The sequence below is a fragment of the Chiloscyllium plagiosum genome, unplaced genomic scaffold (genome assembly GCF_037043375.1).
Source record: "Chiloscyllium plagiosum isolate Xiang-an unplaced genomic scaffold, Cpla_swu_hap1 HiC_scaffold_8, whole genome shotgun sequence".
In the NCBI taxonomy this organism is placed as follows: Eukaryota; Metazoa; Chordata; class Chondrichthyes; order Orectolobiformes; family Hemiscylliidae; genus Chiloscyllium; species Chiloscyllium plagiosum.
In genome coordinates this window covers 3709877-3781965 of record NW_028270146.1, presented here as the reverse complement: position 1 = coordinate 3781965, position 72089 = coordinate 3709877, and positions in this window count along the sequence as shown.

Below are 72089 nucleotides of genomic sequence, written 5' to 3'. Positions count from 1 at the left end.
CCCCTCCCCCTCCCTCCCCCCCCTTTCCCCCCTCCCCCTCCCTCCCCCCCCCCTTTCCCCCCTCCCCCTCCCCCCCTTTCCCCCCTCCCCCTCCCCCCCTTTCCCCCCTCCCCCTCCCCCCCTTTCCCCCCTCCCCCTCCCCCCCTTTCCCCCCTCCCCCTCCCCCCCTTTCCCCCCTCCCCCTCCCCCCCTTTCCCCCCTCCCCCCCCTCCCTCCCCCTCCCTTTCCCCCCTCCCCCTCCCCCTCCCTCCCCCTCCCCCTCCCTATCCCCCTCCCCCTCCCTATCCCCCTCCCCCTCCCCCCCTCCCTATCCCCCTCCCCCTCCCTATCCCCCTCCCCCTCCCCCCCTCCCTATCCCCCTCCCTGTCCCCCTCCCCCTCCCTATCCCCCTCCCCCTCCCTATCCCCCTCCCCCTCCCCCCCTCCCTATCCCCCTCCCCCTCCCCCCCTCCCTATCCCCCTCCCTGTCCCCCTCCCCCCCTCCCTTTCCCCCCTCCCCCCCCTCCCCCTCCCCCTCCCTGTCCCCCTCCCCCCCTCCCTTTCCCCCCTCCCCTTCCCCCCCTCCCCTTCCCCCTCCCCCTCCCTGTCCCCCCTCCCCTTCCCCCTCCCCCTCCCCTTCCCCCTCCCCCTCCCTGTCCCCCTCCCCCCCTCCCCCTCCCCTTCCCCCTCCCCCTCCCTGTCCCCCTCCCCCCCTCCCTTTCCCCCCTCCCCCCCTCCCTTTCCCCCCTCCCCCTCCCCTTCCCCCTCCCTTTCCCCCTCCCCCCCTCCCTTTCCCCCCTCCCCCTCCCCTTCCCCCTCCCCCTCCCCCTCCCCTTCCCCCCTCCCCCTCCCCCTCCCCCTCCCCTTCCCCCTCCCCCTCCCCTTCCCCCTCCCCCTCCCTTTCCCCCCTCCCCCCTCCCCCTCCCTTTCCCCCCTCCCCCTCCCTTTCCCCCTCCCCCTCCCTTTCCCCCTCCCCCTCCCTTTCCCCCTCCCCCCTCCCCCTCCCTTTCCCCCTCCCCCTCCCTTTCCCCCCCTCCCCCTCCCTTTCCCCCTCCCCCTCCCTTTCCCCCTCCCCCTCCCTTTCCCCCTCCCCCTCCCCCACCCTTTCCCCCTCCCCCTCCCCCACCCTTTCCCCCTCCCCCCTCCCCCCTCCCCTCCCTATCCCCCTCCCCCCTCCCCTCCCTATCCCCCTCCCCCCCCTCCCTTTCCCCCTCCCCCTCCCCCCTCCCCCTCCCTTTCCCCCTCCCCCTCCCCCCTCCCCCTCCCTTTCCCCCCTCCCCCTCGCTTTCCCCCTCCCTTTCCCCCCTCCCCCTCCCCTTCCCCCTCCCCCTCCCCCTCCCTTTCCCCCCTCCCCCTCCCCCCCTCCCCCTCCCCCTCCCTTTCCCCCCTCCCCCTCCCCCCCTCCCCCTCCCCTTCCCCCCTCCCCCTCCCCCTCCCTTTCCCCCTCCCCCTCCCTTTCCCCCCTCCCCCTCCCCTTCCCCCCTCCCCCTCCCCTTCCCCCCTCCCCCTCCCCCACCCTTTCCCCCTCCCCCTCCCTTTCCCCCTCCCTTTCCCCCTCCCCCTCCCTTTCCCCCTCCCCCTCCCTTTCCCCCTCCCTTTCCCCCTCCCTTTCCCCCCCTCCCCCTCCCTATCCTCCCCCTCCCCCTCCTCCCCCTCCCCACCCCCCTCCCTTTCCCCCCCCTTCCCCTCCCTATCCTCCCCCTCCCCCTCCTCCCCCTCCCCACCCCCCTCCCTTTCCCCCCCCTTCCCCTCCCTATCCTCCCCCTCCCCCCCCTCCCCCTCCCTATCCTCCCCCTCCCCCTCCTTCCCCTCCCCCTCCCTTTCCCCCTCCCCCTCCCCCTCCCTTTCCCCCCCCCTCCCCCTCCCTATCCTCCCCCTCCCCCTCCTTCCCCTCCCCCTCCCTTTCCCCCTCCCCCTCCCCCTCCCCCTCCCCCTCCCTTTCCCCCCCCCCCTCCCCCTCCTTCCCCTCCCCCTCCCTTTCCCCCTCCCCCTCCCTTTCCCCCTCCCTTTCCCCCCCCTCCCTATCCTCCCCCTCCCCCTCCCCCCCCTCCCCCTCCCCCTCCCTTTACCCCCCCCTTTCCCCCCCCTCCCCCTCCCTTTCCCCCTCCCTTTCCCCCCCCTCCCCCTCCCTATCCTCCCCCTCCCCCTCCCCCTCCCTTTCCCCCTCCCTTTCCCCCCCCTCCCCCTCCCTATCCTCCCCCTCCCCCTCCTCCCCCTCCCCACCCCCCCCTTTCCCCCCCCTCCCCCTCCCCCTCCCCCTCCCTTTCCCCCTCCCTTTCCCCCCCCTCCCCCTCCCTATCCTCCCCCTCCCCCTCCTCCCCCTCCCCACCCCCCTCCCTTTCCCCCCCCCTTTCCCCCCCCTCCCCCTCCCCCTCCCTTTCCCCCTCCCCCTCCCCCTCCCCCTCCCCCTCCCTTTCCCCCTCCCTTTCCCCCCCCTATCCTCCCCCTCCCCCTCCTCCCCCTCCCCACCCCCCTCCCTTTCCCCCCCCCTCCCTTTCCCCCCCCTCCCTTTCCCCCTCCCTTTCCCCCCCCTATCCTCCCCCTCCCCACCCCCCTCCCTTCCCCCCCCCCTTTCCCCCCCCTCCCCCTCCCCCTCCCCCTCCCTTTCCCCCTCCCTTTCCCCCCCTATCCTCCCCCTCCCCCTCCCCACCCCCCTCCCTTCCCCCCCCTCCCCCTCCCTATCCTCCCCCTCCTCCCCCTCCCCACCCCCCTCCCTTTCCCCCCCTCCCCCTCCCTATTCTCCCCCTCCCCACCCCCCTCCCTTTCCCCCCCCCTTTCCCCCCCTCCCCCTCCCTATCCTCCCCCCCCCTTCCCCCCCCCTTTCCCCCCCTCCCCCTCCCTATCCTCCCCCTCCCCACCCCCCCCTTTCCCCCCCCCTCCCCCTCCCTATCCTCCCCCTCCCCCTCCTCCCCCCCCCCCTTTCCCCCCCTCCCCTATCCTCCCCCTCCCCACCCCCCCCTTTCCCCCCCCCTCCCCCTCCCTATCCTCCCCCTCCCCCTCCTCCCCCTCCCCCTCCTCCCCCCCCCCTTTCCCCCCCTCCCCCTCCCTATCCCCCCCCCTCCCCCTCCCCCTCCCTTTCCCCCTCCCCCTCCCCCTGATGTTATGATGATATTTTGTTGTTTATTTTCACCTTTCTCGTCGGCTGTAGTCGCAGTCGATGAACGTCATTTCGCCCCGCTCCCCGCGCAGTTCCGCCCCCCTGACGTCATCACTACCGGACGGTCGCAGAGAAGGTTCTGGATCAGTGACGCAGCCGTTTACACGGACCCCCGTCACAGAGAAGCCCCGCCCTTCTCCGGGTCACCTGACCCTGGCCCGGCTGGTCACGTGGCCCCGGGAGGAGGACCAAACTGGAGGGGCCGAGTGGCCAGCAGCTGCCCCTCCCCCATTACAGCTGTGGGCCCCTGTCCCAGAGACAGGGACACTCCCCAAACACAGGGCCATTCTGGCTGTGGACAGTGAGGAGAAGGGGAAGGGTGTGTGAAGTGTGACAGGGGACACTGAGGAAACGTTCTGGTGTCTGGCATGTGGGCCTTGTACAGGGAGCTGTGCTGCAGCCCCAGCCCCCCCCCCCCCACCCCAGCCCCAGCCCCAGCCCCGGGCCCTGGCCCCAGGCCCCAGGCCCCAGTCCCAGCCCCAGCCCCAGCCCCCCCCCGGCCCCAGGCCCCAGGCCCCAGGCCCCAGCCCCAGGCCCCAGTCCCAGCCCCAGCCCCCCCCCCGGCCCCAGGCCCCAGGCCCAGGCCCCAGCCCCAGGCCCCAGCCCCCCCCCCCTCCCCCAGCCCCAGCCCCCGGCCCCCAGGCCCCAGGCCCTGGCCCCGTGCCCCAGCCCCCTCCCCAGCCCCCCCCCCCCTCCCCCCAGCCCCGGGCCCCAGCCCCCTCCCCAGTCGCCCCCCCCCAGCCCCCCCTCTCCCAGCCCCCCCCCTCCCCCCAGCCCCAGCCCTGCGGGAATGGTGCACCGCACTGTCGTGATGTTAGACACTGAAGATGGGATTAACGAACAGAGCATTTCTAACCCAGTCACAGGACAGACATCACTGGCATTTTCACAGATCCATGGCTAAATCAACAACTTACATTTATTTGCCACCATTAGCACAATAGGAAGAGCACCTCCACTCTGCTGCACCATTCAATAAGGTCATCGCTGAGCTGTGGCCTAACTCCATGTACCTGACTTTGGTCCATATTCCCTTAAATTTTTTGCCTAATAAAACACTATCTACCTCAGATATAAAATGTACAATGGATCCAGCATCCGCTGCTGTTTGTGGAAGAGAGTTCCAGACATCTACAACCCTTTTTATATAAAGCTGCTTCCTAACATCTCTCCTGAATGGTCCGGCCCTATCTCTCACACTATGTTGTCTTGTTCTCGGATCTCCCAGCATGGAAATAGATTATCTACCCGTCTTTTTCTGAAGTCACAGGACACCAGGTTATAGTTCAACAGGTTTATTTGTAATCACAGGTTTTCAAAGCACTGCCCCTTCCTCAGGTGAAGTGAAGGAGCAGCGCTCCGAAAGCTTGTGATTTCAGATAAATCTGTTGGACAACAACCTGGTGTCATGTGATTTCTGTCTTTGTCTACCCCAGTTTAACACCAACACTCCACATCCTGTCAGAATCTTGAAGACTTTGTTCAGATCACCTCTTTACCTTCTAAACTCTAGAAAAAACAGGTCTCATGTGTGTAATCTCTCCTCATAACGTAACCCCTCAGCTCCAGGTACCATTCCTGTAACCCTCCCTCTCAGCCCAATCTCTCCTTTCTAAGGTGTGGGACCCAGAGCTGCTCACAGTGCTCCGACTGGGGTCTAACCTGGGTTTTGTGTAACTGCAGGAAATGTGTTGCTGGAAAAGCGCAGCAGGTCAGGCAGCATCCAGGGAACAGGAGAATCGACGTTTCGGGCATAAGCCCTTCTCCAGCCCTCCTTTGTGTAACTGCAGCATAACGTCTGCATCCCTGTACTCCAGTCCTTTAATCTGAAGGCTATCATTACATTAACCTTCTTGATGATTTATACCAACTGCTTGTGACATTTTAAACATCTACGCACCTGGACTCCAAGTCTCTTCAGGCATCCACTGTATTTAACTTCATACCATCTAGAAAGTTCTCAGTCTAAAATGGATAACCTCACACCTGCTGAAATTGAACGCCATTCCCCAGAGTTTTCAGCATTCACTGAGTCCATCATTATCCCTTTGTAACTATATGCTATCTTCTGCACTGTCCACAACACCACCTCACTTTGTGTTACATGCCTCTCTGCCATTATCCAAGTTGTTAATAAGGTGGCGAATTGAGGGTCTAACACAGATCCTTATGGCAGGGTGTGGCCAGGGGTGGCCCATTTGTGTTCAGCGTGGTACCACACAGCAGATTCATCGGAGAAGTCAAAGCAGAATTCAAACTTGTCTCAGAGACGGGAGATGGGGGTAACTGTTGATGGGCGTTAGTGTGATGGAGAGGGCTGTGTCTAATGGGGGGTTCTCAGTGCTCAGAACTGGCTCCTTTGCGGTTTGTGGTAACTACCGATGATTCAGATTTAAATATGTGAATCCCAGCGTATGGAGCAGGATGGGTTTGGTACATTGAGCTCGATGATCAGTCCTGATCATGTTGAGTGGGGGAGCAGATTGGAGGGGCTGAATGGCCTACTCCTGTAAGATTCTGCTGCCTCCCCTACCCCCCATCCCCTTGTTGTGGAGAAGTCCCCTCCCCGCTTCACCTCCCCACCGCAGTGTTTCTCCAGCTAGGCATGATTAAGAAGTTTGAAGATAATTAAGAAAGAGTGGGGGAGTGTCGAGGAACAAAGAGAGCTCAGAGAGCATGGTCCCAGATTCCTGAATGGGTAAATCAGGTGGTTAAGGAGTTCTACAAAATCTACGCCTCCATTAGTGAAGGTACAGGAACCAAGAGCAAAGGGGGCTGTGTAACGTTGCTCAGAGGCCAGCAGCAACACTGCGTACAGCTGTACTCACAACATTCCAGGAAGGAGTGAGTGTGAGCGGAGAGCCACAGCATAGTGAGCAATGATTGGATAGGGCTGGGAGTGTTTTCTTTGGAAACAAGGAGCCTGAGGGGGGGAATTGAATAACGAGAGCTGGAATAGAGAGAGAGCAGGGAGGGGGAGCTGTCCCCTGTTGACACAGGAGTGAGCAGTTGGCCCAATTACAGGGTGTTGGGAGAATGATGAGGGGACAGTTGGTGAATGATGGTTACTCCCCAAAGGTTTGGGGGCTCTGGTATCTAAAGCCCAAAGGGCAGTGGAGGTAGGGACCCACCGGGGTCACCTTTTGAAGGATCTGCAGCAACAGGGCGACAGCAATAAGAAGCTGGTGTTAGGCTGGGTGCTAGCTGGAGGAACACAATGGGCTGAATGGCCATGGAATCCTATGACAGAGGGAACTATTCCACTGCGGTGGGGAGGTGAAGCGGGGAGGGGAGTTCTCCAGAACAAGGGGATGGGGGGTAGGGGAGGCAGCAGAATCTTACAGGAGTAGGCCATTCAGCCCCTCCAATCTGCTCCCCCACTCAACATGATCAGGACTGATCATCGAGCTCAATGTACCAAACCCATCCTGCTCCATACGCTGGGATCCCTTTGGCCACTAACGCTCTCTCTCCCTCTTGCTGAGCATCGATAGCTGTGGGGCAGGTTATACTGGACTGGAGTGTTCGTTGTATATTCTGGAGTCTATGTTCCTGCCCCAGCTCTTGATTCCCCTCTCCCCTCCCCAGGGTTTCCTCAGTGCAGTTCTAACCAGGGCTTGGGCAAGAAGCTCGGTTTAATTTCCAAAGTTGTTATTTTTATTCACATTGTTTGCAGAGCTGTCAGGGTGCGGCCTGTAGAGCTGTCAGGGTGCGGCCTGTAGAGCTGTCAGGGTGCGGCCTGTAGAGCTGTCAGGGTGCGGCCTGTAGATCCGTCAGGGTGCGGCCTGTAGATCCGTCAGGGTGCGGCCTGTAGATCCGTCAGGGTGCGGCCTGTAGATCCGTCAGGGTGCGGCCTGTAGAGCTGTCAGGGTGCGGCCTGCAGAGCTGTCAGGGTGCGGCCTGCAGAGCTGTCAGGGTGCGGCCTGTAGAGCTGTCAGGGTGCGGCCTGCAGAGCTGTCAGGGTGCGGCCTGTAGAGCTGTCAGGGTGCGGCCTGTAGAGCTGTCAGGGTGCGGCCTGCAGAGCTGTCAGGGTGCGGCCTGCAGAAGGCTGGTTAAACTCCCTGCCTCCTGGAGCTTTGATCTGACCTGACCACGTCACCTTTTGGACCAGGCTGGGTGGGAGGTTGGTGCTGAATTTTCCACAGTAACCGTGTCCCATAGCAAACACAGACTCCAGAGTCAATGACAATGACAACTTCCTTTTCATCTTGGACCGTCAATAAGAAAAAGGGAGGAATTTAATCTCATCCATCTCTTTCAAAAAGAGCTGCAAATTTCTTGATATCCCCAGGGATGGTGTAGGTCCCTTGTCTCTGGCACTGGCTTATCTCACCCTTTCATATTTACAAGCGTGCTCCTGCTCTGATCAGAACTCTGCCCTGGTCCCAGTCCCCTAGAGGATGCCAGGTCCCAGGGCCGCATTGTTGTAGAAAAGGGAGGAAGCTAAGGCACAGGATGAATAACGAGGCATGAGAAAGAGAGAAACCTCATTGCTTCATTAGCAAAAGCTGTTCCGAGCTGAACCCACTGGGAGCACGCCTTTCAAAGATGTAATTAACAATTTGGTACCTGACTCCCTCAGGAAATCTTGTTCCAATTTACAAGTGGGAAACTTTCTATTCCTCCAAACTTAATATTCTTTCCTGATATTTTGTTTTATTTTCTGAGCGCACTTTTTTGTGGAGATAAGTACTTTATAATTTTGAATTTGTTGGCGCTCTCTCTGCAAACAGCTAATTCAAAGATTAATGTCGATATTTTATAAGCGCAGGTCGTGTGGTGATGTGCTGGTTGGGGGGGGGGGGGGGGAGGTTGAAGTGATGCTGCTTCTGCAGAAGGTTTCTCTTTTGGGTAACTGCTCCCTGACTCTGTGCGGACTCTCGAACCCTCAAACATTGTCTAGCAATCTCCACAAATGATATAGCAATCTGCTGGAAACATCAGAGCTGAAAAACCGTAGGGTGACAAGAAAATGTTTTATTCTCTGTCACAACTTTGTTTAAAATCCCAGAATAATGGAGAAGGAAATGAGGCAACTCAGCCCATCATTACATCTGCAAGCTCTTTGGAATTTCCAAAACGCTTCCATTGCCCAGCGTTCCCTTACCATTCTCAAATGTCCTTCACTGTTTCGCTGTCTTGCTAAGTGAGCATCACGGGAAAGGCAAGGAATTGTTGTCCATCCCTAATTGCCCCATTAAGACACCCACTCGGGGGCAGTTAACAGTCACCCACGTTGCTGTGAGTCTGGAGTCACGTGTAGGTCAGACTGGGCAAGGACCAGAGAGTTCCCTCCCATTTACAACAGTCGGTGACAGTTTCATGGCCACGATCACTAACACTCGGACGTTTTAATGATTGTAGATGTATTAATTGAATTGGAGCTGTCTTAAATGTTAGATACCTACTTTACTGAGCAATGTGACCGAGTAAGGACTGGGTGTCCCGGGGGAAAATCTCAGTCTCACGGTGCCGGAACCTGTCCTGGGAAAGGGGATAGGGGCTGGTACGCAGACTAGAAAGGTATACCTGTGGGTGACTCAATAGCTTCAGGGATAGACAGACGAGTATGAGATTGTGAGTCCTGTATCATCTCCTGACCCCTGGGTGCAAATGCTCAGGGCATAACAGAATAACTGGATAAACATCCGGAAACAGGGAGTGGATCATGTGGGAACGTGGAGGGATAGGGAGGGAGTGGATCATGTGGGAACGTGGAGGGATAGGGAGGGAGTGGATCATGTGGGAACGTGGAGGGATAGGGAGGGAGTGGATCATGTGGGAACATGGAGGGATAGGGAGGGAGTGGATTATGTGGGAACATGGAGGGATAGGGAGGGAGTGGATCATGTGGGAACATGTGGGAACATAGGGTTGGAACATTCATGTTGCTTGTCGTCTGCGTGTGTGGCTACTAGGGATAGCTGGTCATGTCGTTTCGTGGCTAGTTGGTGTTCATGTATGCGGATCGTTAGCTGTCTTCCTGTTTGTCCTATGTAGTGTTTTGTGCAGTCCTTGCATGGGATTTTGTACACTACATTGTACACCAGCTATCCTTAGTAGCCACACACGCAGACGACAAGCAACATGAATTCGACTGGGACAACACTACGATTATAGGACAAGCCAAACAGAGAACAGCCAGGGAATTCCTAGAGGCATGGCACTCATCCACAGATTCAATCAATAAGCACATCGACCTGGACACAATATACCGACCACTGCAGCAGACAGCTGGAACTGACAACCGGAAGCAGCAGGGACAAGCCACTATAAACACCGGAGGGAACACCACAGAAGAGCTTCACAGGAGGCTCCCAATCCCTGAGGATGTCACCGAGACAGGGGACGGAACATCTGCAACACAAATACCCAGCTCGGCGAACAGAACCAATCGAAGGTTTCAAAAGACAGCTGGATATACATTTGAAAGTGATGAATTTTGAAGAATACAGATGTAGGGTGGGAGAATGGGACAGCTGGGTAGCTCTTTCAGGAGCCAGGATAGACATGATGGGCCAAATGGCCACCACGGTTACTGAACCATTTTACAAAGTAAATATGACCAATTGTTGTGTTGGGATGTGAACCCATCTCCCCAGAGCGAGGGTCTGGGCCTCTAGAATATGGGCCTTTCTCTCTGCTCCGACAGTCCCTCAGGGGAGGGGATGGCTTGCTGTCCCTCTGGAAGGGGGGTGGGCCCTGCAAGTGCACAAAGACTGCCACTTTGGTGGGGGGGGTGTATTTCAGGAGGTGGAGGGTGTAGCAGGGGGTATTTGAGGGGGGCAGGTGGTATTTGAGGTGTGGGGTGGGGCAGGTGTTATTTGGGGAGGTGGGGCATGGGGTATTTGAGGAGGGGGTGGGTGCAGGTGGTATTTCAGGAGGTGGTGGGGCAGGTAGTATTTGAGGAGGTGAGGCTTGGGGACTGGTGGTATTTGAGATGGGGTGGGGCAGGTGGTATTTGGAGGGGTGGGGCATGGGGTATTTGAGGAGGGGGTGGGGGAAGGTGGTATTTCAGGAGGTGGTGGGGCAGGTAGTATTTGAGGAGATGAGGGGTGGGGGCAGGTAGTATTTGAGGAGGTGAGGGGTGGGGGCAGGTGGTATTTGAGGAGATGGGGTGGGGCAGGTGGTATCTGGAGGGGTGGGGCATGGGGTATTTGAGGAGGGGTGGGGGAAGGTGGTGCATGATAAGGTGCGGCGTGGGGCAGGTGATATTTGAGGAAGTGGGGGTGGGGCAGGGGGTATTTGAGGTGGGGGTGGGGCAGGTGGTATTTGAGGTGGTGGGGGTGGTGCTGGTCGTATTTGGGGGGGTGGGTCAGGGGGTATTTGAGGGTGGTGGGGGAGGGTTATTTGAGGAGGTGGGGGTGAGGCTGGTGGTATTTGAGAAGGTTGGGGTAGGGCAGGGGGTATTTGAGGTGGTGAGGGGTGGGGCAGGGGGTATTTGAGGAGGTGGGGGTGGGGCAGGTGGTATTTGAGGAGGTGGGGGTGGGGCAGGTGGTATTTGAGGTGCAGGGTGGGGCAGGTGTTATTTGAGAAGGTGGGGGTGGGGCAGGTGGTATTTGAGGAGGTGGGGTTGGGGCAGGGGGTATTTGAGAAGGTGGGGAGATGGGGAAGGTGGTTTTTGCAGAGGTGGGGCAGGGGGTATTTGAGGAGGTGGGTGTGGGGTTTATGGTATTTGAGGAGGGGGTGGGCAAGGGGGTATTTGAGGAGGTAGGGTTGGGGTAGGGGATATTTGAGGAGGGGTTGGTGCAGGTCGTATTTGAGGAGAGTGGGGCTGGTGGTATTTGAGGAGGGGGATGGTGCAAGTGGTGTTTGAGGAGGTGGGGGTGGGGCAGGTGGTATTTGAGGAGGTGGGGGTGAGGCTGGTGGTATTTGAGAAGGTTGGGGTAGGGCAGGTGGTATTTGAGGAGCTGGGGGTGGGGCAGGTGGTTTTTGAGGGGGATGGTGCAAGGGGTATTTGAGGAGGTGGGGGTGGGGCAGGTGGTATTTGAGGGGGGGTGGGGCAGGGGGTATTTGAGGAGGTGGGGGTGGGGCAGGTGGTATTTGAGGGGGGTGGGGCAGGGGGTATTTGAGGGGGGTGGGGCAGGGGGTATTTGAGGAGGTGGGGGTGGGGCAGGTGGTATTTGAGGTGGGGCTGGTGGTATTTGAGGAGGTGGGGGTGGGGCAGGTGGTATTTGAGGAGGTGGGGGTGGCGCTGGTCGTATTTGAGGGGGGTGTGGCAGGGGGTATTTGAGGAGGTGGGGGTGAGGCTGGTGGTATTTGAGAAGGTTGGGGTAGGGCAGGGGGTTTTTGAGGAGGTGGGGGTTGTGGGGCAGGTGGTATTTGAGGAGATTAGATTAGATTAGATTACATTACAGTGTGGAAACAGGCCCTTCGGCCCAACAAGTCCACACCGACCCTCCGAAGCGAAACCCACCCATACCCCTACATTTACCCCTTACCTAACACTACGGACAATTTAGCACGGCCAATTCACCTGACCTGCACATCTTTGGACTGTGGGAGGAAACCGGAGCACCCAGAGGAAACCCACACAGACACGGGGAGAATGTGCAAACTCCACACAGTCAGTCGCCTGAGGCGGGAATTGAACCCGGGTCTCTGGCGCTGTGAGGCAGCAGTGCTAACCACTGGGCCACCGTGCCACCCATTAATGGGGGTGGGGCAAGGGCTATTTGAGGAGGGGGTGGGGCAGGTGTTATTTGAGGAGAGGGGTGGGGCAGAGGGTATTTGAGGAGGTGGGGTGTGGGGCAGAGGGTATTTGAGGGGGTAGGGTGTGGGGCAGGAGGTATTTGAGGGGGTAGGGTGTGGGGCAGGAGGTATTTGAAGAGAGGGATGGGGCGGGGGTATTTGAGGAGCTGGGGGCGGGGTCTGTGGTATTTGAGCAGGTGTGGGGGTGGGGAAGGTGGTATTTGAGGAGGTGGGGGTGGGGCTGGTGGTATTTGAGGAGGTGGGGGTGGGGCTGGTGGTATTTGAGGAGGTGGGGGTGGGGCAGGGGGTATTTGAGGTGGGGGTGGGGCTGGTGGTATTTGAGGAGGTGGGGGTGGGGCTGGTGGTATTTGAGGTGGGGGTGGGGCAGGGGGTATTTGAGGGGGTGGGGCAGGGGGTATTTGAGGCGAGGAGTGGGGCAGGGGGTATTTGAGGAGGGGGGCAGGTGGTATTTGAGGAGGTGGGGGTGGGGCAGGTGGTATTTGAGGAGGTGAGTGGGGCAGGGAGTATTTGAGGAGGTGGTGTGGGGCTGGTGGTATTTGAGGAGGTGGGGTGGGGCAGGGGGTATTTGAGGAGGTGGGGGTGGGGCTGGTGGTATTTGAGGAGGTGGGGGTTGGGCAGGGGGTATTTGAGGAGGTGGGGGTGGGGCAGGGGGTATTTGAGGAGGTGGGGGTTGGGCAGGGGGTATTTGTGGAGGTGGGGGTGGGGCAGGGGGTTTTTGAGGCGGTGGGGGTGGGGCAGGGGATATTTGAGGAGGTGGGGGTGGGGCAGGGGGTATTTGAGGAGGTGGGGTGGGGCAGGGGGTATTTGAGGAGGTGGGGTGGGGCAGGGGGTATTTGAGGAGGTGGGGTGGGGCAGGGGGTATTTGAGGAGGTGGTGTGGGGCAGGGGGTATTTGAGGTGAGGAGTGGGGCAGGGGGTATTTGAGGAGGGTGGCAGGTGGTATTTGATGAGGTGAGGAGTGGGGCAGGGGGTATTTGAGGAGGTGGGGGTGGGACAGGGGGTATTTGAGGATGTCGGGGTGGGGCTGGTGGTAATTGAGGAGGTGGGGGTGGGGCAGGGGGTATTTGAGGAGGTGGGGGTTGTGCAGGGGGTATTTGAGGAGGTGGGGGTGGGGCAGGGGGTATTTGAGGTGGGGGGGAAACAGGGGGTATTTGAGGAGGTGGGGGTGGGGCAGGAGGGTATTTGAGGAGGTGGGGGTGGGGCAGGGGGTATTTGAGGTGGGGGGGTGCAGGGGGTATTTGAGGAGGTGGGGGTGGGGCAGGGGGTATTTGAGGAGGTGGGGGTGGGGCAGGGGGTATTTGAGGAGGTGGGGGTGGGGCAGGGGGTATTTGAGGTGGGGGTGGTGCAGGGGGTATTTGAGGAGGTGGGGGTGGGGCAGGGGGTATTTGAGGAGGTGGGGGTGGGGCAGGGGGTATTTGAGGTGGGGGTGGTGCAGGGGGTATTTGAGGAGGTGGGGGTGGGGCAGGGGGTATTTGAGGAGGTGGGGGTGGGGCAGGGGGTATTTGAGGTGGGGGTGGGGCAGGGGGTAATTGAGGAGGTGGGGGTGGGGCAGGGGGTATTTGAGGAGGTGGGGGTGGGGCAGGGGGTATTTGAGGAGGTGGGGGTGGGGCAGGGGGTATTTGAGGTGGGGGTGATGCAGGGGGTATTTGAGGAGGTGGGGGTGGGGCAGGGGGGTATTTGAGGAGGTGGGGGTGGGGCAGGGGGTATTTGAGGTGGGGGTGGTGCAGGGGGTATTTGAGGAGGTGGGGGTGGGGCAGGGGGGTATTTGAGGAGGTGGGGTGGGGCAGGGGTTATTTGAGGAGGTGGGGGTGGGGCAGGGGGTATTTGAGGTGGGGGTGGGGCAGGGGGTATTTGAGGTGGGGGTGGGGCAGGGGGTATTTGAGGAGGTGGGGGTGGGGCAGGGGGTATTTGAGGTGGGGGTGGGGCAGGGGGTATTTGAGGTGGGGGTGGTGCAGGGGGTATTTGAGGAGGTGGGGGTGGCGCAGGGGGTATTTGAGGAGGTGGGGGTGGCGCAGGGGGTATTTGAGGAGGTGGGGGTGGGGCAGGGGGTATTTGAGGAGGTGGGGGTGGGGCAGGGGGTAATTGAGGAGGTGGGGGTGGGGCAGGGGGTAATTGAGGAGGTGGGGGTGGGGCAGGGGGTATTTGAGGTGGGGGTGGTGCAGGGGGTATTTGAGGAGGTGGGGGTGGTGCAGGGGGTATTTGAGGTGGGGGTGGTGCAGGGGGTATTTGAGGAGGTGGGGGTGGGGCAGGGGGTATTTGAGGAGGTGGGGGTGGGGCAGGGGGTATTTGAGGAGGTGGGGGTGGGGCAGGGGGTATTTGAGGAGGTGGGGGTGGGGCAGGGGGTATTTGAGGAGGTGGGGGTGGGGCAGGGGGTATTTGAGGAGGTGGGGGTGGGGCGGGGGTATTTGAGGAGGTGGGGGTGGGGCAGGGGGTATTTGAGGAGGTGGGGGTGGGGCAGGGGGTATTTGAGGAGGTGGGGGTGGGGCAGGGGGTATTTGAGGAGGTGGGGGTGGGGCAGGGGGTATTTGAGGAGGTGGGGGTGGGGCAGGGGGTATTTGAGGAGGTGGGGGTGGGGCAGGGGGTATTTGAGGAGGTGGGGGTGGGGCAGGGGGTATTTGAGGAGGTGGGGGTGGGGCGGGGGTATTTGAGGAGGTGGGGGTGGGGCAGGGGGTATTTGAGGAGGTGGGGGTGGGGCAGGGGGTATTTGAGGAGGTGGGGGTGGGGCAGGGGGTATTTGAGGAGGTGGGGGTGGGGCAGGGGGTATTTGAGGAGATGGGGGTGGGGCAGGGGGTATTTGAGGAGGTGTGGGGCAGGGGGTATTTGAGGAGGTGGGGGTGGGGCAGGGGGTATTTGAGGAGATGGGGTGGGGCAGGGGGTATTTGAGGAGGTGGTGTGGGGCAGGGGGTATTTGAGGCGGTGGGGGTGGGGCAGGGGGTATTTGAGGCGGTGGGGGTGGGGCAGGGGGTATTTGAGGAGGTGGGGGTGGGTGGGTCTCTGTGGAATATTTGGCTCTTTCTGCTGCTTGTGTCTAACTACCACACGCTTCACTCGATGATGTTCAAAGTGGTTGCATCTTCATGGATGGGTCTTCTCCACTTTGAGTAGTTCTCGGGATAACAATTAGCATGTGTCTGTGAGGGGGCTGCATTGTTTCGGGAGGCGTTCCTCGGCCCTCTGTGATTGCCTCCCATTGTGGAGCTCGGAGCTGACCACTGTCTAGGCAGTCTTGTGTCAGGCAGACAGACAATGTGGTGTGCCTGTTACAGCTGGTCACACAAGGACAATGTCTGAACTGAGGATATTGCCCGACTGCAACATATATCCCCAACCCATGGCAGATGGACATGTGTGACCAATACCGTGGTACTGAGGAGAATACAACATTGAACGTCAAACGTTACAGCGCAGTACAGGCCCTTTGGCCCTCGATGTTGTGCCGACCTGTGAAACCAATCTGAAGCCCATCTAACCTACACTATTCCATTCTCCTCCATATGCCTATCCAGTGACCATTTAAATGCCCTGAAAGTTGGTGAGTCTACTACAGTTACAGGCTGGGTGTTCCACGCCCTTACTACTCTCTGAGTAAAGAAACTACCTCTGACATCTGTCCTGTATCTATCACCCCTCAATTTGAAGCTATGTCCCCTCGTGCTCGCCATCACCATCTGAGGAAAAAGGCTCTCACTGTACACCCTATCTAACCCTCTGATTATCTTGTATGTCTCTATTAAGTCACCTCTCAACCTCCTTCTCTCTAATGAAAACTGCCTCAAGTCCCTCAGCCTTTCCTCGTAAGACCTTCCTTCCATACCAGGCAACATCCTCGTAAATCTCCTCTGCACCCTTTCCAAAGCTTCCACATCCTTCTTATAATGCGGTGACCAGAACTGTACACAATCCTCCAAGTGTGGCCGTGCCAGAGTTTTGTACAGCTGCAGCATAACCTCACAGTTCTGAAACTCAATCCCTCTACCAATAAAAGCTAACACACTGTATGCCTTCTTAACAACCCTATCAACCTGGGTGGCAACTTTCAGGGATCTGTGTACCTGGACACCGAGATCTCTCTGCTCATCTACACTACCAAGAATCTTACCGTTAGCCCAGTACTCTGCATTCCTGTTACTCCTTCCAAAGTGTATCACCTCACACCTTTCCACATTACACTCCATTTGCCACCTCTCAGCCCAGCTCTGCAGCTTATCGATGTCTCTCTGTAATGGCCTGGGATAGGGCACTCATGTTGGTGCACCTATTGTGCCAGGGGTTTGCAGGACTGCACTGATGAGAACGCTCCAGGGTCTCAATGTGTCTGCTGTATATGGTCCATATTTCTGATGGATACAGGAGGGTGAGGAGTACAGCTACTCTGTAGGCCATGAGGATTTGGTGCTGGGTTTGAGCTCTCGGACATGGAAAGTGTCTGAGCAGCAGATTGGAGTCAGTGTTGGGTTTCACTGACAGACTCCCAAGGTGTGGGAAATGATCCAGGCTGTCCAGGGGCTTGCTGTGGGTTTGATGATTGTGTTGGGAAGAGGGCAGTGTTGTGAGGAGGCAGCTGGACGAGAGACTTTGTTTTGGGGATGTTTTAGACTGAGGCCCATACTCCTACACCTCAGTGAATGTACCGATGGTTTGTAGATGGGTCTCTGAGCATGCTTACTCATGGTCATCCCCTGCATGCGGCAGCTGTCTGACTGACAGAACCTGCGGAGGTCTTGGTTCTGACCTGGAGGTGTCAAAGGTCAAACAGTTTCCCACTTGTCCTATGGGTTTGCTCCATTCTGGCAGGAACCATCATAGAGAGGGCGTGGGGGATAGAGAAGAACGTGGGGGATAGAGAAGAACGTGGGGGATAGAGAAGAACGTGGGGGATAGAGAAGAATGGGGGATAGAGAAGAACGTGGAGGATAGAGAAGAACGTGGGGGATAGAGAAGAACGTGGGGGATAGAGAAGAACGTGGGGGATAGAGAAGAACGTGGGGGATAGAGAAGAACGTGGGGGATAGAGAAGAACGTGGAGGATAGAGAAGAACGTGGGGGATAGAGAAGAACGTGGGGGATAGAGAAGAACGTGGGGGATAGAGAAGAACGTGGGGGATAGAGAAGAACGTGGGGGATAGAGAAGAACGTGGGGGATAGAGAAGAACGTGGGGGATAGAGAAGAACGTGGGGGATAGAGAAGAACGTGGGGGATAGAGAAGAACGTGGGGGATAGAGAAGAACGTGGGGGATAGAGAAGAACGTGGGGAATATAGATGAACGTGGGGGATAGAGATGAACGTGGGGGATAGAGAAGAACGTGGGGGATAGAGATGAACGTGGGGAATATAGATGAACGTGGGGGATAGAGATGAACGTGGGGGCGATGATACGAACCTGTTAACTCCAGTTTGCTTTGGATGGAATCTGGGGTGGATCTCTTGGGGAAGATGATGGTTTGGACGTCATGGTGACACAGGCAGAAGATGGTGACAAGTTTCTGCAGACAGCTGAGTTTGAGGAGGATAGTCCACAATCTGTCACAGTTGACAGAGGAGAGCTCTTTATGGGATTGAAGGAGGTTGTGTATACAGGGTGGTGATGGTGCCCTGGCAATCCTGGCCATTGTGCTTGTTCCCCAAATTCACCCAGCTCCCATTTGAGGGTTAGGTGGGGTGCGTCTGGAGCCATGGAAAAGCTCCACAATGACCCACATTATTCCTGAATGTCCCGGGACCCTGTGACACTCAGAGTTCCAACAGGAATGACAGGGTTCAACAGAATCCAAACTGCCCGAGACATGCTCACCATGATGAGCAAGCAACTGTTGGACAGGGCGATGGGTCTGAAGGGTTAATGTTCATGTGATTTCAGCTCCACCCATTCTGCTGATGTGACACACAGTAGGGGGTGGAGACTTTCGGAGGGAGCTGATGGATCTGCAGCATCTCATGAAGCTCATTCTTCCTGATCAAAGGTAATACACCTTGCTGTTACCAAGAACAGTGCCAGTCTGTCAATACTCTCCTGTTGTCTATTATTCCCCTTTTTCAGCAAATAGCCTAACTCAAAGAAAAAACACAGCAGGATCCACCCCATTGCCTCACACTGATGGGGAGGGGAGGGGGGGTAAATAACACAAGATAGCAGGCTCACTGTGAGGACAAGAAATCCAGAAATTCCAGCATTAAAGAGAAAGTTTCAAGCAAGTGAGGTGTACCACTTTAAGAGCATTGCCACTTTAAGATGAGACGGATAGCCATCGAATGACAGTGACAGGATTATGGAGAGAGACTGCAGCATTCAGAGAATCAGCAAACAGGTAAACTCAGCACGCTGGAGGCAGAACTTCATTTGGAAGATGGTAATAAGCACTGGGGCAGGAGAGAAGGTGAGTGAAGGAGAGAAGAGAAATCTAGTCCATGGGCAGAGAATTGAGAAGGCTTCAGATTTTCTTTAAACTGAAACCTAGTCCATTTTAAGAAATCCAACCAAAGAGTCAAGCAGGAGAAAAATCAGGAAACTTCATGATCAAAAAAAGGTCCTACTCAGCAATTAATCCATATTTCCAACAGCACGATTTATAAAGGTCACAGCTTTTATTTGAATGTACATGCGGAAAATATTTGTGTTTTAGATGGCGGAAGACGGGAAGAGTTGGGAAAACTCTATCTTGGCTACAGGAAGTGGGAAAACCCAGACAAAACGGGCAGCCACCACTCGGATTGTTTTCAAACTGAAGTGGGGAGACTCTGAAAAAGATGAGAGACCCCAGTGAGCAGTACGGAGATACAGTACAGAGGGGAGAAAGTGAGGACTGCAGATGCTGGAGATCAGAGCCGAGAGGGTGGTGCTGGAAAAGCATCCAAGGAGCAGGAGATTCCTAATGAAGGGTTTATGCCCGAAACATCGATTCTCCTGCTTCTTGGATGTTGCCTGACCTGCTGTGCTTTTCCAGCATCACCCTCTCAGCAGAGATCAAGTATTATCAAGAAACACATTTAGAGTCATAGAGATGTACAGCACGGAAACAGACCCTTCGGTCCAACCCGTCCATGCCGACCAGATATCCCAACCCAATCTAGGCCCACCTGCCAGCACCCGGCCCATATCTCTCCAAACCCTTCCTATTCATATACCCATCCAAATGCCTCTTAAATGTTGTAATTGTACCAGCCTCCACCACAACCTCTGGCAGCTCATTCCATACACGTACTACCCTCTGCGTGAAAAAGTTGCCCCTTAGGTCTCTTTTATATCTTTCCCCTCTCACCCTAAAACTATGCCCTCTAGTTCTGGACTCCCCCACCCCAGAATTGCACACAATATTCCAACAGTGGCCTAACCAATGTCTTGTACAGCCACAACATGACCTCCCAACCCCTGTACTCACACTCCTACTTCCTTTATGCTGTTCTAAAGATTCACTCGATCAATCCAGTCTATACCTGACATACGCTTCCTTCTTTTTCTTAACCAAACCCTCAATTTCTTTAGTCATCCAGAATTCCCTGTACCTACCAGCCTTCCCTTTCAGCCTGATAGGAATATACTTTCTCTGGATTCTTGTTGTCTCATTTCTGAAGGCTTCCCATTTTCCAGCCGTCCCTTTACCTGCGAACATCTGACCCCAATCAGCTTTCGAAAGTTCTTGCCTAATACCGTCAAATTTGGCCTTTCTCCATTTTAGAACTTCAACTTTTAGATCTGGTTTATCCTTTTCCATCATTATTATAAATCCAATAGAATTATGGTTGCGCGCCCCAAAGTCCTCCCCCACTGACACCTCAGTCACGTGCCCTGCCTTATTTCCCAAGAGTAGGTCAAGTTTTGCACCTTCTCTAGTAGGTACATCCACATACTGAATCAGAAAATTGTCTTGTACACACCAAAAGAGATTCCAATGATCCAAAAATGTGCATCCTTCTCCCATACACCAGCTCCTCAGCCATGCATTCATCTGCTCTATCCCCCTATTCCTGCCCTCACTAGCTCGTAGCCCTGGGAGTAATCCAGATATTACTACCCTTGAGGACCTCCTTTTTAAAATCCTGCCTAACTCTCTATATTCTCCCTTCAGAATTTTAAAAAACTTAAAAGCAGTAAATCAGTTCAGAACAGCCAGTAATACAATCTACAGATATATTGAAGAACTTGGAAAATCTGACAGCCATGCAGATTTGTAAACACGACCTGAAAAAGAGAATATTATCCAGAGTCTGGGGCAGATACAGTCAGCTGCTTTTGCCCGGTAACAATTCTGTGATTCTGAATCCAGCAAACTACAGTCATTCAATTTAATACAACATTTGTGAATCACACAAGCCACAATACTGATTTAACACAGCTCGACAGTAATAGGATTAATCAGCACATTGAGAAGGTATGGAAACAGATTTCAGACATCGTGGCAGACTCTGGGTCAGAGGGAGACTACATCAAACACAAGATTGGACTTCATGGAGATAACAGGATTGTCCGAAAATCAAACTCCAAGTGCAGAAGTAGCACACAGTTAGAGAATGGAAGAAAAGACCTTGGTATGACACAGCAATCCCTTTAGTAAAAATATAAAATTGGAAATTGGTGATCCTGATGATCTGCAGGTCACAGAGTTTGTAAATGTCACTGGAACTCTTATTCCCTCGATTCCAGCGTTACATAGAACATAGGAGACAGTGATGACTGCAGATGCTGGAGATCAGAGTCGAGAGCGTGGTGCTGGAAAAGCGCAGCAGGTCAGGCAGCATCCGAGGAGCAGGAGAATCAACGTTTCGGGCATAAGTCCTTCATCAGGAACGTTTGAACACAGAATATAGAACTGTTCAGCACAACAACAGGCCCTTCAGCCCACAATGCCATAGCGAAAGTGACACCAAATTAAACTCATTCCTTTTGCCTGCCCTTGCATATCCATGAGCTTAGCTAAAACTCTCTTAAATGCCCCTACGATATCTTCCACTGCCACCACCCCTCGCAGTGCGTTCCAGACTCCTAACACTCTCTGGGTAAAAACCATGTCCCTCACACCTCCTTTGAACTTTTCCCCTCTCACCCCAAATGCATGGCATCTAGTTTGAGACATTTCAACTCTGGGAAAAGGACTCCAACTCTCAACACTATCTGTGCATAATTTGATAAACATTTATCAAGTCTCCCCTCAGCCTCCACTGCTCTGGAGAAAACAACCCGAGTTTTTCCAGCGTCTCCTTACACTTCACACCCTCTAATCCAGGCAGCTTCCTGGGAAACCCCTTCTGCGCCCTCTCCGAAGCCTCCCCATCCTTCCTGTAATGTGGTGACCAGAATTGAACACAATATTCTCAGTGTGGTCTAACCAAAGTCTTATAAAGCTGCAGCATGACATCCTGATGCTTGTACTCAATTCCCCGAACAATAAAGACAAGTGTGTCATACACCTGCTGGAGGTCATGGTGCTACCAGCCCAGTGAGCATGGCCAAGGAACAGAACCGAGATCGAGCTGAGGATGGGTGCTGTGGATGGACTGACTGGCCGTGAAGGACACCGATACACTGCAGGTTACTGCACAACGAGGAGCAGAAAGACAACAGTGTGGAAGAGATTAACAGGGGATTTGGTTGTAACGTATCAGAAGCTGAGTGGTCTGACTGGTGGGTGTGGGAAGGATGTTTCCCCTTGTGGGAGAATCGAGGCCTAAGGAATCACTGAGTAATAATGGGGTTAAAACAGAGATGAGGTGAACTCCTTTTTTCACAAAGGGTTGTGAGACTTTAGACCACAAGGAATGGGAACGGGAGCAGGAGAGACTGGCTGATCTGACATTCCTCACATCTCCTTCCCAGTGTTTTCCAATAACCCTCTTTTCCCTTCTTAGTGAACAATCCTTTGACCTTTGGATCTTTCTCCCTGGGAAGACGGCAAAAGCTGAGTACTTCAATATTTTTTAAGGCAGAGGTGATAAATCCTTGATTCCCAAGAGGGTAAAAGTTGATTGGGAATTGTTGAAATGTGGGTTTGAGTTTCCAATCGGACGTGGTTATTGAATGACCGAGGAGTCCTGAGGGGCAGAATGGCCTGTTTGTGGCAGTAAGCTGTCTGCTTTTTGAATCACTCCAATCCATGTGCTCGATGGAGGGAATTCCAGGATTCGGACCCAGTGACACTGAAGGAATGGCAATGTATTTCCAAGTCAGGATAGGGAGGGGCTTGGAGGGGAACTTGCACAAGGTGGTATTCTAATGTACCTGCTGCCCCTGTCCTTCTGGATAGAAGTGACTGTGGGTTTGGAAGGTGCTGTCTGAGGGTCTTTGATGAATTTCTACAGTGCATCTTGTGGATAGTACACCCTGCTGCTACTGAGCGTCGGTGGGGGAGGGGGTGAAGCAGACCTCCACCCTGACCCAACCAATCAGAACAAACCGACTCCAGCCCCAGGACAGCTCCTGGCTACACAGCTCAGGCAGGATGGAGTTACTGACAAAGGTCTCACTACTCCACACCAATTACAGTCTAACAATCAGAAAGTGAAATAACCTCAAAGACAACATTGACATTAACCGAACAATGAGACACCAGGGTTTGGAGATAATGGAGCCCGTGGTAGGTGTAACGGTTAGCCCCAATCTCACATGAGCAACTTCTGAACCAAGACTCAAGACAACCCCCAAATCAGGAGGGAGAAAGGAGGTCCGAGACGGGGGAAGCCAAACAAGAGATTCACCACAGAGCAGGCAGAGCGAGCGGCTGGAGAAGCACCTTCGAAACTCGGGCCTTCCTCAAACTGAGAACACCGGCCTCAAAAACCGGCCTCAAAAACCGGCCTCAAAAACCGGCCTCAAAAACCGGCCTCAAAAACCGGCCTCAAAATCCGACCAGGACTGTCTGAACCACCGATGGACAACTGGAAACAGTAAGACACTTGGACCGATACCACAAAAACCGGCTGAGGTGGGAACTGCCAAACTGGCAGAAAGTAGGTACCAGATCGACCCCGTACACACACCGTACCCGAGGGACCCCGTACACACACCGTACCCGAGGGACCCCGTACACACACCGTACCCGATCGCCCCCGTACACACACCGTACCCGAGGGACCCCGTACACACACCGTACCCGAGGGACCCCGTACACACACCGTACCAGATCGACCCCGTACACACACCGTACCCGATCGCCCCCGTACGCACACCGTACCCGATCGACCCCGTACGCACACCGTACCCGATCGCCCCCGTACGCACACCGTACCCGATCGACCCCGTACGCACACCGTACCCGATCGACCCCGTACACACACCGTACCCGATCGCCCCCGTACACACACCGTACCCGATCGCCCCCGTACGCACACCGTACCCGATCGACCCCGTACGCACACCGTACCCGATCGCCCCCGTACGCACACCGTACCCGAGGGACCCCGTACACACACCGTACCCGAGGGACCCCGTACACACACCGTACCCGATCGCCCCCGTACACACACCGTACCCGATCGACCCCGTACACACACCGTACCAGATCGACCCCGTACACACACCGTACCCGATCGCCCCCGTACACACACCGTACCCGAGGGACCCCGTACACACACCGTACCCGAGGGACCCCGTACACACACCGTACCCGAGGGACCCCGTACACACACCGTACCCGATCGCCCCCGTACACACACCGTACCCGATCGACCCCGTACACACACCGTACCCGATCGACCCCGTACGCACACCGTACCCGATCGACCCCGTACACACACCGTACCCGAGGGACCCCGTACACACACCGTACCCGAGGGACCCCGTACACACACCGTACCCGATCGCCCCCGTACACACACCGTACCCGATCGACCCCGTACACACACCGTACCCGATCGACCCCGTACACACACCGTACCCGATCGACCCCGTACACACACCGTACCCGATCGACCCCGTACACACACCGTACCCGAGGGACCCCGTACGCACACCGTACCCGATCGACCCCGTACGCACACCGTACCCGATGGACCCCGTACACACACCGTACCCGATCGACCCCGTACGCACACCGTACCCGATGGACCCCGTACGCACACCGCACCCGATGGACCCCGTACACACACCGTACCCGATCGACCCCGTACGCACACCGTACCCGATCGACCCCGTACACACACCGTACCCGATCGACCCTGTACACACACCGTACCCGATCGACCCTGTACGCACACCGTACCCGATCGACCCCGTATGCACACCGTACCCGATCGACCCCGTACGCACACCGTACCCGATCGACCCCGTACACACACCGTACCCGATCGACCCCGTACACACACCGTACCCGATCGACCCCGTACACACACCGTACCCGATCGACCCCGTACACACACCGTACCCGATCGACCCCGTACGCACACCGTACCCGATCGACCCCGTACACACACCTTACCCGATCGACCCCGTACGCACACCGTACCAGATCGACCCCGTACGCACACCGTACCCGATCGACCCCGTACACACACCGTACCCGATCGACCCCGTACACACACCGTACCCGAGGGACCCCGTACACACACCGTACCCGAGGGACCCCGTACACACACCGTACCCGATCGCCCCCGTACACACACCGTACCCGAGGGACCCGTACACACACCGTACCCGATCGACCCCGTACACACACCGTACCCGATCGACCCCGTACGCACACCGTACCCGATCGACCCCGTACACACACCGTACCCGATCGACCCCGTACACACACCGTACCCGATCGACCCCGTACACACACCGTACCAGATCGACCCCGTACACACACCGTACCCGATCGACCCCGTACACACACCGTACCCGATCGACCCCGTACACACACCGTACCCGAGGGACCCCGTACACACACCGTACCCGAGGGACCCCGTACACACACCGTACCCGAGGGACCCCGTACACACACCGTACCCGATCGCCCCCGTACACACACCGTACCCGATCGACCCCGTACACACACCGTACCCGATCGACCCCGTACACACACCGTACCCGATCGACCCCGTACGCACACCGTACCCGATCGACCCCGTACGCACACCGTACCCGATCGACCCCGTACACACACCGTACCCGATCGCCCCCGTACACACACCGTACCCGATCGACCCCGTACACACACCGTACCCGATCGACCCCGTACACACACCGTACCCGATCGACCCCGTACACACACCGTACCCGATCGACCCCGTACGCACACCGTACCCGATCGACCCCGTACGCACACCGTACCCGATCGACCCCGTACACACACCGTACCCAATCGACCCCGTACACACACCGTACCCGAGGGACCCCGTACACACACCGTACCCGATCGACCCCGTACACACACCGTACCCGATCGACCCCGTACACACACCGTACCCGATCGACCCCGTACACACACCGTACCCGATCGACCCCGTACGCACACCGTACCCGATCGACCCCGTACGCACACCGTACCCGATCGACCCCGTACACACACCGTACCCAATCGACCCCGTACACACACCGTACCCGAGGGACCCCGTACACACACCGTACCCGATGGACCCCGTACGCACACCGTACCCGATCGCCCCCGTACGCACACCGTACCCGAGGGACCCCGTACACACACCGTACCCGATGGACCCCGTACGCACACCGTACCCGATCGCCCCCGTACGCACACCGTACCCGATCGACCCCGTACACACACCGTACCCGATCGACCCCGTACACACACCGTACCCGAGGGACCCCGTACAGACACCGTACCCGATCGACCCGTACACACACCGTACCCGAGGGACCCCGTACACACACCGTACCCGATCGACCCGTACACACACCGTACCCGATCGACCCCGTACACACACCGTACCCGATCGACCCGTACACACACCGTACCCGAGGGACCCCGTACACACACCGTACCCGATCGACCCCGTACACACACCGTACCCGATCGACCCGTACACACACCGTACCCGATCGACCCCGTACACACACCGTACCCGAGGGACCCCGTACAGACACCGTACCCGATCGACCCGTACACACACCGTACCCGAGGGACCCCGTACACACACCGTACCCGATCGACCCGTACACACACCGTACCCGAGGGACCCCGTACAGACACCGTACCCGATCGACACGTACACACACCGTACCCGAGGGACCCCGTACACACACCGTACCCGATCGACCCGTACACACACCGTACCCGATCGACCCCGTACACACACCGTACCCGATCGACCCCGTACACACACCGTACCCGAGGGACCCCGTACGCACACCGTACCCGAGGGACCCCGTACGCACACCGTACCCGATCGACCCGTACACACACCGTACCCGAGGGACCCCGTACACACACCGTACCCGAGGGACCCCGTACAGACACCGTACCCGATCGACCCGTACACACACCGTACCCGAGGGACCCCGTACACACACCGTACCCGATCGACCCGTACACACACCGTACCCGATCGACCCCGTACACACACCGTACCCGAGGGACCCCGTACGCACACCGTACCCGATCGACCCGTACACACACCGTACCCGAGGGACCCCGTACACACACCGTACCCGATCGACCCCGTACACACACCGTACCCGATCGACCCCGTACACACACCGTACCCGATCGACCCCGTACACACACCGTACCCGATCGACCCCGTACGCACACCGTACCCGATCGACCCCGTACGCACACCGTACCCGATCGACCCCGTACACACACCGTACCCGAGGGACCCCGTACGCACACCGTACCCGATCGACCCGTACGCACACCGTACCCGAGGGACCCCGTACACACACCGTACCCGAGGGACCCCGTACAGACACCGTACCCGATCGACCCGTACACACACCGTACCCGATCGACCCCGTACACACACCGTACACGATCGACCCCGTACGCACACCGTACCCGATGGACCCCGTACGCACACCGTACCCGATCGACCCGTACACACACCGTACCCGATCGACCCCGTACACACACCGTACCCGATCGACCCCGTACACACACCGTACCCGATGGACCCCGTACACACACCGTACCCGATGGACCCCGTACACACACCGTACCCGATCGACCCCGTACACACACCGTACCCGATCGACCCCGTACACACACCGTACCCGATGGACCCCGTACGCACACCGTACCCGATGGACCCCGTACGCACACCGTACCCGATCGACCCCGTATGCACACCGTACCCGATCGACCCCGTACGCACACCGTACCCGATCGACCCCGTACGCAAACCGTACCCGAGGGACCCCGTACACACACCGTACCCGAGGGACCCCGTACAGACACCGTACCCGATCGACCCCGTATGCACACCGTACCCGAGGGACCCCGTACACACACCGTACCCGATGGACCCCGTACGCACACCGTACCCGATCGACCCCGTATGCACACCGTACCCGATCGACCCCGTACGCACACCGTACCCGATCGACCCCGTACACACACCGTACCCGAGGGACCCCGTACAGACACCGTACCCGATCGACCCGTACACACACCGTACCCGAGGGACCCCGTACACACACCGTACCCGATCGACCCCGTACACACACCGTACCCGATCGACCCCGTACACACACCGTACCCGATCGACCCCGTACACACACCGTACCCGAGGGACCCCGTACGCACACCGTACCCGATCGACCCGTACACACACCGTACCCGATCGACCCCGTACACACACCGTACCCGATCGACCCCGTACACACACCGTACCCGAGGGACCCCGTACGCACACCGTACCCGATCGACCCGTACACACACCGTACCCGAGGGACCCCGTACACACACCGTACCCGAGGGACCCCGTACAGACACCGTACCCGATCGACCCGTACACACACCGTACCCGATCGACCCCGTACACACACCGTACCCGATCGACCCCGTACGCACACCGTACCCGAGGGACCCCGTACGCACACCGTACCCGATAGACCCGTACACACACCGTACCCGAGGGACCCCGTACACACACCGTACCCGAGGGACCCCGTACACACACCGTACCCGATCGACCCCGTACGCACACCGTACCCGATCGACCCCGTACACACACCGTACCCGATCGACCCCGTACACACACCGTACCCGATCGACCCCGTACACACACCGTACCCGATCGACCCCGTACGCACACCGTACCCGAGGGACCCCGTACGCACACCGTACCCGATAGACCCGTACACACACCGTACCCGAGGGACCCCGTACACACACCGTACCCGAGGGACCCCGTACAGACACCGTACCCGATCGACCCGTACACACACCGTACCCGAGGGACCCCGTACACACACCGTACCCGATCGACCCGTACACACACCGTACCCGATCGACCCCGTACGCACACCGTACCCGATGGACCCCGTACGCACACCGTACCCGATGGACCCCGTACGCACACCGTACCCGATCGACCCCGTACACACACCGTACCCGATCGACCCCGTACACACACCGTACCCGATCGACCCCGTACACACACCGTACCCGATCGACCCCGTACGCACACCGTACCCGATCGACCCCGTACGCACACCGTACCCGATCGACCCCGTACGCACACCGTACCCGATCGACCCCGTACACACACCGTACCCGAGGGACCCCGTACAGACACCGTACCCGATCGACCCGTACACACACCGTACCCGATCGACCCCGTACACACACCGTACCCGATCGACCCCGTACACACACCGTACCCGATGGACCCCGTACGCACACCGTACCCGATGGACCCCGTACGCACACCGTACCCGATGGACCCCGTACGCACACCGTACCCGATCGACCCCGTACGCACACCGTACCCGATCGACCCCGTACGCACACCGTACCCGATCGACCCCGTACGCAAACCGTACCCGAGGGACCCCGTACGCACACCGTACCCGAGGGACCCCGTACGCACACCGTACCCGAGGGACCCCGTACGCACACCGTACCCGATCGACCCCGTACGCACACCGTACCCGATCGACCCCGTACGCACACCGTACCCGATCGGTCCCGTACGCACACCGTACCCGAGGGACCCCGTACACACACCGTACCCGATCGACCCCGTACACACACCGTATCCGAGGGACCCCGTACACACACCGTACCCGAGGGACCCCGTACGCACACCGTACCCGATCGATCCCGTACACACACCGTACCCGATCGACCCCGTACACACACCGTACCCGATCGACCCCGTACGCACACCGTACCCGATCGGTCCCGTACGCACACCGTACCCGAGGGACCCCGTACACACACCGTACCCGATCGACCCCGTACACACACCGTATCCGAGGGACCCCGTACACACACCGTACCCGATCGACCCCGTACGCACACCGTACCCGAGGAACCCCGTACGCACACCGTACCCGTGGGACCCCGTACGCACACCGTACCCGAGGGACCCCGTACGCACACCGTACCCGATCGACCCCGTACGCACATCGTACCCGAGGGACCCCGTACACACACCGTACCCGATCGCCCCCGTACACACACCGTACCCGATGGACCCCGTACGCACACCGTACCCGAGGGACCCCGTACGCACACCGTACCCGATCGACCCCGTACGCACACCGTACCCGATGGACCCCGTACGCACACCGTACCCGATGGACCCCGTACGCACACCGTACCCGATGGACCCCGTACGCACACCGTACCCGATGGACCCCGTACGCACACCGTACCCGATGGACCCCGTACGCACACCGTACCCGATCGACCCCGTACGCACACCGTACCCGATCGACCCCGTACGCACACCGTACCCGAGGGACCCCGTACACACACCGTACCCGAGGGACCCCGTACGCACACCGTACCCGAGGGACCCCGTACGCACACCGTACCCGAGGGACCTCGTACGCACACCGTACCCGAGGGACCCCGTACACACAGCGTACCCGAGGGACCCCGTACACACACCGTACCCGATCGACCCCGTACACACACCGTACCCGATCGACCCCGTACACACACCGTACCCGATCGCCCCCGTACACACACCGTACCCGAGGGACCCCGTACACACACCGTACCCGATCGACCCCGTACACACACCGTACCCGAGGGACCCCGTACACACACCGTACCCGATCGCCCCCGTACACACACCGTACCCGATCGACCCCGGACACACACCGTACCCGATCGACCCCGGACACACACCGTACCCGATCGACCCCGGACACACACCGTACCCGATCGACCCCGGACACACACCGTACCCGATCGACCCCGGACACACACCGTACCCGATCGACCCCGGACACACACCGTACCCGATCGACCCCGGACACACACCGTACCCGATCGATCCCGTACACACACCGTACCCGATCGACCCTGTACACACACCGTACCCGATGGACCCCGTACACACACCGTACCCGAGGGACCCCGTACACACACCGTACCCGATCGACCCTGTACACACACCGTACCCGATCGACCCCGTACACACACCGTACCCGATGGACCCCGTACACACACCGTACCCGATGGACCCCGTACACACACCGTACCCGATGGACCCCGTACACACACCGTACCCGATCGACCCCGTACACACACCGTACCCGATCGTCCCCGTACACACACCGTACCCGAGGGACCCCGTACACACACCGTACCCGAGGGACCCGTACACACACCGTACCCGATCGACCCCGTACACACACCGTACCCGATCGACCCCGTACACACACCGTACCCGATCGACCCCGTACACACACCGTACCCGATCGACCCCGTACACACACCGTACCCGATCGTCCCCGTACACACACCGTACCCGATCGATCCCGTACACACACCGTACCCGATCGACCCCGTACACACACCGTACCCGAGGGACCCCGTACACACACCGTACCCGATCGACACCGTACACACACCGTACCCGATCGACCCCGTACACACACCGTACCCGATGGACCCCGTACACACACCGTACCCGATGGACCCCGTACACACACCGTACCCGATCGACCCCGTACACACACCGTACCCGAGGGACCCGTACACACACCGTACCCGATCGCCCCCGTACGCACACCGTACCCGATCGTCCCCGTACACACACCGTACCCGAGGGACCCCGTACACACACCGTACCCGAGGGACCCCGTACGCACACCGTACCCGAGGGACCCGTACACACACCGTACCCGATGGACCCCGTACGCACACCGTACCCGATCGACCCCGTACACACACCGTACCCGATCGACCCCGTACACACACCGTACCCGATCGACCCCGTACACACACCGTACCCGAGGGACCCGTACACACACCGTACCCGATGGACCCCGTACCCGATGGACCCCGTACGCACACCGTACCCGAGGGACCCTGTACACACACCGTACCCGAGGGACCCTGTACACACACCGTACCCGATCGCCCCCGTACACACACCGTACCCGATGGACCCCGTACGCACACCGTACCCGATCGACCCCGTACGCACACCGTACCCGATGGACCCCGTACACACACCGTACCCGAGGGACCCCGTACACACACCGTACCCGATGGACCCCGTACACACACCGTACCCGATCGACCCCGTACACACACCGTACCCGATGGACCCCGTACGCACACCGTACCCGATGGACCCCGTACACACACCGTACCCGATCGACCCCGTACACACACCGTACCCGATCGCCCCCGTACACACACCGTACCCGAGGGACCCCGTACACACACCGTACCCGATCGACCCCGTACACACACCGTACCCGATCGACCCCGTACACACACCGTACCCGAGGGACCCCGTACACACACCGTACCCGATGGACCCCGTACACACACCGTACCCGAGGGACCCCGTACACACACCGTACCCGATCGACCCCGTACACACACCGTACCCGATCGACCCCGTACGCACACCGTACCCGATCGCCCCCGTACGCACACCGTACCCGATCGACCCCGTACACACACCGTACCCGATCGACCCCGTACGCACACCGTACCCGATCGACCCCGTACGCACACCGTACCCGATCGCCCCCGTACACACACCGTACCCGATCGACCCCGTACGCACACCGTACCCGAGGGACCCCGTACACACACCGTACCCGATCGACCCCGTACGCACACCGTACCCGATCGACCCCGTACCCACACCGTACCCGATCGACCCCGTACGCACACCGTACCCGATCGACCCCGTACGCACACCGTACCCGATCGACCCCGTACACACACCGTACCCGATCGACCCCGTACGCACACCGTACCCGATCGACCCCGTACGCACACCGTACCCGATGGACCCCGTACGCACACCGTACCCGATCGACCCCGTACACACACCGTACCCGAGGGACCCTGTACACACACCGTACCCGATCGCCCCCGTACACACACCGTACCCGATGGACCCCGTACGCACACCGTACCCGATCGACCCCGTACGCACACCGTACCCGATGGACCCCGTACACACACCGTACCCGAGGGACCCCGTACACACACCGTACCCGAGGGACCCCGTACACACACCGTACCCGATGGACCCCGTACACACACCGTACCCGATCGACCCCGTACACACACCGTACCCGATGGACCCCGTACACACACCGTACCCGATCGACCCCGTACACACACCGTACCCGATGGACCCCGTACGCACACCGTACCCGATGGACCCCGTACGCACACCGTACCCGATCGACCCCGTACGCACACCGTACCCGAGGGACCCCGTACACACACCGTACCCGAGGGACCCCGTACACACACCGTACCCGATGGACCCTGTACACACACCGTACCCGAGGGACCCCGTACACACACCGTACCCGATCGACCCCGTACGCACACCGTACCAGATCGACCCCGTACGCACACCGTACCCGATCGACCCCGTACGCACACCGTACCCGATCGACCCCGTACGCACACCGTACCCGATCGACCCCGTACGCACACCGTACCCGATCGACCCCGTACACACACCGTACCCGATCGACCCCGTACGCACACCGTACCCGATCGACCCCGTACGCACACCGTACCCGATCGACCCCGTACGCACACCGTACCCGATCGACCCCGTACACACACCGTACCCGATCGACCCCGTACGCACACCGTACCCGATCGACCCCGTACACACACCGTACCCGATCGACCCCGTACGCACACCGTACCCGATCGACCCCGTACGCACACCGTACCCGATCGACCCCGTACGCACACCGTACCCGATCGACCCCGTACGCACACCGTACCCGATCGACCCCGTACGCACACCGTACCCGATCGACCCCGTACGCACACCGTACCCGATCGACCCCGTACGCACACCGTACCCGATCGACCCCGTACGCACACCGTACCCGATCGACCCCGTACGCACACCGTACCCGATCGACCCCGTACGCACACCGTACCCGATCGACCCCGTACACACACCGTACCCGATCGACCCCGTACACACACCGTACCCGATCGACCCCGTACACACACCGTACCCGATCGACCCCGTACACACACCGTACCCGATCGACCCCGTACACACACCGTACCCGAGGGACCCCGTACACACACCGTACCCGAGGGACCCCGTACACACACCGTACCCGATCGACCCCGTACACACACCGTACCCGAGGGACCCCGTACACACACCGTACCCGATCGACCCCGTACACACACCGTACCCGAGGGACCCCGTACACACACCGTACCCGATCGACCCCGTACGCACACCGTACCCGATCGACCCCGTACACACACCGTACCCGATCGACCCCGTACACACACCGTACCCGAGGGACCCCGTACACACACCGTACCCGATGGACCCTGTACACACACCGTACCCGAGGGACCCCGTACACACACCGTACCCGAGGGACCCCGTACACACACCGTACCCGATCGACCCCGTACACACACCGTACCCGAGGGACCCCGTACACACACCGTACCCGATCGACCCCGTACACACACCGTACCCGATCGACCCCGTACACACACCGTATCCGATCGACCCTGTACACACACCGTACCCGAGGGACCCCGTATGCACACCGTACCCGATCGACCCCGTACACACACCGTACCCGATCGACCCCGTACACACACCGTACCCGATCGACCCCGTACACACACCGTACCCGAGGGACCCCGTACACACACCGTACCCGAGGGACCCCGTACACACACCGTACCCGAGGGACCCCGTACACACACCGTACCCGATCGACCCCGTACACACACCGTACCCGAGGGACCCCGTACACACACCGTACCCGATCGACCCCGTACACACACCGTACCCGATCGACCCCGTACACACACCGTACCCGATCGACCCCGTACGCACACCGTACCCGATCGATCCCGTACGCACACCGTACCCGATCGACCCCGTACGCACACCGTACCCGATCGACCCCGTACGCACACCGTACCCGATCGACCCCGTACGCACACCGTACCCGATCGACCCCGTACACACACCGTACCCGATCGACCCCGTACACACACCGTACCCGATCGACCCCGTACACACCCCGTACCCGATCGACCCCGTACACACACCGTACCCGATCGACCCCGTACACACACCGTACCCGATCGACCCCGTACACACACCGTACCCGATCGACCCCGTACACACACCGTACCCGATCGACCCCGTACACACACCGTACCCGATCGACCCCGTACACACACCGTACCCGATCGACCCCGTACACACACCGTACCCGATCGACCCCGTACACACACCGTACCCGATCGACCCCGTACGCACACCGTACCCGAGGGACCCCGTACACACACCGTACCCGAGGGACCCCGTACGCACACCGTACCCGATCGACCCCGTACGCACACCGTTCCCGATCGACCCCGTACACACACCGTACCCGATCGACCCCGTACACACACCGTACCCGATCGACCCCGTACACACACCGTACCCGATCGACCCCGTACACACACCGTACCCGATCGACCCCGTACGCACACCGTTCCCGATCGCCCCCGTACGCACACCGTACCCGATCGACCCCGTACACACACCGTACCCGATCGACCCCGTACGCACACCGTTCCCGATCGCCCCCGTACACACACCGTACCCGATCGACCCCGTACGCACACCGTTCCCGATCGCCCCCGTACGCACACCGTACCCGATCGACCCCGTACACACACCGTACCCGATCGACCCCGTACACACACCGTACCCGATCGCCCCCGTACACATCAGGTACAGCGAGCGAGAACAGCCCGGTATCCTCCAAAACCACATTCCAATTAGTGAGCAGTATTCCCGACATCCCAAAAGTCCAACAGAGATCGCAGCAGGAGGCGGGTGGTTAAAGTGCGTTGGGAGGAATTCTGTTTAATAATGTTTTAAAAAGCGGGTGTTTTATCCGTGGAATAGTAAACAGTTGTACCTCAAAGAGCAATAAGCTCATTAATAGTGTATTCTTTTTAGTGCTCTTCTTTCCTGTACATCGATTGTGTTAATTTCTTTGAACTATAGAATTACCTATTTTTTGTGTTATCGTTACCTTTATATGTTCATAAACTCAGTGATTCTTTTGCCTTTAAGCACCTGTCTACTGTCCATTTACTCCATCCTGAGGAATAGGCCTGGTGTCCAGGGGCTGGCACCACGTACAGGTCAGGAGGATAACTCCTACAAACCACACCCTTCCAGAGTGCCCAGTGTGGGATAGCCCTGACCAATGGAAACCACCAGCACTCAAGAGTCTGGACCAATGGGAACGCCTGATCTTCAAATGGTTTGACCAATGGAGACCATTGCTGTTTGAGAACTTTGACCAATGGAGAGCCCTCATAACCAAGAGCTTTCCCGACTGGAGATCATCCGAGTTCTACAGCTTTAACCAATGGGAAGCCAATGATCGAGAGTCCTGATCATTTGGAACCAACAGTGATGCCCAGCTTTGACCAATGGGACAGGCTTTGGGAGGGGCCTGAATGGGACAGGCTTTGGGAAGGGCCTGAATGGGACAGGCTTTGGGAGGGGCCTGAATGGGACAGGCTTTGGGAAGGGCCTGAATGGGACAGGTTTTGGGAGGGGCCTGAATGGGACAGGCTTTGGGAAGGGCCTGAATGGGACAGGTTTTGGGAAGGGCCTGAATGGGACAGGCTTTGGGAGGGGCCTGAATGGGACAGGCTTTGGGAGGGGCCTGAATGGGACAGGCTTTGGGAAGGGCCTGAATGGGACAGGTTTTGGGAGGGGCCTGAATGGGACAGGCTTTGGGAGGGGCCTGAATGGGACAGGCTTTGGGAAGGGCAGTGTCTCGCACTCCCTGACCTTTTCTGAGTGATTCTGAAATATACACAGAATGTGGGGCTGTGTCAGTGAGGTAAGGTCAAAGGTGACACTGTCAGGCAATGTGGTTCATTAATGGATTTGCTGAACTCTCTTTACAAAAGCTTTCACTTGATAATAATTGGATCCCTTTGTGTAATAAACTGCTGCCAGTAACATTTGTATTAGTGGCGATCTCCCATTCTCCCTCCTCAGCAGCAGCTTGTGTTATCCCTGATATTAATATCAAAGCAAGCTAAAAATACCCACGTCCATTCAGTACAAACGCTTTCAATCTCTTCATAAAAATTAATTTCACTCATCATTGTCACTAAGAGAATCATGTAATTCACCATTTGCCCTCTCAATACCGAGTACGGAGATTTTCATCAGGGAGGGAGAGTCAAGCCCAACATTACGTTAAAAGTGAAGGTAATATTGAGACTGATTCAGGAGTTATCTGTGTGAAGCAGAGAGTCACAAGGGAGGAGAGACTCATATCGAGTAGCTCACATTGAACAAAAGAGCAATCAGTTCCCCTGTGAATCGGAGGAAAAGTGAGAGAGACAGAGGGGGACAGACAGAGGGAGAGAGTGTCAGAGAGAGACAGAGGGAGAGAGAGTAAGAGAGAGACAGAGGGAGAGAGTGTCAGAGAGAGAGACAGAGGGAGGGAGTGTCAGAGAGAGACAGAGGGAGAGAGAGTAAGAGAGAGACAGAGGGAGAGAGTGTTAGAGAGAGACAGAGGGAGAGAGTGTCAGAGAGAGACAGAGGGAGAGATTGTCAGAGAGAGACAGAGGGAGAGAGTGTCAGAGAGAGACAGAGGGAGAGAGTGTCAGAGATAGAGGGAGAGTGTGTCAGAGAGAGACAGAGGCAGAGAGTGTCAGAGAGAGGGAGGGAGAGAGCTTCAGTGAGAGAGGGAGGGAGAGAGCATCAGAGAGAGAGGGAGAGAGTGTCAGAGAGAGACAGAGGGAGAGAGTGTCAGAGAGAGATGGAGGGAGAGAGTGCCAGAGAGAGATGGCGGGAGAGAGCATCAGAGAGAGACAGAGGGAGAGAGAGTGTCAGAGAGAGACAGAGGGAGAGAGTGTCAGAGAGAGACGGAGGGAGAGAGTGTCAGAGAGAGATGGAGGGAGAGAGTGTCAGAGAGAGACAGAGGGAGAGAGAGTGTCAGAGAGAGACAGAGGGAGAGAGAGTGTCAGAGAGAGATGGAGGTAGAGAGTGTCAGAGAGAGACAGAGGGAGAGAGTGTCAGAGAGAGATGGAGGGAGAGAGTGTCAGAGAGAGACAGAGGGAGAGAGTGTCAGAGAGAAATGGAGGGAGAGAGTGTCAGAGAGAGATGGAGGGAGAGAGCATCAGAGAGAGACAGAGGGAGAGAGAGAGACAGAGGGAGAGAGTGTCAGAGAGAGACAGAGGGAGAGAGTGTCAGAGAGAGACAGAGGGAGAGAGAGTGTCAGAGAGAGACAGAGGGAGAGAGTGTCAGAGAGAGACAGAGGGAGAGAGTGTCAGAGAGAGACGAAGGGAGAGAGTGTCAGAGAGAGATGGAGGGAGAGAGCATCAGAGAGAGACAGAGGGAGAGAGAATGTCAGAGAGAGATGGAGGTAGAGAGTGTCAGAGAGAGACAGAGGGAGAGAGTGTCAGAGAGAGATGGAGGGAGAGAGTGTCAGAGAGAGACAGAGGGAGAGAGTGTCAGAGAGAGACAGAGGGAGAGAGTGCCAGAGAGAGATGGAGGGAGAGAGTGTCAGAGAGAGACAGAGGGAGAGAGTGTCAGAGAGAGATGGAGAGAGAGAGTGTCAGAGAGAGACAGAGGGAGAGAGTGTCAGAGAGAGATGGAGGGAGAGAGTGTCAGAGAGAGACAGAGGGAGAGAGAGTGTCAGAGACAGAGGGAGAGAGTGTCACAGAGAGACAGAGGGAGAGAGTGTCAGAGAGAGACAGAGGGAGAGAGAGTGTCAGAGAGAGGAGGTAGAGAGTGTCAGAGAGAGACAGAGGGAGAGAGTGTCAGAGAGAGATGGAGGGAGAGAGTGTCAGAGAGAGATGGAGGGAGAGAGTGTCAGAGAGAGACAGAGGGAGAGAGTGTCAGAGAGAGATGGAGGGAGAGAGTGTCAGAGAGAGATGGAGGGAGAGAGCATCAGAGAGAGACAGAGGGAGAGAGAGTGTCAGAGAGAGATGGAGGGAGAGAGTGTCAGAGAGTGACAGAGGGAGAGAGTGTCAGAGAGAGACGGAGGGAGAGAGTGTCAGAGAGAGATGGAGGGAGAGAGCATCAGAGAGAGACAGAGGGAGAGAGAGTGTCAGAGAGAGACAGAGGGAGAGAGAGTGTCAGAGAGAGATGGAGGTAGAGAGTGTCAGAGAGAGACAGAGGGAGAGAGTGTCAGAGAGAAATGGAGGGACAGAGTGTCAGAGAGAGATGGAGGGAGAGAGCATCAGAGAGAGACAGAGGGAGAGAGAGTGTCAGAGAGAGACAGAGGGAGAGAGTGTCAGAGAGAGACAGAGGGAGAGAGTGTCAGAGAGAGACGGAGGGAGAGAGTGTCAGAGAGAGATGGAGGGAGAGAGCATCATAGAGAGACAGAGGGAGAGAGAATGTCAGAGAGAGATGGAGGTAGAGAGTGTCAGAGAGAGACAGAGGGAGAGAGTGTCAGAGAGAGATGGAGGGAGAGAGTGTCAGAGAGAGACAGAGGGAGAGAGTGTCAGAGAGAGATGGAGGGAGAGAGCATCAGAGAGAGACAGAGGGAGAGAGAGTGTCAGAGAGAGACAGAGGGAGAGAGTGTCAGAGAGAGACAGAGGGAGAGAGTGTCAGAGAGAGACGGAGGGAGAGAGTGTCAGAGAGAGATGGAGGGAGAGAGTGTCAGAGAGAGATGGAGGGAGAGAGTGTCAGAGAGAGATGGAGGGAGAGAGTGTCAGAGAGAGACAGAGGGAGAGAGTGTCAGAGAGAGACAGAGGGAGAGAGTGCCAGAGAGAGATGGAGGGAGAGAGTGCCAGAGAGAGATGGAGGGAGAGAGTGTCAGAGAGAGACAGAGGGAGAGAGTGTCAGAGAGAGATGGAGAGAGAGAGTGTCAGAGAGAGACAGAGGGAGAGAGTGTCAGAGAGAGATGGAGGGAGAGAGTGTCAGAGAGAGATGGAGGGAGAGAGCATCAGAGAGAGACAGAGGGAGAGAGAGTGTCAGAGAGAGATGGAGGGAGAGAGTGTCAGAGAGTGACAGAGGGAGAGAGTGTCAGAGAGAGACGGAGGGAGAGAGTGTCAGAGAGAGATGGAGGGAGAGAGCATCAGAGAGAGACAGAGGGAGAGAGAGTGTCAGAGAGAGACAGAGGGAGAGAGAGTGTCAGAGAGAGATGGAGGTAGAGAGTGTCAGAGAGAGACAGAGGGAGAGAGTGTCAGAGAGAAATGGAGGGACAGAGTGTCAGAGAGAGATGGAGGGAGAGAGCATCAGAGAGAGACAGAGGGAGAGAGAGTGTCAGAGAGAGACAGAGGGAGAGAGTGTCAGAGAGAGACAGAGGGAGAGAGTGTCAGAGAGAGACGGAGGGAGAGAGTGTCAGAGAGAGATGGAGGGAGAGAGCATCATAGAGAGACAGAGGGAGAGAGAATGTCAGAGAGAGATGGAGGTAGAGAGTGTCAGAGAGAGACAGAGGGAGAGAGTGTCAGAGAGAGATGGAGGGAGAGAGTGTCAGAGAGAGACAGAGGGAGAGAGTGTCAGAGAGAGATGGAGGGAGAGAGCATCAGAGAGAGACAGAGGGAGAGAGAGTGTCAGAGAGAGACAGAGGGAGAGAGTGTCAGAGAGAGACAGAGGGAGAGAGTGTCAGAGAGAGACGGAGGGAGAGAGTGTCAGAGAGAGATGGAGGGAGAGAGTGTCAGAGAGAGATGGAGGGAGAGAGTGTCAGAGAGAGATGGAGGGAGAGAGTGTCAGAGAGAGACAGAGGGAGAGAGTGTCAGAGAGAGACAGAGGGAGAGAGTGCCAGAGAGAGATGGAGGGAGAGAGTGCCAGAGAGAGATGGAGGGAGAGAGTGTCAGAGAGAGACAGAGGGAGAGAGTGTCAGAGAGAGATGGAGAGAGAGAGTGTCAGAGAGAGACAGAGGGAGAGAGTGTCAGAGAGAGATGGAGGGAGAGAGTGTCAGAGAGAGACAGAGGGAGAGAGAGTGTCAGAGACAGAGGGAGAGAGTGTCAGAGAGAGACAGAGGGAGAGAGTGTCAGAGAGAGACAGAGGGAGAGAGAGTGTCAGAGAGAGAAGGAGGTAGAGAGTGTCAGAGAGAGACAGAGGGAGAGAGTGTCAGAGAGAGATGGAGGGAGAGAGTGTCAGAGAGAGATGGAGGGAGAGAGTGTCAGAGAGAGACAGAGGGAGAGAGTGTCAGAGAGAGATGGAGGGAGAGAGTGTCAGAGAGAGATGGAGGGAGAGAGCATCAGAGAGAGACAGAGGGAGAGAGAGTGTCAGAGAGAGATGGAGGGAGAGAGTGTCAGAGAGAGACAGAGGGAGAGAGTGTCAGAGAGAGACGGAGGGAGAGAGTGTCAGAGAGAGACAGAGGGAGAGAGTGTCAGAGAGAGATGGAGGGAGAGAGTGTCAGAGAGAGATGGAGGGAGAGAGTGTCAGAGAGAGACAGAGGGAGAGAGTGTCAGAGAGAGACAGAGGGAGAGAGTGCCAGAGAGAGATGGAGGGAGAGAGTGCCAGAGAGAGATGGAGGGAGAGAGTGTCAGAGAGAGACAGAGGGAGAGAGTGTCAGAGAGAGATGGAGAGAGAGAGTGTCAGAGAGAGACAGAGGGAGAGAGTGTCAGAGAGAGATGGAGGGAGAGAGTGTCAGAGAGAGACAGAGGGAGAGAGAGTGTCAGAGACAGAGGGAGAGAGTGTCAGAGAGAGACAGAGGGAGAGAGTGTCAGAGAGAGACAGAGGGAGAGAGAGTGTCAGAGAGAGACAGAGGGAGAGAGTGTCAGAGAGAGACAGAGGGAGAGAGTGTCAGAGAGAGACGGAGGGAGAGAGTGTCAGAGAGAGATGGAGGGAGAGAGCATCATAGAGAGACAGAGGGAGAGAGAATGTCAGAGACAGATGGAGGTAGAGAGTGTCAGAGAGAGACAGAGGGAGAGAGTGTCAGAGAGAGATGGAGGGAGACAGTGTCAGAGAGAGACAGAGGGAGAGAGTGTCAGAGAAAGATGGAGAGAGAGAGTGTCAGAGAGAGACAGAGGGAGAGAGTGTCAGAGAGAGACAGAGGGAGAGAGTGCCAGAGAGAGATGGAGGGAGAGAGTGCCAGAGAGAGATGGAGGGAGAGAGCATCAGAGAGAGACAGAGGGAGAGAGAGTGTCAGAGAGAGACAGAGGGAGAGAGTGTCAGAGAGAGACGGAGGGAGAGAGTGTCAGAGAGAGATGGAGGGAGAGAGCATCAGAGAGAGAGAGAGGGAGAGAGTGTCAGAGAGAGATGGAGAGAGAGAGTGTCGGAGAGATGTCAGAGAGAGACAGAGGGAGAGAGTGCCAGAGAGAGATGGAGGGAGAGAGTGTCAGAGAGAGACAGAGGGAGAGAGTGTCAGAGAGAGATGGAGAGAGAGAGAGTGTCAGATAGACACAGAGGGTGAGAGTGTCAGAGAGAGATGGAGGGAGAGAGTGTCAGAGAGAGACAGAGGGAGAGAGTGTCAGAGAGACAAAGAGGGAGAGAGTGTCAGAGAGAGATGGAGGGAGAGAGTGTCAGAGGGAGAGAGTGTGAGAGAGAGACAGAGGGAGAGAGTGTTAGAGAGAGACAGAGGGAGAGTGTGTCAGAGAGAGACAGAGGGAGAGATTGTCAGAGAGAGACAGAGGGAGAGAGTGTCAGAGAGAGACAGAGGGAGAGAGTGTCAGAGAGAGACAGAGGGAGAGAGTGTCAGAGAGACACAGAGGGAGAGATTGTCAGAGAGAGACAGAGGGAGAGAGAGTGTCAGAGAGAGACAGAGGGAGAGTGTGTCAGAGAGAGACAGAGGGAGAGAGTGTCAGAGAGAGACAGAGGGAGAGAGAGTAAGAGAGAGACAGAGGGAGGGAGAGTGTTAGAGAGAGACAGAGGGAGAGAGTGTCAGAGAGAGACAGAGGGAGAGATTGTCAGAGAGAGATAGAGGGAGAGAGTGTCAGAGAGAGACAGAGGGAGAGAGTGTCAGAGATAGAGGGAGAGTGTGTCAGAGAGAGACAGAGGCAGAGAGTGTCAGAGAGAGGGAGGGAGAGAGCATCAGAGAGAGAGGGAGAGAGTGTCAGAGAGAGACAGAGGGAGAGAGTGTCAGAGAGAGATGGAGGGAGAGAGTGCCGGAGAGAGATGGAGGGAGAGAGCATCAGAGAGAGACAGAGGGAGAGAGAGTGTCAGAGAGAGACAGAGGGAGAGAGTGTCAGAGAGAGACAGAGGGAGAGAGTGTCAGAGAGAGACGGAGGGAGAGAGTGTCAGAGAGAGATGGAGGGAGAGAGCATCAGAGAGAGACAGAGGGAGAGAGAGTGTCAGAGAGAGACAGAGGGAGAGAGTGTCAGAGAGAGACAGAGGGAGAGAGTGTCAGAGAGAGACGGAGGGAGAGAGTGTCAGAGAGAGATGGAGGGAGAGAGCATCAGAGAGAGACAGAGGGAGAGAGAATGTCAGAGAGAGATGGAGGGAGAGAGTGTCAGAGAGAGATGGAGGGAGAGAGCATCAGAGAGAGACAGAGGGAGAGAGAGTGTCAGAGAGAGATGGAGGTAGAGAGTGTCAGAGAGAGACAGAGGGAGAGAGTGTCAGAGAGAGACAGAGGGAGAGAGTGTCAGAGAGAGATGGAGGGAGAGAGTGTCAGAGAGAGATGGAGGGAGAGAGTGTCAGAGAGAGACAGAGGGAGAGAGATGGAGGGAGAGAGTGTCAGAGAGAGATGGAGGGAGAGAGTGTCAGAGAGAGACAGAGGGAGAGAGATGGAGGGAGAGAGTGTCAGAGAGAGACAGAGGGAGAGAGAGTGTTCGAGAGAGACAGAGGGAGAGAGTGTCAGAGAGAGACAGAGGGAGAGAATGTCAGAGAGAGACAGAGGGAGAGAGTGTCAGCGAGAGACAGAGGGAGAGAGTGTCAGAGAGAGACAGAGGGAGAGAGTGTCAGGGAAAGACAGAGGGAGGGAGAGTGTCAGAGGGAGACAGAGGGAGAGAGTGTCAGAGAGAGACAGAGGGAGAGAGTTTCAGAGACAGAGGGAGAGAGTGTCAGAGACAGAGGGAGAGAGAGTGTCAGAGGGAGACAGAGGGAAAGAGTGTCAGAGAGAGACAGAGGGAGAGAGTGTCAGAGAGAGACAGAGGGGGAGAGTGTCAGAGAGAGACAGAGTGAGAGAGTGTCAGAGAGAGACAGAGGGAGAGAGAGTGTTAGAGAGAGACAGAGGGAGAGAGTGTCAGAGAGAGACAGAGGGAGAGAATGTCAGAGAGAGACAGATGGAGAGAGTGTCAGAGAGAGACAGAGGGAGAGAGTGTCAGAGAGAGACAAAGGGAGAGAGAGTGTCAGAGAGAGACAGAGGGAGAGAGTGTCAGAGAGAGACAGAGGGAGAGAGTGTCAGAGAGAGATGGAGGGAGAGAGTGTCAGAGAGAGACAGAGGGAGAGAGTGTCAGAGAGGGATGGAGAGAGAGAGAGTGTCAGAGAGAGACAGAGGGAGAGAGTGTCAGAGAGAGACAGAGGGAGAGAGTGTCAGAGAGAGATGGAGGGAGAGAGTGTCAGAGAGAGACAGAGGGAGAGAGTGTCAGAGAGAGGTGGAGGGAGAGAGTGTCAGAGAGAGACAGAGGGAGAGAGTGTCAGAGAGACAAAGAGGGAGAGAGTGTCAGAGAGAGATGGAGGGAGAGCGAGACAGAGGGAGAGAGTGTGAGAGAGAGACAGAGGGAGAGAGTGTTAGAGAGAGACAGAGGGAGAGAGTGTCAGAGAGAGACAGAGGGAGAGAGTGTTAGGGAGAGACAGAGGGAAAGAGTGTCAGAGAGAGACAGAGGGAGAGAGTGTCAGAGAGAGACAGAGGGAGAGAGTGTTAGGGAGAGACAGAGGGAAAGAGTGTCAGAGAGAGACAGAGGGAGAGAGAGTCTCAGAGAGAGACAGAGGGAGAGAGTGTCAGAGAGAGACAGAGGGAGAGAGTGTCAGAGATGGAGGGAGAGAGTGTCAGAGAGAGACAGAGGGAGAGTGTCAGAGAGAGACAGAGGAAGAGAGTGTCAGAGAGAGACAGAGGGAGAGAGAGTGTCAGAGAGAGACAGAGGGAGAGAGTGTCAGAGAGAGACAGAGGGAGAGAGAGTCTCAGAGAGAGACAGAGGGAGAGAGTGTCAGAGAGAGACAGAGGTAGAGAGTGTCAGAGATGGAGGGAGAGAGTGTCAGAGAGACACAGAGGGAGAGATTGTCAGAGAGAGACAGGGAGAGAGTGTCAGAGAGAGACGGAGGGTGCGAGCGTCAGAGAGAGACAGAGGGAGAGAGTGTCAGAGAGAGGCGGAGGGAGAGAGTGTCAGAGAGAGATGGAGGGAGAGAGCATCAGAGAGAGACAGAGGGAGAGAGAGTGTCAGAGAGAGACAGAGGGAGAGAGTGTCAGAGAGAGATGGAGGGAGAGAGCGTCAGAGAGAGATGGAGGGAGAGAGTGCCGGAGAGAGATGGAGGGAGAGAGCATCAGAGAGAGACAGAGGGAGAGAGAGTGTCAGAGAGAGACAGAGGGAGAGAGTGTCAGAGAGAGACAGAGGGAGAGAGTGTCAGAGAGAGACGGAGGGAGAGAGTGTCAGAGAGAGATGGAGGGAGAGCATCAGAGAGAGACAGAGGGAGAGAGAGTGTCAGAGAGAGACAGAGGGAGAGAGTGTCAGAGAGAGACAGAGGGAGAGAGTGTCAGAGAGAGACGGAGGGAGAGAGTGTCAGAGAGAGATGGAGGGAGAGAGCATCAGAGAGAGACAGAGGGAGAGAGAATGTCAGAGAGAGATGGAGGTAGAGAGTGTCAGAGAGAGATGGAGGGAGAGAGTGTCAGAGAGAGACAGAGGGAGAGGGTGTCAGAGAGAGATGGAGGGAGAGAGTGTCAGAGAGAGATGGAGGGAGAGAGCATCAGAGAGAGACAGAGGGAGAGAGAGTGTCAGAGAGAGATGGAGGTAGAGAGTGTCAGAGAGAGACAGAGGGAGAGAGTGTCAGAGAGAGATGGAGGGAGAGAGTGTCAGAGAGAGATGGAGGGAGAGAGTGTCAGAGAGAGATGGAGGGAGAGAGTGTCAGAGAGAGACAGAGGGAGAGAGTGTCAGAGAGAGATGGAGGGAGAGAGCATCAGAGAGAGACAGAGGGAGAGAGAGTGTTCGAGAGAGACAGAGGGAGAGAGTGTCAGAGAGAGACAGAGGGAGAGAATGTCAGAGAGAGACAGAGGGAGAGAGTGTCAGAGAGAGACAGAGGGAGAGAGTGTCAGCGAGAGACAGAGGGAGAGAGTGTCAGAGAGAGACAGAGGGAGAGAGTGTCAGGGAAAGACAGAGGGAGGGAGAGTGTCAGAGGGAGACAGAGGGAGAGAGTGTCAGAGAGAGACAGAGGGAGAGAGTTTCAGAGACAGAGGGAGAGAGTGTCAGAGACAGAGGGAGAGAGAGTGTCAGAGGGAGACAGAGGGAAAGAGTGTCAGAGAGAGACAGAGGGAGAGAGAGTGTCAGAGAGAGACAGAGGGAGAGAGAGTCAGAGAGAGACGGAGGGAGAGAGAGTGTTAGAGAGAGACAGAGGGAGAGAGTGTCAGAGAGAGACAGAGGGAGAGAATGTCAGAGAGAGACAGATGGAGAGAGTGTCAGAGAGAGACAGAGGGAGAGAGTGTCAGAGAGAGACAAAGGGAGAGAGAGTGTCAGAGAGAGACAGAGGGAGAGAGTGTCAGAGAGAGATGGAGGGAGAGAGTGTCGGAGAGAGACAGAGGGAGAGAGTGTCAGAGAGGGATGGAGAGAGAGAGTGTCAGAGAGAGACAGAGGGAGAGAGTGTCAGAGAGAGATGGAGGGAGAGAGTGTCAGAGAGAGACAGATGGAGAGAGTGTCAGAGAGACAAAGAGGGAGAGAGTGTCAGAGAGAGATGGAGGGAGAGCGAGACAGAGGGAGAGAGTGTGAGAGAGAGACAGAGGGAGAGAGTGTTAGAGAGAGACAGAGGGAGAGAGTGTCAGAGAGAGACAGAGGGAGAGAGTGTCAGGGAGAGACAGAGGGAAAGAGTGTCAGAGAGAGACAGAGGGAGAGAGAGTCTCAGAGAGAGACAGAGGGAGAGAGTGTCAGAGAGAGACAGAGGGAGAGAGTGTCAGAGATGGAGGGAGAGAGTGTCAGAGAGAGACAGAGGGAGAGTGTCAGAGAGAGACAGAGGAAGAGAGTGTCAGAGAGAGACAGAGGGAGAGAGAGTGTCAGAGAGAGACAGAGGGAGAGAGTGTCAGAGAGAGACAGAGGGAGAGAGAGTCTCAGAGAGAGACAGAGGGAGAGAGTGTCAGAGAGAGACAGAGGGAGAGAGTGTCAGAGATGGAGGGAGAGAGTGTCAGAGAGACACAGAGGGAGAGATTGTCAGAGAGAGACAGGGAGAGAGTGTCAGAGAGAGACGGAGGGTGCGAGCGTCAGAGAGAGACAGAGGGAGAGAGTGTCAGAGAGAGGCGGAGGGAGAGAGTGTCAGAGAGAGATGGAGGGAGAGAGCATCAGAGAGAGACAGAGGGAGAGAGAGTGTCAGAGAGAGACAGAGGGAGAGAGTGTCAGAGAGAGATGGAGGGAGAGAGCGTCAGAGAGAGACACAGGGAGAGAGTGTCAGAGACAGAGGGAGAGAGTGTCAGAGACAGAGGGAGAGAGTGTCAGAGAGAGATGGAGGGAGAGAGTGTTAGAGAGACACACAGGGAGAGAGTGTCAGAGACAGAGGGAGAGAGTGTCAGAGAGAGACAGAGGGAGAGAGTTTCAGAGAGAGATGGAGGGAGAGAGTGTCAGAGAGAGATAGAGGGAGAGAGTGTCCGACAGAGACGGAGGGAGAGAGTGTCAGAGACAGAGGGAGAGAGTGTCAGAGAGAGACAGAGGGAGAGAGTGTCAGAGAGAGATGGAGGGAGAGAGTGTCTGACAGAGACGGAGGGAGAGAGTGTCAGAGACAGAGGGAGAGAGTGTCAGAGAGAGACAGAGGGAGTGAATGTCAGAGACAGATGGAGGGAGAGAGCATCAGAGAGAGAGGGAGAGACAGAGTCAGAGAGAGACAGAGGGAGTGAGTGTCAGAGAGAGACAGAGTGAGAGACAGTGTCAGAGACAGAGGGAGAGAGAGAGAGTCAGAGAGAGACAGAGGGAGAGAGCGTCAGAGAGAGACAGAGGGAGAGAGAGTGTCAGAGAGAGATGGTGGGAGAGAGTGTCAGAGAGAGACAGAGGGAGAGAGTGTCAGAGAGAGACAGAGGGAGAGAGTGTCAGAGACAGAGGGAGAGAGTGTCAGAGAGAGACAGAGGGAGAGAGTGTCAGAGACAGATGGAGGGAGAGCGTCAGAGAGAGGGAGAGAGAGTGTCAGAGAGAGACAGAGGGAGAGAGTGTCAGAGAGAGACAGAGGGAGAGAGAGTGTCAGAGAGAGACAGAGGGAGAGAGTGTTAGAGAGAGACAGAGGGAGAGAGTATCAGAGACAGACAGAGGGAGAGAGTGTCAGAGACAGACAGAGGGAGAGAGCGTCAGAGAGAGACAGAGGGAGAGAGTGTCAGAGACAGACAGAGGGAGAGAGCGTCAGAGAGAGAGGGAGGGAGAGCACGTTAGAAAGAGACAGAGGGAGAGAGCGTCAGAGAGAGACAGAGGGAGAAAGTGTTAGAGAGAGACAGAGGGAGAGAGTGTCAGAGAGATGGAGGGAGAGAGAGTGTCGGAGAGAGAGTGTCAGAGGGAGACAGAGGGAGAGAGTGTCAGAGAGAGACAGAGGGAGAGAGTGTCAGAGAGAGACCGATGGAGAGTGTCAGAGAGAGACAAAGGGAGAGAGTGTCAGAGAGAGACAGAGGGAGAGAGTGTCAGAGAGAGACAGAGGGAGAGAATGTCAGAGAGAGACAGAGGGAGAGAGTGTCAGAGAGAGAGGGAGAGAATGTCAGAGAGAGACAGAGGGAGAGAGTGTCAGAGAGAGACAGATGGAGGGAGAGAGAGTGCCAGCGAGATAGCGGGAGAGACAGAGTGTGAGAGAGAAGACAGAGGAAGAGAGAGTGCCAGAGCGGTAGTGTGAGGGAGAGAGTGTGTCAAAGACAGACAGGGAGAGATGAAGAGAGACAGAGAGGGGAAGGTGGGAGGGGGAGAGAGTGAGAGAAATAGAAAGACAGAAGGACAGACAGTGAGGGAGATAGGAAGAGACAGATAGCAAGAGAAGGGTGACAGAGTGGCTCAGTGGTTAGCACTGTTGCCTCACAGCGCTAGGGACCTGGGTTCGATTCCTGCCTCAGGCGACTGCCTGAGTGGAGTTTGCACATTCTCCCCGTGTCTGCGTAGGTTTCCTCCGGGTGCTCCGGTTTCCTCCCACAGTCCAAAGATGTGCAGGTCAGGATAGATGTGGCATGGGAAATACAGGGTCACAGGGATAGGGCAGGGGGTTATGGGTCAAGGTGGGTTGCTGTGCAGAGGTGTTGGTGTTGACTCAATTGGCCTCTTTATGCACTGTAGGGATTTTATATAAAAAAAGCAGTGATTGAGAAAGAGAGAGAGACTTAATCATAGCTCACAGTGTCCCAGACCCCACCATCACCATCCCTGGATATATCCTGTCCCATCAGTAGGACAGACCCAGCAGAGGGGGTCACACAGTGGGATACATCCAGGAGGGAGTTACCCTCAGAGTCCCCAGCATTGACTCTGAGCATCATGGAGTCTCATAGCATCAGTTGAAACATGGGCAAGAAAACCATTCTCCAGCAGTTGATAAACCAGTCCCCCTCCATATTGAACATCCCTTGGAAATCTAAACGGCTCCCAGTCCCCACTGTTAACATCCTGAGAGTTATCATTAAGCAGGAACTCAACTGGACTCACCACATAAACACAGTGGCTATAACAGCAGGTCAGAGGCTAGGAATCCTGCAGCGAGTAACTCCCCTACTGACTCCCCAAAGCCTGTTCCACCATCTACAAGGCACAGGTCAGGAGTGTGATGGAATACTCCCCACTTGCCCTGGATAGTGGCAGCGCCAACAACACTCAAGGAGCTTGACACCATCCAGGACAAAGCAGCCGCTTGATTGGCCCCACATCCACAAACACCCCCCCCCTCCCCCACCGACGCTCAGTAACAGCAGTGTGTACCATCTACAAGGTGCACTGCAGAAACTCACCAAAGACCCTCAGGCAGCACCTTCCAAACCCACGGTCACTTCCATCCAGAAGGACAAGGACAGCAGATACATGGGAACACCACCCCCTGCAGGTTCCCCTCCGAGCCCCTCACCATCCTGACTCGGAAATACATCACCGTTCCTTCACTGTCACTGGGTCAGGATCCTGGAATTCCCTCCCTCAGGGGCATTGTGGGTCTACCCACAGCACAGGGACTGCAGCGGGTCAAGAAGGCAGCTCACCCCCACCTTCTCAAGGGGGCAACTAGGGACGGGGTAATAAATGCTGGGCCCAGCCAGTGACGCCCACTTCTTGTGAATTAATAAAACTGAACAGATAAACTCACGCCAATTTGCTCTCTCACTGTCTTGCACATGTTCACATTTGCACACGTGTTCCCTCACACACTCACCTGTACACACACTCACCTGTACACACACTCACCTGTACACACACTCACACATTCCATGGCACACACTTACACAGTTACCGACACTTCCTCACACTCACTCCATCGCAAACCCACTCTCCCTTGTACACTCACTCGCTTACACCCTCACTCGCTCACAAACCTACTCTCTCTGACACACTCACTCCCTCACCTATTCACACCTTCACACACTCACTCCCTCACTCTGACACTCCCTCACACAAACCCAGTCTCCCTCCCTTGCTGAGGCTGTACATTGGACACTAACACCTCCTGTTTTCCGATCCAGTGCCGAGCAGTGATCCGTCAACCTCAGCAGGACCTGGGGCTGCTTCTGGGGTTGGTGACTGAATCCCCCTCCTCCCCTCCATGGGGACCGATCCACAGCCTGTTTCCCAGGGCAGCCCGAGTCTTGGCACTGCAGGTTCATTCATTAAAATCACTGGAAGCTCCAATTTGTCATCCAGGTCTCCGGGATGAGGTGCTGCCAGCTCAGCGATGTCACTCATCCATCACCATGAAAATAATAGAACCCACCAAAACGACAGTGAAAGAAGGGAGGGAGGGAGAGAAGGAAAAGGAGAGAGAGAGACAGGAGGGAGAGAGGCAAAGGGCACAAGAAAGAGAAAAGAGGGTGATGATTGAGATAAAGTTTGAAAAGGGAAGAGGGAGATGGGACGAGAGAGGCAGAAAAAACGGACAGAGAAAATAAAGAGAGAGTAGGAAGAGAGGTTGAGAAAGGAAGACAGAAAAGGATTAATGGAAGAGCAAGATAAGGAAAGAGTAGGAAGAGGCAGGAGTCAAAACAGGAAGGGGATCAGGATGGGGAACAGGAAGGGGAACAGGAAGGGGATCAGGAAGGGAATCAGGAAGGGGATCAGGAAGGGGAACAGGATGGGGATCAGGAAAGGGATCAGGAAGGGGATCAGGAAGGGGATCAGGATGGGGAACAGGAAGGGGATCAGGAAGGGGATCAGGACGGGGATCAGGATGGGGAACAGGAAGGGAATCAGGAAGTGGATCAGGAAGGGGATCAGGAAGGGGATAAGGATGGGGAACAGGAAGGGGAACAGGAAGGGGATCAGGATGGGGAATAGGATGGGGATCAGGAATGGGAACAGGATGGGGATCAGGAAGGGGATCAGGATGGGGAACAGGATGGGGATCAGGAAGGGGATCAGGAAGGGGATCAGGATGGGGAACAGGAAGGGGATCAGGAAGGGGATCAGGAAGGGGATCAGGATGGGGATCAGGATGGGGAACAGGATGGGGAACAGGAAGGGGAACAGGATGGGGAACAGGAAGGGGAACAGGATGGGGAACAGGATGGGGATCAGGAAGGGGATCAGGATGGGGAACAGGAAGGGGATCAGGAAGGGGAACAGGATGGGGATCAGGAAGGGGATCAGGAAGGGGAACAGGAAGGGGAACAGGAAGGGGATCAGGATGGGGAACAGGATGGGGAACAGGATGGGGATCAGGAAGGGGAGCAGGATGGGGATCAGGAAGGGGATCAGGAAGGGGATCAGGAAGGGGAACAGGATGGGGATCAGGTGGGGATCAGGATGGGGAACAGGATGGGGATCAGGAAGGGGATCAGGAAGGGGATCAGGATGGGGAACAGGAAGGGGATCAGGAAGGGGATCAGGACGGGGATCAGGATGGGGAACAGGAAGGGAATCAGGAAGTGGATCAGGAAGGGGATCAGGAAGGGGATAAGGATGGGGAACAGGAAGGGGAACAGGAAGGGGATCAGGATGGGGAACAGGATGGGGATCAGGAATGGGAACAGGATGGGGATCAGGAAGGGGATCAGGATGGGGAACAGGATGGGGATCAGGAAGGGGATCAGGAAGGGGATCAGGATGGGGAACAGGAAGGGGATCAGGAAGGGGATCAGGAAGGGGATCAGGATGGGGAACAGGAAGGGAATCAGGAAGTGGATCAGGAAGGGGATCAGGAAGGGGATAAGGATGGGGAACAGGAAGGGGAACAGGAAGGGGATCAGGATGGGGAACAGGATGGGGATCAGGAATGGGAACAGGATGGGGATCAGGAAGGGGATCAGGATGGGGAACAGGAAGGGGAACAGGAATGGGAACAGGATGGGGAACAGGAAGGGGAACAGGAAGGGGAACAGGATGGGGAACAGGAAGGGGATCAGGAAGGGGATCAGGATGGGGAACAGGAAGGGGATCAGGAAGGGGAACAGGAAGGGGAACAGGATGGGGAACAGGATGGGGATCAGGAAGGGGAACAGGATGGGGAACAGGAAGGGGAACAGGATGGGGAACAGGAAGGGGATCAGGAAGGGGAACAGGATGGGGATCAGGAAGGGGATCAGGATGGGGAACAGGATGGGGAACAGGAAGGGGAACAGGATGGGGAACAGGATGGGGATCAGGAAGGGGATCAGGATGGGGAACAGGAAGGGGATCAGGAAGGGGAACAGGAATGGGAACAGGAAGGGGATCAGGATGGGGAACAGGATGGGGAACAGGAAGGGGATCAGGATGGGGAACAGAATGGGGATCAGGAAGGGGAACAGGATGGGGAACAGGAACAGGAAGGGGAACAGGATGGGGAACAGCAAGGGGATCTGGAAGGGGAACAGGAATGGGAACAGGAAGGGGAACAGGAATGGGAACAGGATGGGGATCTGGATGGGGAACAGGAAGGGGAACAGGAAGGGGAACAGGATGGGGAACAGGATTGGGAACAGGATGGGGATCAGGATGGGGAACAGGAATGGGAACAGGAAGGGGATCAGAATGGGGATCAGGATGTGGAACAGGAAGGGGATCAGGATGGGGATCAGGATGTGGAACAGAAAGGGGAACAGGAAGGGGATCAGGATGGGGAACAGGAATGGGAACAGGATGGGGAACAGGAAGGGGATCAGGAAGGGGAACAGGATGGGGAACAGGAAGGGGAACAGGATGGGGAACAGGAAGGGGATCAGGAAGGGGAACAGGATGGGGATCAGGAAGGGGATCAGGATGGGGAACAGGATGGGGAACAGGAAGGGGAACAGGATGGGGAACAGGATGGGGATCAGGAAGGGGATCAGGATGGGGAACAGGAAGGGGATCAGGAAGGGGAACAGGAATGGGAACAGGAAGGGGATCAGGATGGGGAACAGGATGGGGAACAGGAAGGGGATCAGGATGGGGAACAGAATGGGGATCAGGAAGGGGAACAGGATGGGGAACAGGAACAGGAAGGGGAACAGGATGGGGAACAGCAAGGGGATCAGGAAGGGGAACAGGAATGGGAACAGGAAGGGGAACAGGAATGGGAACAGGATGGGGAACAGGAATGGGGAACAGGAAGGGGAACAGGAAGGGGAACAGGATGGGGAACAGGATTGGGAACAGGATGGGGATCAGGATGGGGAACAGGAATGGGAACAGGAAGGGGAACAGGAATGGGAACAGGAAGGGGATCAGGATGGGGAACAGGATGGGGAACAGGAAGGGGATCAGGATGGGGATCAGGATGTGGAACAGGAAGGGAATCAGGAAGTGGATCAGGAAGGGGATCAGGAAGGGGATAAGGATGGGGAACAGGAAGGGGAACAGGAAGGGGATCAGGATGGGGAACAGGATGGGGATCAGGAATGGGAACAGGATGGGGATCAGGAAGGAGATCAGGATGGGGAACAGGAAGGGGAACAGGAATGGGAACAGGATGGGGAACAGGAAGGGGAACAGGAAGGGGAACAGGATGGGGAACAGGAAGGGGATCAGGAAGGGGATCAGGATGGGGAACAGGAAGGGGATCAGGAAGGGGAACAGGAATGGGAACAGGATGGGGAACAGGAAGGGGATCAGGAAGGGGAACAGGATGGGGAACAGGAAGGGGATCAGGAAGGGGAACAGGATGGGGATCAGGAAGGGGATCAGGATGGGGAACAGGATGGGGAACAGGAAGGGGAACAGGATGGGGAACAGGAAGGGGAACAGGATGGGGAACAGGATGGGGATCAGGAAGGGTATCAGGATGGGGAACAGGAAGGGGATCAGGAAGGGGAACAGGAATGGGAACAGGAAGGGGATCAGGATGGGGAACAGGATGGGGAACAGGAAGGGGATCAGGATGGGGAACAGAATGGGGATCAGGAAGGGGAACAGGATGGGGAACAGGAACAGGAAGGGGAACAGGATGGGGAACAGCAAGGGGATCAGGAAGGGGAACAGGAATGGGAACAGGAAGGGGAACAGGAATGGGAACAGGATGGGGATCTGGATGGGGAACAGGAAGGGGAACAGGAAGGGGAACAGGATGGGGAACAGGATTGGGAACAGGATGGGGATCAGGATGGGGAACAGGAATGGGAACAGGAAGGGGAACAGGAATGGGAACAGGAAGGGGATCAGGATGGGGAACAGGATGGGGAACAGGAAGGGGATCAGGATGGGGATCAGGATGTGGAACAGGAAGGGGATCAGGATGGGGATCAGGATGTGGAACAGAAAGGGGAACAGGAAGGGGATCAGGATGGGGAACAGGAATGGGAACATGAAGGGGAACAGGATGGGGAACATGAAGGGGAACAGGAAGGGGAACAGGATGGGGAACAGGAATGGGAACAGGAAGGGAACAGGATGGGGAACAGGAATGGGAACATGAAGGGGAACAGGAAGGGGAACAGGAAGGGGAACAGGATGGGGATCAGGATGGGGATCAGGAAGGGGATCAGGATGGGGAACAGGATGGGGAACAGAAAGGGGAACAGGAAGGGGATCAGGAAGGGGATCAGGATGGGGAACAGGAAGGGGATCAGGAAGGGGAACAGGAATGGGAACAGGATGGGGAACAGGAAGGGGATCAGGAAGGGGAACAGGATGGGGAACAGGAAGGGGAACAGGATGGGGAACAGGAAGGGGATCAGGATGGGGAACAGGATGGGGATCAGGAAGGTGATCAGCATGGGGAACAGGATGGGGAACAGGAAGGGGAACAGGATGGGGAACAGGAAGGGGAACAGGATGGGGAACAGGATGGGGATCAGGAAGGGGATCAGGATGGGGAACAGGAAGGGGATCAGTAAGGGGAACAGGAATGGGAACAGGAAGGGGATCAGGATGGGGAACAGGATGGGGAACAGGAAGGGGATCAGGATGGGGAACAGGATGGGGATCAGGAAGGGGAACAGGATGGGGAACAGGAACAGGAAGGGGAACAGGATGGGGAACAGCAAGGGGATCAGGAAGGGGAACAGGAATGGGAACAGGAAGGGGAACAGGAATGGGAACAGGATGGGGATCTGGATGGGGAACAGGAAGGGGAACAGGAAGGGGAACAGGATGGGGAACAGGATTGGGAACAGGATGGGGGTCAGGATGAGGAACAGGAATGGGAACAGGAAGGGGAACAGGAATGGGAACAGGAAGGGGATCTGGATGGGGAACAGGATGGGGAACAGGATGGGGATCAGGATGGGGATCAGGATGTGGAACAGGAAGGGGATCAGGATGGGGATCAGGATGTGGAACAGAAAGGGGAACAGGAAGGGGATCAGGATGGGGAACAGGAATGGGAACATGAAGGGGTACAGGATGGGGAACATGAAGGGGAACAGGAAGGGGAACAGGATGGGGAACAGGAATGGGAACAGGAAGGGAACAGGATGGGGAACAGGAATGGGAACATGAAGGGGAACAGGAAGGGGAACAGGAAGGGGAACAGGATGGGGATCAGGATGGGGATCAGGAAGGGGATCAGGATGGGGAACAGGATGGGGAACAGAAAGGGGAACAGGAAGGGGAACAGGATGGGGAACAGGAATGGGAACAGGAAGGGGAACAGGATGGAGAACAGGAATGGGAACAGGAAGGGGAACAGGATGGGGAACAGGAATGGGAACATGAAGGGGAACAGGAAGGGGAACAGGATGGGGAACAGGATGGGGAACAGGAAGGGGATCAGGATGGGAAACAGGAAGGGGATCAGGATGGGGATCAGGATGTGGAACAGAAAGGGGAACAGGAAGGGGATCAGGATGGGGAACAGGAATGGGAACATGAAGGGGAACAGGATGGGGAACATGAAGGGGAACAGGAAGGGGAACAGGATGGGGAACAGGAATGGGAACAGGAAGGGGAACAGGATGGAGAACAGGAATGGGAACATGAAGGGGAACAGGAAGGGGAACAGGATGGGGAACAGGATGGGGATCAGGATGGGGAACATGAAGGGGAATAGGATGGGGAACAGGATGGGGAACAGGAAGGGGAACAGGATGGGGAACAGGATGGGGAACATGAAGGGGAATAGGATGGGGAACAGGATGGGGAACAGGAAGGGGAACAGGAATGGGAACAGGATGGGTAACAGGATGGGGATCAGGAAGGGGATCAGGATGGGGAACAGGAAGGGGATCAGGAAGGGGAACAGGAATTGGAACAGGAAGGGGATCGGGATGGGGAACAGGATGGGGAACAGGAAGGGGATCAGGATGGGGAACAGGATGGGGATCAGGAAGGGGAACAGGATGGGGAACAGGAACAGGAAGGGGAACAGGATGGGGAACAGCAAGGGGATCAGGAAGGGGAACAGGAATGGGAACAGGAAGGGGAACAGGAATGGGAACAGGATGGGGATCTGGATGGGGAACAGGAAGGGGAACAGGAAGGGGAACAGGATGGGGAACAGGATTGGGAACAGGATGGGGGTCAGGATGGGGAACAGGAATGGGAACAGGAAGGGGAACAGGAATGGGAACAGGAAGGGGAACAGGATGGGGAACAGGATGGGGAACAGGAAGGGGATCAGGATGGGGATCAGGATGTGGAACAGGAAGGGGATCAGGATGGGGATCAGGATGTGGAACAGAAAGGGGAACAGGAAGGGGATCAGGATGGGGAACAGGAATGGGAACATGAAGGGGTACAGGATGGGGAACATGAAGGGGAACAGGAAGGGGAACAGGATGGGGAACAGGAATGGGAACAGGAAGGGAACAGGATGGGGAACAGGAATGGGAACATGAAGGGGAACAGGAAGGGGAACAGGAAGGGGAACAGGATGGGGATCAGGATGGGGATCAGGAAGGGGATCAGGATGGGGAACAGGATGGGGAACAGAAAGGGGAACAGGAAGGGGAACAGGATGGGGAACAGGAATGGGAACAGGAAGGGGAACAGGATGGAGAACAGGAATGGGAACAGGAAGGGGAACAGGATGGGGAACAGGAATGGGAACATGAAGGGGAACAGGAAGGGGAACAGGATGGGGAACAGGATGGGGAACAGGAAGGGGATCAGGATGGGAAACAGGAAGGGGATCAGGATGGGGATCAGGATGTGGAACAGAAAGGGGAACAGGAAGGGGATCAGGATGGGGAACAGGAATGGGAACATGAAGGGGAACAGGATGGGGAACATGAAGGGGAACAGGAAGGGGAACAGGATGGGGAACAGGAATGGGAACAGGAAGGGGAACAGGATGGAGAACAGGAATGGGAACAGGAAGGGGAACAGGATGGGGATCAGGAATGGGAACAGGAAGGGGAACAGGATGGGGAACAGGAATGGGAACATGAAGGGGAACAGGAAGGGGAACAGGATGGGGAACAGGATGGGGAACAGGAAGGGGATCAGGATGGGAAACAGGAAGGGGAACAGGATGGGGATCAGGATGGGGAACATGAAGGGGAATAGGATGGGGAACAGGATGGGGAACAGGAAGGGGAACAGGATGGGGAACAGGATGGGGAACATGAAGGGGAATAGGATGGGGAACAGGATGGGGAACAGGAAGGGGAACAGGATGGGGATCAGAATGGGGAACAGGATGGGGAACAGGATGGGGAACAGGAAGGGGAACAGGGTGGGGATCAGGAAGAGGAACAGGATCGGGATCAGGAAGGGGATCAGGATGGGGAACAGGAAGGGGAACAGGATGGGGAACAGGATGGGGAACAGGAAGGGGAACAGGATGGGGTCAGGAAGGGGAACAGGATGGGGATCAGGATGGGGAACAGGAAGGGGAACAGGAAGGGGAACAGGATGGGGAACAGGATGGGGATCAGGATGAGGAACAGGAAGGGGAACAGGATGGGGAACAGGAAGGGGAACAGGATGGGGATCAGGATGGGGATCAGGAAGGGGATCAGGATGGGGAACAGGATGGGGAACAGGATGGGGAACAGGAAGGGGATCAGGGAGGGGATCAGGAAGGGGAACAGGATGCGGATCCGGAAGGGGAACAGGAAGGGGAACAGGATGGGGAACAGGAAGGGGATCAGGATGGGGAACAGGAAGGGGAACAGGATGTGGATCCGGAAGGGGAACAGGAAGGGGAACAGGATGGGGAACAGGAAGGGGATCAGGATGGGGAACAGGAAGGGGAACAGGATGGGGAACAGGAAGGGGATCAGGAAGGGGAACAGGAATGGGAACAGGATAGGGAACAGGAAGGGGAACAGGATTGGGAACAGGATGGGGATCAGCATGGTAAACAGGAAGGGGATCAGAGAGGGGAACAGGAATGGGAACAGGAAGTGGATCAGGATGGGGAACAGGTTGGGGAACAGGAAGGGGAACAGGATGGGGAACAGGAATGGGAACTTGAAGGGGAACAGGAAGAGGATCAGGATGGGGATCAGGAATGGGAACATGAAGGGGAACAGGATGGGGAACAGGAAGGGGAACAGGAAGGGGATCAGGATGGGGAACAGGAATGGGAACAGGAAGGGGAACAGGAAGGGGATCAGGATGGGGAAGAGGAATGGGAACATGAAGGTGAACAGGAAGGGGAACAGGATGGGGAACAGGAATGGGAACATGAAGGGGAACAGGAAGGGGATCAGGAAGGGGAACAGGATGGGGAACAGGACTGGGAACAGGAAGGGGAACAGGATGGGGAACAGGAATGGGAACAGGAATGGGAACATGAAGGGGAACAGGAAGGGGATCAGGATGGGGAACAGGAATGGGAACATGAAGGGGAACAGGAAGGGGATCAGGATGGGGAACAGGATGGGGATCAGGAAGGGGATCAGGAAGGGGATCAGGAAGGGGAACAGGAAGGGGATCAGGAAGGGGATCAGGAAGGGGATCAGGATGGGGAACAGGAAGGGAATCAGGAAGTGGATCAGGATGGGGATCAGGTGGGGATCAGGATGGGGAACAGGAATGGGAACAGGAAGGGGAACAGGATGGGGAACAGGAAGGGGAACAGGATGGGGAACAGGAATGGGAACATGAAGGGGAACAGGAAGGGGATCAGGATGGGGAACAGGATGGGGATCAGGAAGGGGATCAGGAAGGGGATCAGGAAGGGGAACAGGAAGGGGATCAGGAAGGGGATCAGGAAGGGGATCAGGATGGGGAACAGGAAGGGAATCAGGAAGTGGATCAGGATGGGGATCAGGTGGGGATCAGGATGGGGAACAGGATGGGGATCAGGAAGGGGAACAGGATGGGGAACAGGATGGGGATCAGGAAGGGGAACAGGAATGGGAACAGGATGGGGAACAGGGTGGGGATCAGGAAGGGGAACAGGATGGGGAACAGGAAGGGGAACAGGATGGGGAACAGGATGGGGATCAGGAAGGGGATCAGGATGGGGAACAGGAAGGGGATCAGGAAGGGGAACAGGACTGGGAACAGGATGGGGAACAGGAAGGGGATCAGGATGGGGAACAGGAAGGGGAACAGGATGGGGAACAGGAACAGGAAGGGGAACAGGAATGGGAACAGGAAGGGGAACAGGAATGGGAACAGGATGGGGATCTGGATGGGGAACAGGAATGGGAACAGGATGGGGAACAGGAAGGGGAACAGGATGGGGAACAGGAATGGGAACAGGATGGGGATCAGGATGGGGAACAGGAAGGGGATCAGGAAGGGGAACAGGATGGGGAACAGGAAGGGGATCAGGATGGGGAACAGGAATGGGAACAGGATGGGGAACAGGATGGGGATCAGGATGGGGAACAGGATGGGGATCAGGAAGGGGAACAAGAATGGGAACAGGAAGGGGAACAGGGAGGGGAACAGGAAGGGGAACAGGATGGGGTACAGGATTGGGAACAGGATGTGGATCAGGATGGGGAACAGGAAGGGGATCAGGAAGGGGAACAAGAATGGGAACAGGAAGGGGAACAGGAATGGGAACAGGAAGGGGATCAGGATGGGGAACAGGAATGGGAACATGAAGGGGAACAGGATGGGGAACAGGAAGGGGAACAGGATGGGGAACAGGATGGGGAACAGGAATGGGAACATGAAGGGGAACAGGAAGGGGATCAGGATGGGGAACAGGAATGGGAACAGGAAGGGGAACAGGAAGGGGATCAGGATGGGGAACAGGAAGGGGAACGGGAAGGGGAACAGGATGGGGAACAGGAATGGGAACATGAAGGGGAACAGGATGGGGAACAGGATGAGGAACAGGAAGGGGAACAGGATGGGGAACAGGAAGGGGAACAGGATGGGGATCAGGATGGGGATCAGGAAGGGGATCAGGATGGGGAACAGGATGGGGATCAGGATGGGGAACAGGATGGGGAACAGGAAGGGGAACAGGATGGGGAACAGGAAGGGGATCAGGATGGGGATCAGGATGGGGAACAGGATGGGGAACAGGATGGGGAACAGGATGGGGATCAGGATGGGGAACAGGAAGGGGAACAGGATGGGGATCAGGATGGGGAACAGGATGGGGAACAGGAAAGGGAACAGGATGGGGAACAGGAAGGGGATCAGGATGGGGAACAGGATGGGGAACAGGAAGGGGAACAGGAAGGGGAACAGGATGGGGAACAGGATGGGGAACAGGATGGGGATCAGGATGGGGATCAGGATGAGGAACAGGAAGGGGAACAGGATGGGGAACAGGAAGGGGAACAGGATGGGGATCAGGATGAGGAACAGGAAGGGGAACAGGATGGGGAACAGGAAGGGGAACAGGATGGGGATCAGGATGGGGATCAGGAAGGGGATCAGGATGGGGAACAGGATGGGGATCAGGATGGGGAACAGGATGGGGAACAGGAAAGGGAACAGGATGGGGAACAGGAAGGGGATCAGGATGGGGAACAGGATGGGGAACAGGAAGGGGAACAGGAAGGGGAACAGGATGGGGAACAGGATGGGGAACAGGATGGGGATCAGGATGGGGAACAGGAAGGGGAACAGGAAGGGGAACAGGAAGGGGATCAGGATGGGGAACAGGATTGGGAACAGGAAGGGGAACAGGAATGGGAACATGAAGGGGAACAGGAAGGGGATCAGGATGGGGAACAGGAATGGGAACATGAAGGGGAACAGGAAGGGGATCAGGATGGGGAACAGGAATGGGAACAGGAAGGGGAACAGGAAGGGGATCAGGATGGGGAACAGGAATGGGAACAGGAAGGGGAACAGGAAGGGGATCAGGAAGGGGAACAGGATGGGGATCAGGATGGGGAACAGGAAGGGGATCAGGAAGGGGAACAGGAAGGGGAACAGGATGGGGAACAGGATGGGGATCAGGAAGGGGCACAGGAAGGGGAACAGGATGGGGAACAGGATGGGGATCAGGAAGGGGAACAGGATGGGGAACAGGATGGGGATCAGGAAGGGGCACAGGAAGGGGAACAGGATGGGGAACAGGATGGGGATCAGGAAGGGGAACAGGATGGGGAACAGGATGGGGATCAGGAAGGGGCACAGGAAGGGGAACAGAATTGGGAACAGGATGGGGAACAGGAAGGGGAACAGGAAGGGCAACAGGATGGTGATCAGGAAGGGGATCAGGAAGGGGAACAGGATGGGGATCAGGAAGGGAACAGGGAGGGGAACAGGATGGGGATCAGGATGAGGAACAGGATGGTGATCAGGATGGGGAACAGGATGGGGATCAGGATGGGGATCAGGAAGGGGAACAGGAAGGGGATCAGGATGGGGATCAGGATGGGGAACAGGATGGGGATCAGGAAGGGGAACAGGAAGGGGATCAGGATGGGGATCAGGATGAGGAACAGGATGGGGATCAGGAAGGGGAACAGGAAGGGGAACAGGTTGGGGAACAGGAAGGGTAACAGGATGGGGATCTGGATGGGGATCAGGAAGGGGATCAGGGATAAGGACAGAGAAAACGGGGGAGAGAAAAAGGAGACAAAGATAACTTGGTTTTTCAACAATTCCTACCTGGGTTTTGTGGCAAATTTGCCCAAGATCTCAGGACAAATAAAACTAACCACATTGCTGTGGGTCTGGAGTCACATGGAGGTCAGTCCCGGTGAAAACAACAAATATCATTCCCTCAAAGACATTCCTGATCCGGGTGGGGTTTTACAACAAAGATGGTCGTCAAAGGGAGTATCTTCCTTTTCCAAATGTTTGGATTTAAGTGAAATTTAATTCCACCTGTTTCCATTCGGGATTCAAACCCAACTCCCCAAAGTATGAACTTCGGCTCCTGGGTCCCTCCCTCCTCACAATCCACCGCTCCCTCCTCACAAACCATCCCTCCCTCCTCACAAACCTCCTCCCACTCCTCACAATCCACCCCTCCCTCCTCACAAACCTCCCTCCCTCCTCACAAACCAACCCCTCCCTCCTCACAAACCAACCCCTCCCTCCTCACAAACCAACCCCTCCCTCCTCACAAAACATCCCTCCCTCCTCACAATCCACCCCTCCCTCCTCACAAACCACCCCTCCCTCCTCACAATCCACCCCTCCCTCCTCACAAATCACCCCTCCCTCCTCACAAACCACCCCCTCCCTCCTCACAAACCACCCCCTCCCTCCTCACAAACCACCCCTCCCTCCTCACAAACCACCCCCTCCCTCCTCACAATCCACCCCTCCCTCCTCACAAACCACCCCCTCCCTCCTCACAAACCACCCCCTCCCTCCTCACAAACCACCCCCTCCCTCCTCACAAACCACCCCTCCCTCCTCACAAACCACCCCCTCCCTCCTCACAAACCACCCCCTCCCTCCTCACGAACCACCCCCTCCGTCCTCACAAACTACCCCCTCCCTCCTCACGAACCACCCCCTCCGTCCTCACAAACTACCCCCTCCCTCCTCACGAACCACCCCCTCTGTCCTCACAAACCACCCCCTCCCTCCTCACAAACCACCCCCTCCGTCCTCACAAACCACCCCCTCCCTCCTCACGAACCACCCCCTCTGTCCTCACAAACCACCCCCTCCCTCCTCACGAACCACCCCCTCCGTCCTCACAAACCACCCCCTCCGTCCTCACTATCACTTTGCTAAATGGGACAGACTCCAACAGGCCTGGCAAACTCAAGGATGGGATCCATGAGGCGCTGTGGGCAGCAGCAGCAGAACTGTACTCCAGCACCATCTGTAACCTCATGGCCCGACATATCCCCCACAATATGAGAGCAAAAAAAGCGTCAGCTCCAAGCGGGAGGTGATGGTCTAGTAGTGTTATTGCTGCACTGTTAATCTGGGGACCTGGGTTCAAATCTCACCACAGCTGATTGTGGAATTTGAATTCAATTTTTAAAAACCTGGAATTAAGAGGCTAATGATGACCATGAGTCAAATGTCAGAAAAACCATCTGGCTCACAAATGCCCTTTAGGGATGGAATCTGCCATCCTTACTTGGTCTCTTATCTCCTTGGACTCCATATATAACTGCCCTTGACAGAAAGCTTTAGGGTTTACCCTGATCCTATCCGCCATTGACTTCTCATGCCCCCTCCTGGCTCTTCTTAGCTCTCTCTTTAGGTCTTTCTTGGCTAACTGGTAATTCTCAAGTGCCCGAACTGAGCCTTCATGTCTCACCCTAGCATTAGCCTTCCTTTTCCTGTTGACAAGAAATTCAACTTCCTCAGTAAACCATGGCTCCCTCGCTCGACCACTTCCTCCCGTTGAAGGCAAAGGATAGGAAGGGCAAGATTCGTGAACCGTGGATGACAGGAGAAATGGTGCAACTAGACAAGAGGAAAAGGGAAGTGTACATAAAGTCCAGGCAGCTAAGAACAGAACGGGCCCTGGAGGAATATCGGAAGAGCAGGACAAGTCTTAAACGAGGAATCAAGCGGGCGAAAAGGGGTCACGAGATAACTTTAGTGAGCAGAATTAAGGAGAATCCCAAAGTATTTTATTCTTATATAAGAAGCAAGCGGGTAACTAGAGAAAGGATTGGTCCACTAAAGGATAATGAAGGGAGGCTGTGTGCCGAACCTGAGAGAATGGGTGTGATTCTGGATGATTACTTTGCATCAGTGTTCACTGAGGAGAGGAACATGATGAATCTTGAGATTAGAGACAGACGTTTGATTAGTCTGGATCATGTTGACATAAGTAGGGAAGATGTGTTGGGTAGGCTAGAGGTTATTAAGGTGGACAAATCCCCAGGACCGGATGGGATCGAGCCCAGGTTGCTGAGGGAGGCGAGAGAGGAAATAGCTGGGGCCCTGACAGATATCTTTGTGGCATCCTTAAATACAGGTGAGGTGCCGGAGGACTGGAAGGTTGCTCATGTTGTCCCCCTGTACAAGAAGGGTAGTAGGGATATTCCGGGTAACTACAGACCAGTGAGCCTGACGTCGATGGTGGGAAAGTTGCTGGAGAGTGTACTAAGGGATGAAATTGATTTATATTTGGAAAAGAATGGGCTTATCAGTGATGGGCAACATGGTTTTGTGTGGGGGAGATCGTGCCTTACCAACTTAATAGAGTTCTTTGAGGAAGTGACCAAGTTGTTAGATGAGGGAGGGACTGTTGATGTCATATACATGGACTTTAGTAAGGCGTTTGATAAGGTTCCCCATTGTAGACTAATGGAGAAAGTGAAGTCACATGGTGTGCAGGGTGTTCTAGCTGGGTGGATAAAGAACTGGTTGAGCAACAGGAGACAGAGAGTAGTAGTTGAAGGGAGTTTCTCGAAATGGAGAAAGGTGACCAGTGGGTGTTCCACAGGGGTCAGTGTTGGGGCCACTGTTGTTTGTAATATACATAAATGATCTAGAAGAGGGCACTGTTGGTATGATCAGCAAGTTTGCAGATGACACAAAGATTGGTGGAGTAGCAGAAAGCATAAGGGACTGTCAGAGAATACAGGAGGATATAGATAGACTGGAGAGTTGGGCGGAAAAGTGGCAGATGGCTTTCAATCCAGACAAATGTGAGGTGATGCATTTAGGCAAGTCTAATTCTAGAGCGAATTATACAATGAACGGAAGAGCCTTGGGAAAAGTTGATGGGCAGAGAGATCTGGGAGTGCAGGTCCATTGTACCCTGAAGGTCGCTGCACGGGTGGACAGAGTGGTCACAAAGGCATATAGTATGCTTGCCTTCATCAGACAGGGTATTGAGTATAAGAGCTGGCAAGTCATGTTAACATTGTACAAGACATTGGTTCAGCTGCATTTAGAATACTGTGTACAGTTCTGGTCGCCACATTACCAAAAGGATGTGGACGCTTTGGAGAGGGTGCAGAGAAGGTTTACGAGGATGTTGCCTGGTATGGAAGATGCTAGCTATGAAGAGAGGTTGAGTAGGTTAGGTTTATTTTCACTAGAAAAAAGGAGATTGAGGGGCGACCTGATTGATGTCGACAAGATCATGAAGGGTATAGGCAGGGTGGATCGAGACAAGCTTTTTCCCAGGGTGAAGAATTCAATAACGAGAGGTCACGCTTTCAAGGTGCGAGGTGGAAAGTTTAAGGGGGATACACGTTGCAAGTACTTCACACAGAGGGTGGTGGGTGTCTGGAACGTGTTGCCAGCAGAGGTGGTAGAGGCAGGCACGGTAGATTCATTTAAGCTGCGTCTGGACAGATGCATGAGTAGGTGGGGAGCAGAGGGATACAGATGTTTAGGAATTGACCAGCAGGTTTAGACAGTGGATTTGGATCGGCTCAGGCTTGGAGGGCTGAAGGGCCTGTTCCTGGGCTGTAAATTTTCTTTGTTCTTTGTGCTTTGTGCTTTGTTCCCTGCCCGACAGGTACATACTTATCAAGGAGCCGCAGTAGCTGTTCTTTGAATAAAGTCCACATTTCAATTGTGCCCATCCCCTGCATTTCCTTCCCCATCCTATGCAGCTCAAATCTTTCCTAATCACATCATAATTGCCTTTCCCCCAATAATAACTCTTGCTCTGTGTTATACACCTATCCCTTTCCTTCGCCAAAGTAAACATAACCGAATTGTGATCACTATCACCAAAGTGCTCACCTCCCTCCAAATCTAACCCCTGGCCGGGTTCATTACCCAGTACCAAATCTAATGTGGCCTCGCCCCTTGTTGGCCGATCAGAAGGAGGTGAATGTTGTTCCTCTTTTCAAGAAGGGTAATAGGGAAATCCCTGGTAATTACAGACCAGTCAGTCTTACGGCTGTGGTCAGCAAAGTTTTGGAAAGAATTCGGAGGGATAGGATTTCTGACTATTTGGCAAAGCATACTGTGATTAAAGGCAGTCAGCATGGCTTTGTAAGGGGCAGGTCATGTCTCACTAATCTTATTGAGTTCTTTGAGGAGGTGACGAGACAGGTCGACGAAGGTCGAGCAGTGGATGTGGTGTATATGGACTCCAGCAAGGCATTTGATAGGGTTCCCTATGGTAGGCTCATTCATAAAGTCAGGAAGTATGGGATACAGGGAGATTTGGCTATCAGGATTCAGAATTGGTTGGCTGACAGAAGACAGAGAGTGGTTGTAGATGGGAAGTATTCTGCCTGGAGGTCAGTGTTGAGTGGGGTCCTGCAGGGCTCTGTACTTGGGCCTCTGCTCTTTGTAGCTTTTATAAATGACTTGGATGAGGAGGTTGAGGGGTGGGTTAGTAAATTTGCAGATGACACAAAGGTTGGAGGTCCCATCGATAGTATCGAGGGCTACTGCAGGCTGCTGCACGACATAGACAGGATGCAGAGCTGGGCTGAGAAATGGCAGATGGAGTTCAACCTGGATAAATGCGAAGTGATGCATTTTGGAAGGTCGAACTCGAATGCTGAATATAGGATTAAAGACAGGATTCTTGGCAGTGTGGAGGAACAGAGGGATCTGGGTGTGCAAGTACATAGATCCCTCAAAGTTGCCACCCAGTGTATGGGATTGTGAAGAAAGCATATGGTGTTTTGGCTTTCATTAACAGAGGGATCGAGTTTAAGAGCCGCGAGGTTTTGCTACAGCTCTACAAGTCCCTGGTGAGACAACACTTGGAATATTGTGTCCAGTTCTGGTCGCCCTATTATAGGAAAGATACAGAGGTTGCAAAGAAGGTTGCAGGAAGAAGGGCTCATGCCCGCAACATCGATTCTCCTGCTCCTTGGATGCAGCCTGACCTGATGCGCTTTTCCAGCAACACATTTTCTGCAAAGAAGGTTTACCAGGACATTGCCTTATGAAGAAAGGTTGAATAAGCTCAGACTTTTCTCTCTGGGGAGAAGGAGGAAGAGAGGAGACCTGATCGAGGTATACAAGATAATGAGAGGAATAGATAGAGTCAATAGCCAAAGACTTTTCCCCAGGGCAGGATTGACTGGTACGAGGAATCATAGTTTGAAGATATTAGGAGGAAGGTATAGAGGAGACATCAGAGGTAGGTTCTTTACGCAGAGAGTTGTAAACGCATGGAATGTGTTACCAGCGGTGGTGGTGGAAGCAGAGTCATTGGGGACATTTAAGCGACTGCTGGACGTGCACATGGATAGCAGTGAGTTGAAAGGTGCGTAGGTTAAGTTATTTTAGATTAGGAATAATCCTCAGCACAACATCATGGGGCGAAGGGCCTGTTCGGTGCTGTACTTTTCTATGTTCTATCAATGTTCTATGTTCCATACAGTGTCAGGAAACCCTCCTGCACATTGGACAACAACTGACCCATCTAAAGTACTTGAACTATAGTATTCCCAGTCAATATTTGGAAAGTTAATGTCCCCCATAACAACTCCCCTGTCACTCTCACTCGTACCGAGAATCATCTTTGCTATCCTTTCCTCTACGTCTCTGGAACTATTCAGAGGCCTATAGAAAACTCCCAACAAGGTGACCACTCCTTTCCTGTTTCTAATCTCAGCCATACTCCCTCAGTTGACGAGTCCTCAAATGTCCTTTCTCCCACCATAATACTGTCCTTGACTAACAATGCCACACCTCCCCCTCTTTTCCCACCTTTCCTTTTCTTACTGAAACATCTAAATCCAGGAACCTGTAACAACCATTCCTGTCCCTGCTCTATCCATGTCTCTGAAATGGCCACAACATCGAAGTCCCAGGTACCAACCCATGCTGCAAGTTCACCACCTTATTCCAGATACTCTTGGTGTTGAAGTAGACACACTTCAAACCACTTCCTGATTGCCGGTGCACTCCTGTGACCTTGAAACCATATTTCTGACCTCAGTACTCTCAACCTCCTGGACACTGGAACTACACTCAGGTTCCCATCCCCCTGCTGCATTAGTTTAAACCCTCCCAAAGAGAATTAGCAACCCTCCCCTTCCCAGGATATTGGTACCCCTCTTGTTCAGGTGAAGACCATCCTGTTTGTAGAGGTCCCACGACCACAGAAAGAGTCCCAATTATCCAGGTATCCGAACCTTCCCTCCTGCACCATCCCTGTAGCCACATGTTCAACTCCTCTCTCTCCCTGTTCCTCACCTCGCTAGCACAACTCTGTCCTAGCTCCAAGCTTCCACCCTAGCTCCCTGAAGTTTTGCCTAAATCCCCATCTCTCTTCCTACCTGTGTCATTGGTGCCTATGTGGGCCATGACTTGGGGCTGCTCCCCCTCCCCCTCACGGATCCCGAAGACACGATCACGAACCCTGGCAACTGGGAGGCAACACACCAACCGTGAGTCTCTCTCATCCCCACAGAACCTCCTGTCTGTCCCCCTAACTATGGAGTCCCCAATGACTAATGCTCTGCTCCTCTTCCTCCTCCCCTTCTGAACAACAGGGACAGACTCTGTACCAGAGACCTGTGCCCCATTGCTCACCCCTGATAAGTCATGCCCTCCAACAAAATCCAAAACAGTATACTTGTTGTTGAGGGGGACCGCCATAGGGGATCCCTGCACTGCCTGCCAGTTCCCTTTCCGTCCACTGACGGTAACCCATCTACCTTCTTCGTGTATCTGAGGTGTGATTACTTCCGTGTAACTCCTCCCAATAACCCCCTCTGCCTCCTGAATGATCCAAAGTTCATCCAGCTCCAGTTCCCTAACACAGTTTTCGAGGAGCTGGAGTCGGGTGCACTTCCCACAATGCAATCAGTAGGGACACCACTGGTGACCCTTACGTCCCTCATTCTGCAGGAGGAACATTCAACTGCCTAACCTCCATTCCCACTGTTCTAAGCTCCCAATGAGACTCCTGAAAACTAATTAGTCACCTTAGTCACCTGGGCGGCACGGTGGCACGATGGTTAGCACTGCTACCTCACAGCACCAGAGTCCCTGATTCAAATCCCAGCCTTGGGCGACTGTCTGTGTGGAGTTTGCACGTTCTCCCTGTGTCTGTGTGGGTTTCCTCCGGGTGCTCCGGTTTCCTCCCACAGTCCAAAGATGTGCAGGTCAGGTGAATTGGCCATGCTAAATTGCCCGTAGTGTTAGGCAAAGGGGTAAGGGTTGGTGTGGACTTGTTGGGCCGAAGGGCCTGTTTCTACACTGTGAGTAATCTAATCTTAGTGAATCGACGCACAGAACCCTTATTTTGGTTCGAGGAGGAGGATGGGTGGGAGGCACTGCATCAGGGACATAACATGTATCCTGGACTCCCGTTTGGATATCCAATATTTCAGCCCCAGGCCATCTCTGCAGGAGCTCCTCAGGGGAGTGTCCTTGGCTCCACCATCTTCAGCTGCTTCATCAATGACCTACGGTGTGTGGATAAGGGAAGGATTTTCTGCATCTTTTTTATCGTGTGATTGGTAAAAATGTTTCTATCCTTTTCCATTTATCTAAGTTAAGAATAAGTTAAGTTTAAGATTAAAATGGCAGGAGATCTCAGGCCCGTGTTATGCTCCTCTTGCTCAATGTGGGAGCTCAGGGATGTGGCTGATGTCCCTGACTCCATCCCGTACAGGGAATGTGTCCAGTTGCAGCTCTTGTTAAACAGCATGACGGCTCTGCAGCTGTGGATGGACTCACCGTGTCGTATCCGTGATGCTGAGGAGGTCGTGGATAGCAGGTTTAGTGACTTGGTCACACCGCAGGTTAGGATTACTGAGGGAGACAGTGAATGGGTGACCAAAAGGCAGAAAAAGTGCAGGAAGGCAGTGCAGGTGTCCCCTGAGGTCATCTCCCTCCAAAACAGGTATACCATTTTGAATACTGTTGGGGGAGATCGCTCACCAGGGGAGGGCAGCAGTTGCCAGTTTCCTGGCACCATGGCAGGCACTGCTGTTCAGAAGGGCAGGAAAAAGACTCATAGGGCTATAGTCATAGGGGATTCAATTGTAAGGGGAGTAGATAGGCGGCTCTGTCTTCGAAAACGAGATTTCTGAATGGTAGGTTGCCTCCCAGGTCAGTAATGTCTTGGATTGGCTGCAGAACATTGTGAAGGGGGAGGGTGAACAGCCAGCTGTTGTGATGCATATAGGAACCAGTGATGTAGGTAACAAATGGTATGAGGTCTTACAAGCAGAATTTAGGGAGTTAGGAGTCAAGTTAAAAAGTAGGACCTCTAAGATCGTAATCTCAGGATTGCTACCAGTGCCATGTGCTAGTCAGAGCAGGAATGAAAGGATAAGCAGGATGAATGCTTGGCTTGCGAGATGGTGCAGGAGGGAGAGGTTCAGATTTTTGGGACATTGGGACCAGTTCTGGGGGAGGTGGGACTATTATAAATTGGATGGTCTACATCTGGGTCTGACTGGAACCAATGTCCTTGGGGGTGCTTTTGCTAACACTGTTGGGGAAGGTTTCAACTAATGTGGCAGGGGGATGGGAACCAAATGAGGAGGTTAGTGGACAGTAAGGAGAGAGTAACGAAAGCCTGTAAGGAACTAGGTAATGAATTCAGCGTGACTAAGGGGAAGAGGAATTAGAGAGCAGATGGTGAACGCAAAGGGACTGGTGGTCTAAGATGCATTTGTTTTAACGTAAGAAGTATAGTAGGTAAGGCAGATGAACTTAGGGCTTGGGGTTAGTACCTGGCAGTATGATGTTATTGCCATTGCTAAGACTTGGTTGAGTGAAGGGCATGATTGGCGACTAAATATCTCAGGATTTCAATGCTTCAGGCCGGATAGAGAGGGAGGTAAAAGGGGTGGAGGAGTTACATTACTGGTCAGAGAGGATATCACAGCTGTGCTGAAGGAGAGCACTATGGAGGACTCGAGCAGTGAGGCGATATGGGCAGAGCTCAGAATCAGGAAGGGTGCGGTAACAATGTTGGGGCTGTACTACAGGCCTCCCAACAGCGAGTGTGAGATAGAGGTACAAATATGTAAACAGATCATGGAAAGGTGTAGGAGCAACAAGGTGGTGGTGATGGGAGATTTTAATTTTCCCAACATTGACTGGGATTCACGTAGTGTTAGAGGTTGAGATGGAGCAGAGTTTGTAAGGAGCATCCAGGAGGGTTTCCCAGAGCAGTATGTAAATAGTTTAACTCAGGAAGGGACCACACTGGACCTGGTGTTGGGGAATGAGCCCGGCCAGAGTGTTCCTAAAGGAAAAGTGCTAAATCGTGGAAAGGCCAACTATAGCAAAATTCAACAGGAACTGGGGAATGTGGATTGGGAGCAGCTGTTTGAGGATAAATCCCCATTCGATAGGTGGGAGGGTTTCAAAGAGAGGTTGATTAGAGTTCAGCAGAGATGTGTTCCTGTGAAAATGAGCGATAGAAATGGCAAGATTAGGGAACCATGGATGACAGGTGAAATTATGAAACTAGCTCAGAGGAAAAAGATCTAGGTGACTGAAAACAGACAAAGCTTTACAACAATATCGAGAATGTAGGACCAATCTGAAACAAGGAATTAAGAGGGCTTAAAGGGGTCAGGAGATATCCTTAGCAAGCAGGGTTAAGGAAAACCCCAAAGCCTTTTATTCGTATATAAGGAGCAAGAAGGTAACTAGAGAAAGGGTTGGCCCACTCAAGGACAAAGGAGGAAAGTTATGTATGGAATCAGAGAAAATGGGTGAGATTCTTAATGAGTACTTTGCATTGGTATTCACTGAAGAGAGGGACATAGCAGATGTTGAGCTTAGGGATAAATGTTTGATTACTATAGGTCAAGTCGGCATAAGGAAGGAGGAAATGTTGGATATTCTAAAAGGTATTAAGGTGGACAAGTCCCCAGGTCCAAGTGGGATCTCTCCCAGTT